This window comes from Primulina eburnea, chromosome 18 (assembly GCF_022965805.1).
Source record: "Primulina eburnea isolate SZY01 chromosome 18, ASM2296580v1, whole genome shotgun sequence".
In the NCBI taxonomy this organism is placed as follows: domain Eukaryota; kingdom Viridiplantae; phylum Streptophyta; class Magnoliopsida; order Lamiales; family Gesneriaceae; genus Primulina; species Primulina eburnea.
The window spans coordinates 2477682-2549770 of record NC_133118.1 but is presented as its reverse complement, the minus strand read 5'-3'; the positions used below and the strand labels follow the sequence as shown (position 1 = coordinate 2549770).

At 35.7% G+C, this 72089-nt stretch overlaps 5 protein-coding genes, 1 long non-coding RNA gene and 1 other non-coding gene across 7 annotated transcripts; 6 read left to right on the top strand and 1 right to left on the bottom strand.

The window, feature by feature from the left end:
- The first annotated feature begins 28635 nt into the window (after positions 1–28635).
- On the top strand, positions 28636–30790 carry LOC140819541 (uncharacterized). The gene is made up of 2 exons (XR_012115232.1): positions 28636–28769; positions 30618–30790. It is a non-coding gene; the product is annotated as an uncharacterized lncRNA (long non-coding RNA).
- A 7302-nt stretch (positions 30791–38092) lies between these two features.
- On the top strand, positions 38093–38185 carry LOC140820383 (small nucleolar RNA Z221/R21b). Its single transcript, XR_012115458.1, has one exon. It is a non-coding gene; the product is annotated as a small nucleolar RNA Z221/R21b (small nucleolar RNA).
- Positions 38186–40957: 2772 nt separating this feature from the next.
- On the bottom strand, positions 40958–44085 carry LOC140819509 (pentatricopeptide repeat-containing protein At1g71490-like). The gene is given in 3 exon segments (XM_073179633.1): positions 40958–42737; positions 42739–43463; positions 43944–44085. Coding segments are annotated over 2 exon segments (2223 nt in total). The 5' UTR covers positions 43360–43463; positions 43944–44085; the 3' UTR covers positions 40958–41135.
- An 881-nt stretch (positions 44086–44966) lies between these two features.
- LOC140820177 (uncharacterized) lies at positions 44967–45701 on the top strand. Its single transcript, XM_073180502.1, has one exon. It carries the CDS (start codon positions 44967–44969, stop codon positions 45699–45701), a length of 735 nt encoding a protein of 244 aa, XP_073036603.1.
- A 2345-nt stretch (positions 45702–48046) lies between these two features.
- On the top strand, positions 48047–48583 carry LOC140820176 (uncharacterized). Its single transcript, XM_073180501.1, has one exon. The coding sequence runs from the start codon at positions 48047–48049 to the stop codon at positions 48581–48583; it is 537 nt and encodes a 178-aa protein (XP_073036602.1).
- A 7361-nt stretch (positions 48584–55944) lies between these two features.
- On the top strand, positions 55945–56710 carry LOC140819516 (uncharacterized). The gene has a single exon (XM_073179642.1). It carries the CDS (start codon positions 55945–55947, stop codon positions 56560–56562), a length of 618 nt encoding a protein of 205 aa, XP_073035743.1. The 3' UTR covers positions 56563–56710.
- Positions 56711–60080: 3370 nt separating this feature from the next.
- Positions 60081–60807, top strand: LOC140819518 (uncharacterized). Its single transcript, XM_073179643.1, has one exon. It carries the CDS (start codon positions 60081–60083, stop codon positions 60696–60698), a length of 618 nt encoding a protein of 205 aa, XP_073035744.1. The 3' UTR covers positions 60699–60807.
- Positions 60808–72089: the final 11282 nt, after the last annotated feature.

The following is a 72089-nucleotide window of genomic DNA, read 5'->3' as shown; positions in this document are numbered from 1 at the left end:
AAATCGGTGTATAAAATAAATATTTTGTTAACACACATCATTTTATACATACATCGATACAAGACATGCACGTTGAGCAATGCTCCTTGGATACCTTGATATCATTGAATTTTGATTCAGTGATTTTGAGCATGATACATGTGGCCTGTAAAAACATAGACATTCGTTGTCCTATGATTGATTAGTTGAGATCTGGGATTTGATGACGTTTTGCCGACGATATCAGACGGATATTCTGTTATACTTGACCAAGGTCGGTGTTCCGGCTCCAGCATTGATTTGATAGCGATTCGATTGATTCTGATATATGCTCATTGAATTGGCATTTGACCTGATATCTCAACGACATACATGCATTGCATATCATATATCATTGTGTAAATACATGTATTTATTATCGTTGTTCCATATAGAGCATTTTCTCATTCTCAATGGGGACTGTTGTTTTTGTGTATGGACAATGACAAGTACTCCATGTTATCAGGAGACCAGAGATTATACTTCTGGAGGGAGTCACATCTGAGATCAGGTTGAGTAGTTTATCCCATTGTATATTTGTATCTATATACCGAGGCATGTCTCGGTGATATGAGTTGTTTGTATGTAGTTGATTTCAGTCATGTGTGAGCTTCTCTTATGATTTGATGTGTTTAGACAAGACTTTATTATGTACTATTTTTAGTATTATAATCAAATGTCACATTTTTTGTTCATTGTAAAGAAATTTTTTATTCGTTTCCAGCTGTAATTAATTAACTCTAATCAAAATATATTGTAAATAATTAGGAGTTAAGGACATTACATATACAGTACTATACAACAACTTAATAAGATAAAAAATAAAATTGTAAAAAAAAGAATATATTTGATTAAAATTACAATTTTCTTAAAATTAATACCAAACTTTGAAAATTTATTCTTACATAACAAAAAAAATTACAAGAATTTAGTACCAAGGTTATTTTGCATTCTTTCAACTCTTTCAACCATATATTTAAGTCCAATGGGGTCATTGATCTTTCTTTTATTATAATTTTTTTAAGTATCCATAACATACAAATAGCATTGGAGCCTCCAAAACCTTTTCTGAAAATATATATTCATATTTCGAAAAAATCATATTACAGAGAGGCCAAAGATATTATTGAATAATATGAATAGTGTTGTGGTGTAACAATTGTCTCTGCTGAGGAAGCGGTCGAACTGCGACGCTTAAGATGTTATGCAGTCTGAAATATTTAAGTTACATCATTAACACCGGCTATAACTTATGATAATGTAGGACCCTTAACTCCTAATCGTTATTACAATACAATTTGATTAGAGCTAATTAATTACAGTGGAAAACGAGTAAATATTTTTCTTTTCAATGAGCCCAAAACGTGTCAATTGTAATTATAATACTTAAAATAGTATATAATATATTCTCGTCTCAACACGTCACGATATAAAACAAGCCCACACGTAATCCAAAACTAGTACATACAACCAAACTCATATCCTCGGGACATACCTCGGTATATAGATACTTATACATATATACTTGGAAAGACCACGAAACCTCAAATCAAACTGTGACTCCCTCCAGAAGCACCATCTCCGACCTCCTGATATCCTGGAGCACCTGTCATTGTCCACATACAAAGACAACAACAGCCCCCTCTGGGGTGAGCAAAGCTCAGTCTGAAGCAACCACAATATATACCACATATATCTAAACAATGATATATGATATGCAATGCATGTATGTCGTGGAGGTATCAGATTAAATGCCCATCTACTGAGCACATGTCAGAATCAATCGAATCGCTATCAAATCAATGCTCGAGCTGGCACACCAGCCTCAATCAGAGATACTCGTATGATAGCGTCGACAAAAGCGCCATCAAATCTCAAATCTCAATCAATCATCGGGGCCACTAATGTCTATGCTTTAAGGGCAACATAATGCCAAACATAGCATCGTGTTCACAAATCCCATAATCAAAATAAATTCATTCAAATTCAACACTAATAGCGTATTTGAATGTATTAATTCGTTCTACGCTATTCAATCTAACATTTAAATTATTAGGATAATTTATTTTTATTTGCACCATATATAAATTTAGTGTTTATTAATCGATACACAAGTTCCTACCACTAGATATATATACACACACAAGTCATTCACAATACGAGAATAGCACAATTAATTTCTTTTAATCTCTTCATACTGTTAATTGTACTCGATAAATCCCTTGATCAACATGTCATTTAACTAATCACATTACTTATCCAATTAGTTAAATTAATATATATTTCCAATTTCATACTGTCCTCTTTCCATATCAACACCATGTGGTTACAGTGTTTCCATTTCACTATTTATGCGTCTATCACATAAAGATAATAAAAACTTATAATTGACATATTCATACCTCTTATTTCATCTCGTAGAACCAGAAGGCACTTATCACTTCGAGTCGTTGCAATTGTGAAGGAAATACGTTACAGATGTATTTCAACAGCTTGCTTATATATATAAGTAAGCATCTGTTAAGATTGGAACTTGGACCTAACTCAACCCCAAAAGCTAGCTCAAGAGGGGAGAATTGTCCAAGCCAATATATACAACTCCCAAGTTATTTATCCAACCGATGTGGGATAATTAACACACCTCTCTCATGCTCATGAATGAATATCTGGAGCGTGGGGTTTACAAATGACCCAATTATAGTCAGAACGGGTGGCCTAATTATAGATAGTCCAATACATAACGGTGGAACCCGGGCTCTGATACCATGTTAAGATTGGAACTTGGACCTAACTCAACCCCAAAAACTAGCTCAAAGGAGGAAGATTGTCCAAGCCAATATATAAAATCCCAAGTTATTTATACAACCGATGTGAGACAATTAATAGCATCGGTCAATACAAGGAAGAATAATAGACATGTGTGACACCATTCCTAGGACACGCTACTACAGGGAAATGGAAGCAAAATTTCAATTGTTTTATTAATTACAATTTTGCCACCATATCATTAATTACACATTTGCCCTTAAATTAAATCAATTATTTTTCAATTTAATTACAAAATTGCCATTAAAATAAATTGAGTATTTTTCAATTTATTTACACAATTACCACCAAATTTAAATCAAGTATTTTTCCAATTATTTACAAGTTTACCATTCAAATACATAATGTTTCAAATAATTATGGAGTATTTTCAACTTGTATAGTTTATTTCTATTTTCATAAACTATGTCAACTCCACTTCTAAATACAATTATTTTATGAGTTGATTTACTACTCATAATGTACATAATCAGATCATGGGGTCTCACAATTTCTCCCCAACTTAAAAGATTTCATTCTCGAAATCTCAATCATCTCTATATACATAGCATTGACAAACATATAATATGTCACCAGTTATAGTACATATCAAAACTAAAATCAGTAAATGGATGTTCGAAGATTTCAATCACTCCTACATCACCCCTTCTATCACAAGGATATGATATCCACTAAAATACTTTGATCGATACAAACACTTGTGCAGACCCACTTCAGTTTGGACTTAGCAATGCCAAAACTGAAACTCTTAGTTTACAATATGTTTCACAGTACTCAACTGGACTTAGCACAACTGATCTCTTTAAAGATCGAATTTACAACAAAATAATTTGTGCTATTGAGCTCGAAAAGTATCCTAGAATGCTACGAATATATCTGAAAGTGTGAGCTTCTAATTTCTGAATATGAGCGAGAATTTCAGCAGAGTAACATCAAGTTGATAGAATAGTGAATCGTTATTTTTTAACTTCTCTTCTCTGCTATTTATAGGTTTCTCTTCGACGGTAATAATCAATGTAGTTTGAATCTTTGTATTCGTTGTTTGCCACGTCAATATTTTTCTGACAATCGTACACTGCAGCTTTTTTGAAATGCGGCGTTCCCACTATTCGTTAACTGATGACGTGTACAACTGAAGGATCAGCTGATAAGCTCACAATTGATGTAGCAACTGATCAGTCAGTTGTCTACGTAAGTTCAGTTCAGCTGGTTCAGTTGCCTTTGTTAATCTACGCATTAATCTTCAGTTATAAGCAACTGTCAGTTTGAGTATTTGTTCAGTCACTTTCAAACTTCTTGATCAGTTAATCCAATCGATTTAAGCACTTAGTTTGTCAAACAACTGAAATTTAGTTTCCAACAGAGTTGATACCGGACACTGTGCCAATTTTTAAGGCACCTTATCGTCTAGCACATGCCAAGATGAAAGAATTAAAGGATCAATACAAGGATGGCTAGACAAGGGTTTTATTCGCCCTAGTTGTTCTTCGCAGAGCACACCGATATTATTTGTGAGGATGAAAGATGTTAGTATATGACTCTGCTTTGATTATCAAGAGCTGAATAGAGTCACCATCAAGAACAAGTATCTATTGCCTAGAATTGAAGACTTATTTGATAAATTGTAAGGAACATCGATTTTTTCGAAGATAGATCTTCGTTCGGGATACCATCAGCTGAAGATGAAGGAGTCCGATGTTTATAAGATGGCTTTTAGGGCTCGATATGTGCACTATGAGTTTAAGGTCATGCCATTTGGGTTGACTAATGCACCAGCGATCTTCATGGATCTCATGAATCGAGTATTTCAGCCGTATCTGGATCGATTCATCATAGTCTTCATAGATGACACTCTGATTTACTCGAAGAGTCGAGAAGAGCATAGTCAGCACCTGAGAACGATGCTACAAATATTGCAAGATAGAGAGTTATTTTCTAATTTCAGTAAGTGCGAGTTTTAGCTCGAGAGAGTGACAATCTTGGGCCACATTATTTCTGGAGATGGAGTTGAGGTCGATCCAAGCAAAGTCGAGGTAGTTAAAGAATGGCCAGTACCAAAGAGCGTAACCGAGATCCGTAGCTTCTTGGGTCTAGTTGGCTAATATCGGAAGTTTATTCAAGGATTCTCATCTATTTTGGTACCCTTGACTGCCTTGAAGAAGAAGAATGCAAAATTTATTTGGGGATCCAAATGCAAGAGAGTTTTGAGAAGTTGAAGCGACCTTTGACTACAACGTCAGTTCCGTCGATGCCATTCGGGCAAGGAGAGTATGTTCTTTATACGGATGCTCTGAAGCTTGGTTTAGGCGCAATATTGATACAAAATTACTGAGTGATAGCTTATGCGTCTAGACAATTGAAAGTTCATGAGAATTATCCGACTCATGATCTCGAGCTTGCAGCAGTAGTATTTGCATTTAAGATTTGGAGATATTACTTATATGTGGAGAAGTTCAAGATTCTCACTGATGATAAGAGCTTCAAGTATTTTTTCACCCAAAAAAAAATTGAATATGAGGCACCGAAGATGGCTAGAGTTGGTAAAGGACTGCGACTGCGATATTAGCTACCATCCGGGCAAAGCGAATGTAGTTTTGGATGCATTAAGTAGAAAGACATCAGTTATTGCCCAATTATCAGTTCAAAGACCATTGCAAGTGGAAATTCAGCGGTTCGAGCTTGCAATATATGCTAGGGGCAAGGCCCCCAATTTTTCTACTATGACAGTACAGTCGACTTTGAAAGATAGAATTTGCGAGGGTCGGTCTTCTGATGAGCAATTGCAAAAATGGAGGCTGGGAGATGAAGCTAAGGGTCGGAAGCTGTATTCTGAAGACAATGACATAGTTCGATATCGAGATCGACTATGGGTTCCTTGTGGCTATTCACTGCGAGAGGTTATTATGAAAGAAGCTCACAATACTCGTACTCCATTCATCCTTGAAGTACGAAGATGTATAAGGACCTGCAGTTGTTGCATTGGTGGCCGGGCATGAAGCGAGACATATTCTGTTTTGCGTCCGAGTGTTTGACATGCCAACAAGTCAAGGCTGAGCATCAGAGGCCAGGCGGAAAGCTTAAGCCACTTTCTGTTCCCGAGTGGAAATGAGAAAATATTACCATGGATTTTCTTGTGGAATTTCCAAGGACTATTAGAGGTTTCAATGCAATTTGGGTGATCGTTGATCTTCTTACGAAATCAGCGCACTTTCTACCTATCAAGACGACATTCACCATGACATAGTATGCAGAGCTGTATATTCAAGAGATAGTTCGACTGCATGGAATTCTAGTGTCTATTGTTTCTGACTGAGACCTGAGGTTCACATCGTCTTTCTGGAAGAGTCTACATGCAGCGATGGAGACAAAGTTGTTACAGTACAGCATTCCATCCTCAAACCGATGGTCAGTCTGAAAGGGTGATTCAAAATTTGGAGGATCTACTCCGAGCTTGTGTGATCGATTTTCAAAGAAATTGGGAACCGAAGTTACCTCTAGCAGAGTTCACCTATAACAATAGTCATCAATCATCTATAGGACTAGCTCCTTACGAGGCACTTTATGGAAGGAAGTATAGATCACCCATGCATTGGGACGATGTTGGTGAAAGAGGAGAATTTGTTCCGGACTTGATCAAGCAAACAGTGGAGCTAGTAGTCAAAATCTGAGATAGGATGAAGACTCTACAAAGCCGACAAAAGAACTACGCTGATAAATGACGAAGAGAACTAGAGTTTGCAGTAGGTGACCATGTATTCGTGAAAGTAGCACCTATGAAGGGTGTTATGAGATTTGGCAAGAAAGGCAAACTCAGTCCAAGGTTCATGGGACCATTTGAGATTTCGGAGAAGATTGAAACATTAACCTACACAATGTGTTTCATATCTCGATGCTGCGAAAGTACATGTCGAATCTTTCACTTGTACTAAATTACAAACCTCTGCAGTTGACTCCAAACATGTCTTCGACAAAAGACATGCACAAATTCTGGATAGACAAGAAATAAAACTCCAAAACAAAGTTATTCGAATGGTCAAAGTCAAGTGGCTAAATCACTCGGAGAAAGAAGCTACTTGGGAAACCGAGAGGGAAATGAGGAGTCAGTACCCGGAGTTATTTCGTAAGTTTTAATTTCTAGGACGAAATTTCATTTAAGGGGGGGAGAAATTGTAAGGTCCAAAATACGATGACGTAAACCAATTGCATGCAAATCTAGGAAAAATTGAAAATGACTAATTAAACTATTTTAATTGCATAAATTGATTATGGTAGGCATGTTTATATATTTAAAATGTAGTTTTATGTTAGAATGCTTAAAATTATGTTTTATAGGTTATTGCAGACGCGATCGAGGAACGGAGACCGATGACCATATGAGGGAAAATATTTTTATTAAATAATTATTTCTAATTGTTTAATGTGTGGTGTATTTTAATGAAATTTTAAAAAAATGGGGTCTTTTGAGGTGTTTTTATACACCGAGTTATATTTTAAACCGATATTCAATTTTCGATGAAAATATGGACTTTTTGGAAATTCGTCTAATATTTTCACAAACTTTCCTATTCAAAATATATTAAATATTATCTAATGGACCTAATATACTAGGCTAATGGGCCTAAGCTTGCACCATGTGTTTTATATTAAACTTTAACCAAAATCCTAACCCATAAAGTACCCTTAACACCCACTCCCCTAACCCTAGAATCCTACAAGGACTCTCTCATCGACCAAGCAACACACACACACACACGAAATTTGAGAAGAAAACTCACGTTTTTGAAAGAAAATTCAGCAAAAGTCTCCCCCTCGTCAACGTCTCTCGCATCGCAAGTTGATTTTCGAGCATAATAAATGCAAATGCACTCCTTAATCTTTTTTCAAACATCCTTCACACCATATTATGTATATTTAATTATCCTTGCATGAAAAATATGTTGTACTACTTGTATTTTCGTTTTTATGACTATATATGTATAAAACTAGAGTTTTCTTTTTTTAAAACTCTTGCTAATGATTTACAAAGGGACTGCCATAGTTTGAAGGGATATTTTTCCACATTTTTAAGTGTCCCTAGATGCATAGGTAAGGGTTGGACAAAAGAGGAAAAAGGTAGAACAAAAATTGGGACAAAAAAGGGCTAAAGTGTTCGACTTTTTGGAAAATTAGGAAGAGGGAGGGCTTTCCAGACGAGGGGTTGGGATCATGAAGGTTCTATCCATGAGCCATGGTGGTCCAAGGATGGCGGGATGGTTTGTGAAGGAGAAGCGCTTGACTAGGGGCCATTGAACTCGTGCGTGCGATATGTGGGGTGGATGTTGCACGTTCACATGCATAGGCTGTAGTGGCTGGTCTAAGGGGGTCCTAAAGGTTTTGGTCTAGGTCCTAGGAGGGTTGGTCAAGGTCTGTTCCACTCGGTTAGGGTCTAGGTTCTAAGGATTTGAGGTCGGCTTGAGCTGGGGTTTGATCAAGTTAGGGCAGAAAATTCAGTAGTTGATCTAGGCTTGTCCGAGGGTCTTAATTGACTTGATTTGGGTAGTATAAGGTATGGTAACGTGTTAATAATCTTTGGTTCAAGTTTGGTAAAATTGGTTAAGTTTCGAGTCAATACGAGTTAAAGCCGGGATGTACGTCTAAAGCTTTAAAACGAATTGGGAATTTAGTCGAAGAGCTTAAGTTTACATCTAAGAAATATTTATGAGTGTATTTTAAGGTGTCGTGTTAAGTTTGGATGGAATTGGGTCGTCGTTTCAAGGTCTAAAGATAAATTGGGAAAGATAGGGTTCGGGGGCAAACAGTCATTTTATACTTGAAAAATGTTAGATGTCCTGACAGTACTCTGAATTCTATAATAAATGTTAAAATGTTTATGGAATTTTATGATGAAACATTAATTCTAACAGACATGTTGCATGCTTGGTTTAAAAGAAAAATGATTAATATATGCATGAATTTTTATAAATGATGGAAATATGAAAAGTTGAAGGAGGTGAATTGATTGTGACTAATACGATGATACGATGATATGTAAGGTCAATGCTCAGTTGACAGATGAGAGTGTCATTGTCCGGTATCGTGGTAATACGTAGATGGATCCATCGACTTACAGTTAATACAAAAGTCACAATTGAGGATCTGAATTCAATAAAAAAAAAGGTAAACATATACGTATATAATGAAAAGGAAAATGTTTAAAGTTTACGTTCATGAAAAGATATTTTATTAAAAGTATTTTCACTATTACTTGTGGGTGTATATTTATTACTTGTTATCATGGTTAAGGTTTGCTGAGTCAATAAATTCACTAGGTGTGATCGATGTAGGTGATCATGATATTGATGGAGCACTTGATGGCAGAGACGGATCTACGTTAGGGCTATACTGGGCTGTAGCCCAGCCCATTTTTTTTTATTTAGCGACGGTTTTAGCGACGGTTTTTTGATAACCGTCGCTACTGTTGCGACGGTGTTAGTAAACCGTCGCCGATTGGATCGGGGACAGTTTTATCAAAAGCCGTCGCAAATATTAGCGACGGTTATTGCTAAAACCGTCGCTAAGTTATTAAAAAATAAAAAAAGGTGGATCGGTGGTTTTAATTAGCGACGGTTTATTCAATAGAACATCATTACCACTTTGATGTTTTTAATGCAGCAATAGATTTCATTTGATGGAGTTAAATACTCGGTTCAATGAGTCATCGGTGAAACTTCTTTCTCTTAGTATAGCTTTAGATCCTAAAAATTCATTTGACTCATTTAACAGTGATGATATTTGCAAGCTTGCGAAGAAGTTTTATCCTGGAGATTTCACAGATCAAGAAATTGTTGTTTTGAAATATGCATTGATACATTTATAAACTCGATGTGATGCAGAATTTAAAGGTTTCTACACTGGTTGAGTTGTGTCAGCAATTGACCGAGAGTGGACGGTCAAGTGTTTATGTTATGTTGACTAGATTGATTCATCTTGTTTTGACATTATCTGTGTCTACTGCCACTATTGAACGGGCTTTTTCAGCAATGAAGCATGTGAAGACGGCACTTCGCAATAAAATGGAGGATGACTTTCTTGCCGATTGTTTGACACTCTATATTGAACGAGATTTAGCTAAACATATTGATGTAAATTCTATTATTGATGAATTTTATGTTTTAAAATCCCGTAAGGCACAACTTCGTTGAACGATATAATGTACTTTTTTTTAATAATATATAATTTATCATATTGAGTTCAAGCCCACCCCAACTCTTATTCCTGGATCCGTCCCTGCTTGATTGTTGAACTAGCTGGACTCAAGGTGAACACAACCCGAGGACAGTCGCTGGTTTTCCGCAAAATTACATTTATGATTTAGGATTACTTTAAAGATTTTATGACTTATATGCTTTTGAGGGGTTTTGAGAGGATTTAAAGAGTTTATCTTTATTTTGAAAATTGCTAATTTTAGGTTTGGTGACGTTTACGAATTTATGTTTTGAATTGCGTTCTTTTGATTATTAATAATAGGTGGGTTGGTATTTTAATAGCAAAAATATTTATACATATATGCATAGTATTTTAGCCGAGAGTAGTATGAAAAAATATTCGAGTACATTTTAAAGAAAATGAGTAGTTGACGTTTCAGTTATTATCAAAGATAATATCTAATCAAAAAGATTTGTCCTGGAGTACAAATTTCCTAATACATATGGGAAGTCGCCAAAAAGAAGCGAAGCTGTCAGACCAGCTGCATAAGGCTTATGAACGTTATCGATCAGTAGTGTCTCGGTATGAAATGATATAGTTATCTATGAGCCAGAAGCTTAACCGATTTATGCTATCCAAACACAATAGATTTGTCGATGGATGAAACAAATGCATATGCCAAAGAAGAGATTAAGTACTTTTATGATTGGCTAGATATTAGGACTATTAACCTCCTGAAGAATTTGAAAACGAAGAGTGCATTGAACAAAGTTGTGCGTCTTGAGAATAGTGTTCTTAAGGCAACTAAAAACCATACCATTATTGAATCCCTACAGAGAATGAATTCTCTTGCGGACTTAATGAAGATCAAGAAGCTAACAACAATTTGTGCTGAACAGAGATGGAACTATGATCCCCAGTGCCCAACCGTCTTTGATGACATAGTTGACATTAATCAACTTGATATGTATTCGATATCTCTACATATGAAAATTAAGGTCTTGGAAGATGACCACAAACTGGTGTCGCCTTTTGCAACCAAATCAGACTAAAAGAAGACTACGAAAAAGTCAGTCAACAAGCTTCCGAAAAATTAGATGATACTATTTTTAGTAATCATGCTCTCACTCTCAACCTTTGGTTGCAGGAACATCATATCAGCAATCATACCAAAAATTGTGGCAAAAAATGTTGTACCAGAAGAAGAACTAATCTCTTCGAAATATAACATAGTGTTTCAGACATCAAAGGTAGTTCCAAATGAAGTGGTGTTTAATGTAGCGGTTCAAGGAGATGTGTCCATTTTCGAGTCATTCAATCGGGCTGAGCGAATCTTGATGATTGATCAAGAAGACCATCCTCATCCAATTCTGAGGATAATGAATTCACCAAAATGGAAATCTCAGAAGGTCACACACTTGATAACATCAATGCTAGGCTGAACTCTATCACTTCTAGTCTTCCAGTTTTGCAACGAGGTCAACTGGATTCTCCTGATAATGAGAACCTCAAAGATAAGATGCTCAAGGAAGTATCCACACTTTCCAAGTACGTGTTGGACATATTTATGAAATTCGAACATCTCAAGAAAGCTCGAGCTTCATATGCAACCACTCTTGTTGGACAAATTCAGACAAGAAATTTTCAGTTGTCATCAAAGATAGATGATGTCAATGTGCAACTGCTTTCTTCAAAAATTGATGGTGTATCTACCCAACTTACCATTGTACTGAATCTTCTTGTTAACTAGGTGGTGTTGACACAAATGGGAAAGTGTATGTGAGCCAAATAAAACTGAATCCAACAGTCACTCTGCTAAGAAGAAATAATCTTCCAAGCCACATGATCCTCAGTAGCACTCAGAATCCTCAAGCCTGCCAATTGATTCTAGGGAGCACTCATAGCAATTACAAAGAAAATCACAAGAAATAATACTCATATTAGTTTCAATATCAGTCTTTCAATTTATTAGTTCAACATATTGTTTTTTTTTTTTTTTTTACTTTAGCCTTCTAGATACATTTATGAATTCAATTCTTCTTATATATACATGTTTGTCCATCAACAAAAAAAAGAAATTTTTGGATAATTTAATATTGGTGAATAAACAAAGATACTTAATTAAAAGAAACATTTTAAAGAGACTAGTCGAACTAAATTCATAAAGGAAACTAAAAATTTCCAGGTAACTAATTTCCCGAGCATAACTAATCTTTTAGCCAACCGATCTTAGGTGCAACTATTGGGAGATAACTATTCAAGGATCACTCATCCTAGGATCACTAATCAATCCATATGACTAAATCAGTCAAGATTTTCAGTGGAAATTCTCCAAAGATTTCCATATCATTCTATTTTAAGAATCAGAGACATGCTAACAAATCAGATAAAATCTTTATAAAATCCTTTTGAATTTGTTTCTAGTACCCTTGCCTAAGCCACTACTAAACATAAAGACTAATAAGTAAGCATAATTAAATTTGATAACAACAGTTAAACATCATAAATCAAATAACTTAATCATCTTACAACCCAAACAAAAACAGAACAATAATCTCAATCTTATCATTAATACAGTCAAATCAAAATCATAATCATGCACGAGAATATAAGAAACCAAATAAAACCTCCACTGGATTACCACAGAAAATTCAATTGTTCTGGCCACTGCTTTGTGCGTTCGACCTGTCCAAACTAAGACATGCCCTGTGGGGACCCGGACGCTAATCAAGTTCTTAATCATAATTGGGACTAATTAATCAATTAAAAACAGGGTCTAATTTATTTTTTTTTAAATGCGGAACGTAGTGAAATTAAACCATATATACATATCAGTATATAAAATACAAGTCCTGTATTACAGCACATTTATTCAAACTAGGGTTTGACAACTACTATCAAGTGTTCAACCCTATCTCTAGTCCAAGTCCGGTGCCACCACTCTAATCACGATCTCTCTCTTCATCTCCTGGACCCTGATCATGTCCCACCTGTTGTCAAGTACACATACAGACAAGACAACAGCCGGATAAACCGGTGAGAATATACTCCCAGTATAAATCAACGAAACATGCAATCATATAAACAATATAAAGCATGTAATCAGGTAACAGATATATGTAACAAAGTCTGAAACATAATCAATATCAAACTGTCGACAATACTCGTAGCTACATCATTCAGACTAGACACAATCCTAGTCTAGGGATCCCGATTCCAGAAGTTGGCATGCATATATCGACTAGCAGTAATAGAAAAGACTCCAGTTCTATCCACGCCGATATGGTATCGATCAACGGTAATAGAAAAGACTCCAGTTCTATTCACATCGATACGGTATCGATTACTAGTAATAGAGGAAGCTATTATTCTATCCACATCAATATAGTACCGATTAACAGTAATAGAAGCAACTCTAATTCTATCCACATCGATATGACATCGATTAACAGTAATAGAAGAGCTACTAATCTATCCACATCGATACAATACTGATTAACAGTAATAGAAAAAGCCACCATCCTATCCACATCGATAGCCAAACATCCAGTGACAGTCTTTGGCACAACCGTCAATACATCATCTTATGACATCGTGCAATGTGCCCGTGGTGATCCCACCACTAACGGCACTTTTGTCATAAGATTACTCTTCTAATACCTGTAATCTATAACTCAAGAAAACAAGTATATCAATCAATCAAAGCAAATATTAATGCAATAAAATAAAGTATGTGATTTAGGGAAACCCAAGTCTAAACCGACTCAAGTCCATTTCCCAATACCACATTGACTTATACCTTTCTTTCGTCGGTTTCTGGCTCAGTGGAAGTCCTGAACTCACAATCTGTCTGATACTGACAATATCAATAATCTCATATCAATATACCAGTCAATTCCATAACAATCTGATCAATCTGGATTTAATTCAAAATCAACGGTATAACGGCACAATTTTAATATCCCCGTCAATACCAATTCACCAGATAACAGTTACAATCTATAACTCATATCCAATACAATCCGTAATCCTGTCATAATTCAAATATGTCCGGTATAAATCAATATACCCTAAAATTCATAACAATTCCATAATCAGTCTGTTTCTCAATCTGACTTCGATTCTACGATGTCTAACATGTCAAGAACATCATATATGAATCCTATTCAATTCTGACAATATCATAATTTCAAAGCATGTCAAAACGTAGCAAAACTTACGTCAAAGTGTAGCCTACGTCTATAGGATTTCAGTACTGAAGTCGGATTACAATTCAGACGGACGGATTTCTCAGAAAAGGCGTAAGGATTTTCCGATACTTTTCTGAAGCTTTTCTCGATTATCTCCTACGAATTCTGAGGAGACAATAAGGAAACTTTTTATATATATATTGCATGAAATCTGTACGTGGCTTCTCCAGAATTCCTTTCATTTCAGGCGGCGCTCGAGCGGTAATAAACTACCGCTCGAGCGCGGCAGTTTTTGTCCGAGCTCTTTTCGGATTATACATTGGCGCTCGGGCGGTCATAAATTACCGCCCGGTCGCCATCTCTTCTGCCCGAAGCATTCCCCTACAGAACATTGGCGCTCGGGCGATCGTAATCTACCGCTCGGGCGCCACTACTTCTGTCCAAAACTTACACAAGTTATATGAACTCTTATTTCGTGTCCCGATTAATCCTTTCATAATCATATCAAATTATATTTCAATAATTAGAGATTACTAGGATTTAATTCTCGGGCATTACATTTCTCCCCCCCTAAGATACGATTTCGTCCTCGAAATCATCGATAATCAATCATATCATTAAGAAGGAATGTAATTCCAATCGAGTACATATTTACATCAGTGAAATAATGCTGGGAATTCCTGTCTCATATCAGATTCAGTCTCCCACGTAGCTTCTTCAGTGCCATGGCGAGTCCATTGAACTTTCACCAAAGGAATCGTCTTTGTTCTGAGCTATTTCTCTTTACGATCGATAATCCGGATCGGCTTCTCGACATAACTCAATGTCTCATCCAGCTCAGTCTCGTCTGGTTGAATAACATGTGAATCATCAGAGAGATATTTCCGTAGCATCGATACATGAAAGACATCATGTATTCCTGATAATGAAGGCGGCAATGCAAGTCGATAGGCACGATCTCCTATCTTTTCGAGAATCTCATATGGACCAACGCATCGTGGAGACAGTTTCCCTTTCTTGCCAAATCTGACAACTCCTCTGAAAGGCGAAATTTTCAAAAATACTCGGTCTCCAGCCTCAAATACCAACGGTCGTCGTCTGAGGTTGGCATATTTGGCTTGTCTGTCCTGTGCTGCCTTCATTTTCTTCTGGATTAGCTTAACTTTCTCACTCATATCTCTGATCATATCAGGTCCAATCTCAGGAACTTCAGAGATATCATCCCAGTATAGTGGGGATCGACATTTCTTTCCATACAACGCCTCAAATGGTGTCATTTCAATACTCGTTTGATAGATATTGTTGTACGAAAATTCGCAAAGAGACAATGCATCTTGCCAGTTAGTACTAAAATCAAGTACTACAGCTCTCAGCATATCTTCCAATGTCTGTATCGTACGCTCTGACTGTCCGTCAGTCTGTGGATGATATGCGGTACTAAGATGTAACTTCGTACCAAGAGCTTGTTGCAGGCTCTGCCAGAAGTGCGAAGTAAATCGAGGATCACGATCTAAAACAATCGACTTCGGCACTCCGTGCAATCTAACCACTTCTCGGATATAAACATCAGCCATCTGGTCATATCGGTATGTCATCTTGTATGGAATAAAACAAGCAGATTTGGTCAATCGATCAATCACGACCCAAATCGCATCACAACCTCGGGAGGATCTCGGTAATTGTGTCACAAAATCCATGGAAATGTGATCCCATTTCCATTCAGGAATGGACAAACTCTGTAACAATCCTCCTGGTTTCTTTCTTTCAGCCTTCACCTGTTGGCAATTCAGACACTTTGATACAAATGTAGCAATGTCCGCTTTCATTTGCTTCCACCAATACTGTGTCTTCAAGTCATTATACATTTTCTTGCCACCAGGATGAATGCTAAATCGGCTGTTGTGCGCCTCTGTCAGTATTTGCTGTCTCAAATCCGAGACATTCGGCACAACCAGACGATTATTCACATACAAAATACCGTCACAAACTCGATATTCGGATCGATGTCCAGCTCTGACCATCGCAATCGAATTCTGTATATTCTGATCAACTTTCTGAGCTTCTTTAATTTTCAAAAGTAGCTCTGGTTCAGCCCGAATAGCACACAATCTCATAGGCTGACGATTTGTCTCAAATACTAATCCAGACAAGCAGCAATCTTCAATCAAATTTGATACACCAATCGTCGATAAAGATAAAGAACACATCTTTCGACTTAGTGCATCAGCTGCTGCATTAGATTTCCCCGGATAATATTTGATCTCACAATCGAAATCTTTCAGTAAATCTAGCCATCTTAGCTGTCTCATATTCAATTCAGATTGTGAAAACAGATATTTCAAACTTTTATGATCAGAATATATTTCGAATTTCTCACCGTATAGATAATGTCGCCATATTTTCAAGGCAAAGACAATGGCTGCCAATTCAAGATCATGAATTGGGTAACGAGTTTCATGAGGTTTCAGCTGTCTCGAGGCATAAGCAATCATATGCCCCCGCTGCATCAAAACACAACCCAACCCTCGGTGAGATGCATCACAATAAACAACAAAGTCACCAGTACCTGAAGGAATCGTTAACACAGGCGCACTGGTCAATCTCTTCTTCAGTTCAAAAAAACTGGTCTCACAGTCTTCAGACCAAATAAACGGAGCATTCTTCTGAGTTAGCTGAGTAATTGGTTTGGCAATACTCGAGAAATCTTGAATAAATCGGCGATAATATCCCGCCAAACCCATAAAACTACGAATTTCTGGCACAGATGTAGGTCTTGGCCAACTAATCACGGCTTCAATCTTACTAGGATCAACTGATATACCATCTCCTGATATAATGTGACCCAAAAACACTACCTGTTTCAACCAAAATTCGCATTTTGACAGTTTCGCATACAACTTTTCAGCCCTCAGAATTCTTAACACAGTCCTCAGATGATTAGCATGTTCAATCATATTCCTTGAATAAATCAATATATCGTCAATGAATATGATAACAAAATCATCCAAGTATTTCTGAAAGACGCGGTTTATCAATCCCATAAATACCGCCGGTGCATTAGTCAAACCGAAAGGCATGACAATAAATTCATAATGTCCATACCTGGTTCTAAATGCAGTCTTTGAGATATCAGACTCCCTGACTCTCAATTGATGGTATCCCGCTCTCAAGTCAATCTTGGAATACACAGATGAACCTTGCAATTGATCAAACAAATCGTCAATCCGTGGCAACGGATATTTATTCTTTATTGTTGCTTTGTTCAATTGCCTGTAGTCGATACAAAGTCTCATCGACCCATCTTTCTTCCTTACGAACAGTACTGGAGCACCCCAAGGAGATATACTAGGTCTAATGTAACCCTTGGCCAGTAAATCCTCCAACTGTTCTTTTAACTCTTTTAACTCGATCGGTGCCATCCGGTATAGGGCCCTCGAAATCGGAACTGTTCCTGGCATCAATTCAATGCTGAAGTCTATCTCTCGAATCGGAGGCAATCCAGGAATCTCGTCTGGAAAGACATCAGCAAACTCGCACACCACTGGCAAATCCGCCAATGATGGGCTCGATTTCAGTAAATCAACTGAATATACCAGGAATCCATCCGCTCCTTTCTGCAACAATCGAGTCATATTCATTGCAGATATCAAAGGAATTCTAGAACGAGAACCCTTACCATAAAATTTCCACTCCTCAGCCATCTCAGGTCTGAATCGAACTATCTTGTGGAAACAATCGACTGTAGCTCGATACTTGGCCAACATATCGATATCGATAATGCAATCAAAATCAGCTAAACCAAGCACAATACAGTCTAGCTCAATCGTATGTCCATCGTACTGCAGTCTACAAGTTTCACAGATTTCACTGATATCAAACATGTTCCTAACGGAGAAGAAACAGACACTACCGCAGACAATGACTCAATAGGTAACGCATGACTCAATGCAAATTTCTCGGAAATAAAAGTATGCGATGCACCAGTGTTAATCAGCACATATGCAGGATAACGAGAAATAAAACGATTACCTGCCACGACATCATCAGTTGCATCCTGTGCTTGCTCCTCAGTCAAAGCGAATAGTCGGGCCTGCTGTCGAGGAGGCTGGCTCGCTGTCTGGCCCCCGCCTGGCCTCAGCTGAGAGTGGGGAGGCGGTGCTGTCTGAAAGGAATGAACGGCAGAGGGTCGTCTCCCTGTCTGGGCCACTGATCCAGATGACTCAGCTGCCTGTGATCCTTGGGCACCTCTCTGTGGACACACTCGAGCAAAGTGTCCATACTGTTTACAGATACGGCAGTTGCCGAACACTCCTCGGCACTGCTCGGTGGAATGCTTCCCTCCACAAGTGCTACAGTAGGGTCCTGTGTAACTCTGGCCCTGACCAGTCTGTCTAGAGCCACTCGAACTGGATGAACTACTTCCAGCTTTCTTGAATTTCTTCCCCTTAGCTTTCAGGAAGTCTTTCTTCCCACTTCCACTGCCGATCTCAAATCGGGGAGCTGGTGGAGGCAGCTGTGATCTCGGTGCTGAAGGCACAAACGAAGCCTCTTTCTGTCTTATCAATCCGGCTTCGGCTCCCTTAGCTCGGTTCAGAGCATCAGTGAAATTGTTTGGCCTTCCGGTATTCACCAAGGTAAAAATTTCAGGATTTAGACCATTTATGAACTGGTCTGCAACGGCCTCATCACTCCCAGCCACATGAGGGGCAAAGCGGAGCAGAGTAGAGAACTTAGCCACATAATCCTCAATGTTTAACTGGCGTTGTTTCAAGTTTGCAAACTCGGCTCCCTTGTCCTTCCTGTATGAAACTGGAAAGAACCGTAGATAAAATTCAGTCTTAAACACATTCCAGGTAATGGCCGTACCTCGTAATTCCAAAGCCCGTTTTGTCGTGTTCCACCAGTGTTTAGCAACGTCATGCAACTGGTGTCCGATCAGTTTCACCCTCTTTTCCTCAGTATATTCCAAAGATTCGAACAACGATTCAATATCGTCCAACCAACTCTCACATTCTACGGAATTCTCCGTTCCTTTCAAAGTCGGTGGATGGAATGACTGAAATCTTTTCAGCAATTTCTCCATTGCTGTAGGTGTCACATCCATGGGAGGATTCGAGGTACTCCCCTGTTCTGGCATTCTTCTCGGAGGCATATCTGATAACCAAAAGGGTTAGCAATTCCAACAATAATCCTGTTTCAAGCCTCCTCGGATCATCTTACAGCTGATCCATTCCAATAATATACAATACCATATCAATATCAGATAATTCAGGTAGCATATATTAAAACAGGAATCATGCTAGCAATCAAAAGCAGGAAAGAAAATAAATCTACCCCGCTCATTAGCTTCTATCTCAGTCTAAGGGATCTATCGCTCTGATACCACCTGTTGTGGGGACCCGGACGCTAATCAAGTTCTTAATCATAATTGGGACTAATTAATCAATTAAAAACAGTGTCTAATTTTTTTTTTTAAATGCAGAACGTAGTGAAATTAAACCATATATACATATCAGTATATAAAATACAAGTCCTGTATTACAGCACATTTATTCAAACTAGGGTTTGACAACTACTATCAAGTGTTCAACCTTATCTCTAGTCCAAGTCCGGTGCCACCACTCTAATCACGATCTCTCTCTTCATCTCCTGGACCCTGATCCTGTCCCACCTGTTGTCAAGTACACATACATACAAGACAACAGTCGGATAAACCGGTGAGAATATACTCCCAGTATAAACCAACGAAACATGCAATCATATAAACAATATAAAGCATGTAATCAGGTAACAGATATATGTAACAAAGTCTGAAACATAATCAATATCAAACTGTCGACAATACTCGTAGCTACATCATTCAGACTAGACACAATCCTAGTCTAGGGATCCCGATTCCAGAAGTTGGCATGCATATATCGACTAGCAGTAATAGAAAAGACTCCAGTTCTATCCACGCCGATATGGTATCGATCAACAATAATAGAAAAGACTCCAGTTCTATTCACATCGATACGGTATCGATTACCAATAATAGAGGAAGTTATTATTCTATCCACATCAATATAGTACCGATTAACAGTAATAGAAGCAACTCTAATTCTATCAACATCGATATGGCATCGATTAACAGTAATAGAAGAGCTACTAATCTATCCACATCGATACAATACTGATTAACAGTAATAGAAAAAGCCACCATCCTATCAACATCGATAGCCAAACATCCAGTGACAGTCTTTGGCACAACCGCCAATACATCATCTTATGACATCGTGCAATGTGCCCGTGGTGATCCCACCACTAACGGCACTTCTGTCATAAGATTACTCTTCTAATACCTGTAATCTATAACTCAAGAAAACAAGTATATCAATCAATCAAAGCAAATATCAATCCAATAAAATAAAGTATGTGATTTAGGGAAACCCAAGTCTACACCGACTCAAGTCCATTTCCCAATACCACATTGACTTATACCTTTCTTTTGTCGGTTTCTGGCTCAGTGGAAGTCCTGAACTCACAATCTGTCTGATACTGACAATATCAATAATCTCATATCAATATACCAGTCAATTCCATAACAATCTGATCAATCTGGATTTAATTCAAAATCAACGGTATAATGGCACAATTTTAATATCCCCGTCAATACCAATTCACCAGATAACAGTTACAATCTATAACTCATATCCAATACAATCCGTAATCCTGTCATAATTCAAATCTGTCCGGTATAAATCAATATACCCTAAAATTCATAACAATTCCATAATCAGTCCGTTTCTCAATCTGACTTCGATTCTACGATGTCTAACATGTCAAGAACATCATATATGAATCCTATTCAATTCTGACAATAGCATAATTTCAAAGCATGTCAAAACGTAGCAAAACTTACGTCAAAGTGTAGCCTACGTCTATAGGATTTCAGTACTGAAGTCGGATTACAATTCAGACAGACGGATTTCTCAGAAAAGGCGTAAGGATTTTCCGATACTTTTCTGAAGCTTTTCTCGATTGTCTCCTACGAATTCTGAGGAGACAATAAGGAAACTTTATATATATATATATATTGCATGAAATCTGTACGTGGCTTCTCCAGAATTCCTTTCATTTCAGGCGGCGCTCGAGCGGTAATAAACTACCGCTCGAGCGCGGCAGTTTCTGTCCGAGCTCTTTTCGGATTATACATTGGCGCTCGGGCGGTCATAAATTACCGCCCGGGCGCCATCTCTTCTGCCCGAAGCATTCCCCTACAGAACATTGGCGCTCGGGTGGTCGTAATCTACCGCTCGGGCGCCACTACTTCTGTCCAAAACTTACACAAGTTATATGAACTCTTATTTCGTGTCCCGATTATTCCTTTCATAATCATATCAAATTATATTTCAATAATTAGAGATTACTAGGATTTAATTCTCGGGCATTACATGCCCCATGGAATTGGGTGTCCAAAATGAAAACAAGAACGTGAGTGACAATCACCCATTACGAGAATGTACGAGTATAAAAACTGATATAATGCATGTGCAATTCAATATACTCGGATATCAATGATCAAGTTAAGAATTTCATGCTCAGTCTAGAGACGTCTGGATGTGTAGTCCTTAATCTACTATAGTGAAGGATCGAGTGTGTTAGTGCCTTCGAAGGCATTTCAAACACTACATTGTCCAATGAGCTGCAATAGCTCGTATTCTAAGAATATTAAAATCGATGAATTAAATCAGTTTGGTTTAAATCAAGCGGAAGAAACTCGAAGTAATCCTTCGTGAAGAATACTGATAAAATAGAAAATATTTTAACTTATGTAAACTGAATAACCGAAAGAAGACAGATTAGTTTTTGCAATCTTCAGTTCAGTTATGGTGACAACTGAACTGACAAATACTCCAACTAATCAAAACAATTTGAAAGCAATAGTTAATTAGTTAAATACACAAAATATGTTTATGGATGTTCGGAGACTTCAACTTCTCCTACGTCATCTCTTATACCTCCTCGGGTAGGTTCTACTAGAAGACTTTCATTTATACAAACACTTTGTACAAACCCACTCAGCTAGGACTTACACTAGTGCCTAAACCAAACTCCTAGCTACGACTGAAGGCAGCACCTTCCAGCCAACACTTCTTAACGTTTATGTGTCAAATACTACATACACAAGTTTAACGTCTTTGTGCAAGACAGTATTTGAGTGGTTTTGAGAGTGAGTGTGTATATGAGAACTGAACAAGGATGTTCTCACACACAGAGGGAAAGTCGATTCTAATCTAAGCTGATATAACGATGTAGAATTCCCTCTGTGCTTAAGTGCTTCTTAAAGCTGATATGCAACTGAGCGTTCTCTTTTGTTTTTCTTCTCAACTCTCGTACATCTTTTTCACTTCACTTGTTGAGTCTTCACCGATCTTCTCTTTATATAGGCGGGAAAATTTTGATCGTACAGTGAGACTCATTTATTGTATCCGTTGCATTTGAATCGGCTTCTTCGACTTTGTGTCTCGTTTTTTGACTGCCCTTCTGAAGCGCTTTGTCTTTAATGCTCTGATTCAACGTCCATTATTGTCCTTTGACTGGACATTGAATTTGTACCTTCTCGCACAGCTGGAATTCATTTACTGTAAGCTTGTCTTGATCTGCAACTGAAAGGTTCCGACTGATGTTCTGAACTGGTCAGTTGAACTGATCTTCAGTTGGGCTGGTGAAATCAGTTGACTCGTCAATTGAACTGATTTCACTATTGTTCAGTTGAACTGGTTAGCTGGGTTCTTCGTCAGTTGGACACATCATCGGCTGACCAGGCTTTTGAGGTCTTCCTGATGAATCACTTATCAGTTGTGACAATCAACTGAACTGCTTGTTTGAAAATCCAGTTAGACTTACTTAGTCTTGGCAATCAGTTGGCATCTCCGATAGCTTCAGTTGTGGCTTCGTAAACTGATTAGTTAAGTTTTAGCTTTCTGCGCATTAAGGTAGATTATTAGTAATAAGATAACTAGTTTTGTTAGCATCAAAATCAAGATTGCGAACTTGAAAAATTCCAACAATCTCTCCCTTTTTGATGATCACAAAATTTGAGCAGTTAAGTGCAATATATTCAGTTTTAAATGTTGGTACATTCAAGTTGTCGAAAGCTCCCCCTTAAACTGAATTAAAGAAATTTTGAAGATAGATGAAAAACTCCCCTTTAAAACTGAATTGATAACAAAAAACGATTTAATAGAGTACTTTTCTATTGACTGAGAGAGTGACTGAATTTTTAAGACAAATTTTCAGTTAAAAGAAAAGCTCCCCCTCAGAGACTGAATAAAAGTCTATATTTGAGAAATACTTATTTAGTCATTTAATCATTCATGCATCGTCGACAAGAGAACTGAGAATATCTATTCGATCACAACGAAACACAGCTGGATAAATATGATATTTTATTTAAATAAATTTCCTTGTGTTTACATCTGAGTACATACATCAGTTGAAAGATACAAGTTGCTACAACAATAGCATATTTTAAACATGATCAGATATCAGTTGGTTTCTGTGACAAAAATAGATATACCATCAGCTAGTTGTCTTGATTGCTTGAACTGCTGCATCTGTTGTGAGTTCAATTTGCTAGAGAAACGAGTTAAACTGATTTGAACTTATCCTCTGTGCTTACCCAACTAGTCGAGTAGACTCTGACTAGGCTCATGTGGAGTTCAGCTGGTGATTGCATCGACCAACATTCCAAAATGGATGAGTTTCGTCTGAAGAACAGCTGACTTGGTAGGTTTGCAACTGAATTTGTTCAGAGAGCAATTTAGATGTTCATCTTTGCAGATGTTCCTCAGTCCCCTGCAGGCTGATTAAAACCACAAATTTTGGAGTCTGGAGAAGTGGCCATAACGAAAGTTGCAGGACCAATCCTCTCAACTCTTTACCAAAGAGCGACATATAAATACTTTCAAATAATTTTGAAAATTGTATAAAACATTTTTAAATAGCTATTAACACATTTTAAAGTAACACATTTTAAAACACAGTTTTCTTCAAATTTTTTTCTTAGAACAACCTGCTCTGATACCAATCGAAGGACCGAGTGTTTAATTGCCTTCGAAGGCATTTCAAACAATACATTCTCCAATGAATTACAATAGCTCGTGTTCTAAGAATATTAACACCGATGAATTAAATCGAGTTTGGTTTAAACCAAGCGGAAGAAACTCGAAGTAATCCTTCGTGAAGAATACTGATAAAATAGAAAACATTTTAACTTATGTAAACTGAATAACCGAAAGAAGACATATTAGTTTTTGCATTCTTCAGTTCAGTTATGGTGACAACTGAATTGACGAATACGCCAACTGATCAAAAAAGTTTGAAAGCAATAGTTAATAATTTAAATACACAAGATATGTTTATGGATGTTCAAAGACTTCAACTGCTCCTACGTCACCCCTTCAACCTCCTCAGGTAGGTTCTACTAGAAGACTTTGATTTATATAAACACTTTGTACAAACCCACTCAACTAGGAATTACACTACTGCTTAAACCGAATTCCTAGCTACGATTGAAGGCAGCACCTTGCAGCCAACACTTCTTTAACGTCTATGTGTCCAAGAATACAGACACAAGTCTAACGTCTTTGTGCAAGACAATATTTGAGTGATTTTGAGAGTGAATGTGTATGTGAGAACTGAACAGGGATTTTCTCACACATAGAGGGAAAGTGTCTTCTAATCTAAGCTGATACAACGATGAAGAGTTCCCTCTGGGCTTAAGTGCTTCTTAAAGCTGATATGCAACTGAGCGTGCCCTTTTGTTTTTCTTCTCAACTCTCGTATATCTTTTCACTTCACTTGTTGAGTCTTCACCGATATTCTCTTTATATAGGCGATAAAAGCTGATCGTACAGTGAGATTCATTTATTGTATCTGTTGCATTTGAATCGGCTTCTTGAAGTTTGTGTCTCGTCTTTTTGACTGCCCTTCTGAAGCGCTTTGTCTTTAATGCTCTGATGCAACGTCCATTATTGTCCTTTGACTTGACAATGACTTTGTACCTTCTCGCACAGCTGGAATCTATTTACTGTAAGCTTGTCTTGATCTGCAACTGAAAGGTTCCAACTGATGTTCTGAACTGGTCAATTGAACTAATCTTCAGTTGGGCTGGTGAAATCAGTTGACTCGTCAGTTGAACTGATTTCAATATTGTTCAGTTGAACTGGTTAGCTGGGTTTTTCGTCAGTTGGACACATCATCGGCTGGCCAGGCTTTTGAGGTCTTCCTGCTGAATCACTTATCAGTTTTGACAATCAACTGAACTGCTTGTTTGAAGATCCAGTTAGATTGATTTAGTCTTGGCAATCAGTTGGTTCAATCAGTTGGCATCTCCGATAGCTTCAGTTGTGGGTTCGTAAACTGATTAGTTAAGTTTTAGCTGTCTGCGAACTAAGGTAGATTATTAGTAATAAGATAACAAGTTTTGTTAGCATTAAAATTGTCAGCATTAAAATCAAGATTGCGAACTTGAAAAGTTCCAACATATAGGCATGTTTTGGCTCTCACAATCATCATCAAGACGTGGACCTACAATGTCTAGGGTCATCAGAGACTACGGGTCCCATCAGACATTGTAGCTCTTGATATCCAACCGTCCACAATACAGAACAGGGCTGAAAGGCCCCAACAAAAGAGGTGTATCTCAAAAGATATCAAGTTCAATGTCATATTGTGGGGACCCGGACGCTAATTCATTTCTTTATCATCTTTGGGAATAGTTGGATCAATTAAATAAACGGGTGGGTCTAAAATTTTATTTTTTTAAAAATACAAATGCGGAACATATCATAATCAATCTGATAAAAACATCAAAAGTAAAAGTACAAGTCTTGTACTACAGTATGTCATAAAAAATTACTGTTCTTTCACTACATATCAAGTAATGAAAACAACTCTACTTCTGGGTCTGAATCTCCATGCTAATTTTGATCTCTCATCCTCTTCTTGACCCTGATCATGTCCCACCTGTTGTTATGTACACATAAAAACACAACAACAACAGGATAACTCCGGTGAGAATAATATTCCCAGTATAAACCAAGTATTCATGCATTCATATAAAAGCATATAAGAAAGCCTATAACAGTATCAATCACATGTATCAATCTGAAACATGAAATGATATAAAACTGTAAATCAAATCAAACTCATATTTATGACTCGACTCTGATCTAGTTTATTCTAGGGATCCCGGTTCCCAGACATTGGCATACTATATCGAATCTCAGCAATAGAAGTCGATCCACTTCTAAGAAACATCGATATAAACCGAACATCCAATGTCTTGGCAATTCCGCCAAAGACTTGGCACCTCCGCCAAAGACTAGGCACATTCGCCCATGACTCTTTCTCGAATATCTATCTTCTATTATCTGCTTTTATATAAATCAATAGAATAAGTATACACAATCAATGAATTATACAATACAAATAAGTATGTGGTTTTGGGAAACTCAAGTCGTATCTAACTCGAGTCGCATCTCCCGGTTAACATTGATTTATATCTTTCTTTCGTTGAGGTTTGGCTCTGTTCTGTCTTCGAAATCTTCTATACAAATCTGGCATAACATATTCAAGGAACACAATATCAACATATACCTCAATCAATACCAGATATAATCAGAAATCAGTCTAATTCTGTTTCAATGGCATAACATCAAATTTGACATACCGGTAATACAAAATCAGTATATACCAATCCCAATAACTCCTAATCCATCGACAAACATAATCTGTTACCAAATTTATATAATCTCAATCAAATCAACTCTGAACATCATAACAATTTCATACAGTATCCGTTATTTAATCCGGTTTCGATTATACGATGTCTAATATATCAAGAACACCATATATTAATCATGTCTGATTCCTTCAATATCATATTTTCAAATCTTATCAAAACATAAGAAAACTTACGCCCTTGTGAAGCCGTTGTCGACAGGAAACACAGTACCAAACTCGGATTGAAATTATAACGGTCGGATCGTTCACAAATCGAATTTCTAAAATATGGAGAAAACTTCCACAAGGCTTGTTTTGATTTTCTTCTTGCTGGCGGTCTGAAGAATGAAAGGATTGTATATTATATGTGCATATCAAGGACCAAGTGGCTTAATCTTTATCCAGCACGTCTCGCGCATATGCGCGACCCTCCTCGGCGTGTATCCATCACAGCTGCTCAGGCATATGCGCGCACCATCTCCGCGCATATGCGCGAGGTTCTCTGCCTGCCTCGCGCATATGTGTTCATCGGTGTCGTGCATATGCACGAGGTCTTCTGTCCTCTTACAAACGATATCACATGCCAACTCAAATCAAGTCTCGGAGTGGTCCTTCATAATCATATCAATTCAAAATCAATAATCGCAAATTAACATAATAGAAATCTCGGGCATTACAGATATGTCATACATAATATGTCAAAGCAGTAAAACATGTATCATGCAACAGATAAATATGTCGCATATAAGTGTGTATATTACCATTGGATATCTCATTCAGTACATCACATACCTCACTAAAACAATCTGATAGAAAGTTTAATCGTCTAAACCTAGACAATACCAACAGATTGAAATCCCTATAATGTCATATCCATAATTAATAAACAAGCTTCAAAGTTCTTCATAATGATCTTTAAATCACTATTTAAGGCTTTAATATTATAATTGTGTATGTCTACAGCCCGATGATGACATCTCGATCTGTGTGTCCCACTTCACTGACCCCTCCTTGAGTCGACACTGTATTCAAAGTGTAGTACCCGAAAAACCAATATGCGTAAATGTGTGCATAATATCTATTATTTAATTTTAAATGATTATTATTTTAGGAATTTGTTGATTTAATTGCATTTAAATCATTTACGTTATTTTTAAGGATTTTAAATCGCGTATTTAAAATTTTAACTTTTAGATATATACGCGAGATCGGACCAGAGATAGGAAATCGGAGATGAATTTTATGATACAAAAATATTCCTGAATTTATTCCGAGCTAATAAATAATTTACTTTAATGAAATCAAGTGGATTTAAGTCTAATTTAATTAATTAATCACCAATTTAATTGTAGGCTTCTTAATTCATCAAGATTATGCTTAATTAACCTTTTAATCAAGCTTATCTAACATAGGATTCTACTTAGCAAAACTTAAACAAAATCTTACACTAATTGAAGCCTACTCTCGGTCATATTCTACACCAAACAATCCTAACTTGACACCATTTAACTCCCCCAACAACAAAACAAAGGCCAAACATTCATCATGCATGTTTCCCCCCAACTTGACATCATTTACTCCTCCATGCACCACCTTATTTGACCACAAGCCTTCACCACCTTCTTCACTCCAACTAGCACAAAAATTCAGAAGAAAACTCATCCAATAATGTGAGCAATCAAGAGAGAAAAGAGAGAAAACAAGCAAGAAAAGAGAACTTCGTCTCCGCCGCGCCACGTTCGTCGTAATCGATTTGTTTTCGTTTCAAACATATCCAAGGCATGTCTATATTATTTCTTTTCTCTTCATTCAAGTTATATATATATTTTTAAACCATTACATGTGCTTGATCTATGACAAAACCGAAATCATATCAAGAACTTTCGAAAAACATTGTATAGAATTTTCGGCTCTTCCCACATGCACTTCATGTTCTTTGTTGTTTTTGTGGTTAAAGGGTTGGCTCGACTTCCAGGGACTCAAGGCTGCTTTTGGACATGATATAGGGTGTGCTAGGAAGGGAGTTGTCCATTGGTTTCAGCCCATTTACCCCCTTGCATCACGTTTTGGACAGCAAATCCCCAGCATGTCATTTTTTGTCTCGATTTGCATGATTATTGTCTAAGGTGAAGATTCTGATCTTGGCTGCCCTAGAGGCTATAGACATGGTTAGAACCTCTCCTTGGTATGTCTAAGACGTGACCAAGTCGGTCTTTCAAGTCTTGGTCCATGGTTCCCTCGGTTTTTAAATAAAACAAGACAAGTGCCCTTCGATCCCCTTTATTTTTCCTGCATGTGTAGCTTTCGATTTTAGGGGTGGTGTGGATTTTGGTTGGCTTTTTAGCCCTTAGCCACGGTTCACACAATACCTCATCATGTCTAGATCATGCCATGGTCAATCAAATGGCCACTGGAATGATCCACGACAGCAAACAATAGCAACGTCCCACGCATGCAGTTTTTGCTCTCGGTCGGAAGCCTGGTCACGTTGCTGGTGTTGTTTGAATTGTGGCTGGCCTAGGGCCCTTAGCCATGGTTCAAACCACACCATAGGATGTTGGGAAGAGGCTCTGGTCGGTGGTTCAAGCCCCAATGGCCATTAGCCTTGCAAACGACGCATGCAAGCGAAAGCGCTACTGCTGTATTTTTTTTACAGCAAGTTGGTGCTTTGGTTCAGAGGCTCGTTTGAGTTCTTGGTTGACTTTTAGCCTACGGCCTTGGACTGTACAGTGCATCATCAAGTTATGAAGGTCATGTTTTTGGCCGTTTTTGATTCGGTTAAGTTTAGAGGTCGTACGAGAATTTACGGTGGAATGTGCCAAAATGACTCTCGAAAGAGCATTTCATGTTTTTGGCCTTCATTCCACAAATTTCGAAGTACTGAAATTTTAGGAGCATTATTTCATCATTTTAGGTGTATTTTAATCATGACTAAATGATGGTTCGGTGTTGGTTCGGGTTGGCACGGAGTCATGATTAAACACTAAGTCATTGGGCGTAATCGTCTCGTTTTGGGTTCAGTTACAAAGTTGTGGTCAAGTTAAATAATTTGCATATTTTTCATGTTAAAGTTAGGTCGCAGCGAGCCTGGGAACGATCCAACCCATTCGGAAAAATAAAATAGGATATTTAATTATATTACGTGCATAAAAATATAAAATGTTCATTTTTGAAATATATGCGATATTGCTTATGGCCACCTCACGTTCATGGGATTGCAGCTTATCATGGGATTATTAGTTCATCCGGTGGCTACTGACCGGTTCATGTTCATGTATGGGTACGGATATCCAGTCCAAGAGCTGTGATGATCTCTACCGCCCAGTATACTGTGGTTTAGTCTGATCAGACAATTCATTTCACGTTATGGGCCACTTGCGTAGAACATATTCTCAACAGAAAATTATTATATGCTATTTCATGACAGGGCTCTATCGAGCAAGCATTTCAGTTACAATTTTTAGTTCATTTATGCACGTATTTATAATTACTCATGACAAGATATTTTCACGTTATGCTTTACGACATGATATTTTTACCTGGCATGAAACTTTATGATATATTTTACTTGTTATTCACGATATATGCATGCTGAGTCTTTAGACTCACTAGACTTGATTGTTGTAGGTGCTGATGAGGTCGGGACCGAGGGCGGGGACCAGTGAGCCATCTTGGGTCGGCTGTAGTAGGAACCCGAGGACCTCATTTATCAGTTTATTTATTATTTAATGCAAACTCATTTTATCGCGATGAATTATTTTAAGTTGTTGCTTTGAAACAAATATTTACTTCCGCTGCTATCTCGACATTTAAAGCTTTTATTCCGCTGCTACTTTAAACATTGAATCTTTTATCAGTATATTTTATGAATGGGACATTTTATTTATTTAAAGAGAAAATTTTAAATTATTCCGCAAATTTTCAAGTACGAAACACGGGCCACTACACAAAGATTCCCGACACTAAATTGCCATAAAAACTGGCTAGAAAACCTAAGGTAAATGACTAGAACTCGAGAGAGAGTAGTTGAGGGAAAGTTGTGTAGGAAACAATGAAACCAACTTCCATTTATAGCATGCATCCGGACTAGTTTAAAAGAACGAAACTCGATCTTATCTGCTCCGTGTTATAATTTCATACGTCTAATTAGATTTCTCGTAATAATGCAACCTAGACTAGATTGTGTGATACATTTTAAATTTGGTAGATCCCAACAGAATAATCATTAATTAATGAATTAATTGATAATATTTAATTAATAACTCTTTAATCATGTCTTAATTAGTACTTCATTCAAAATAAGGATTTGAGTTATTACACCTCAGAATGTCAGAGTCCATGCGCACTATCAGAGGTGTACTATTTGATAGAAAAGACAATGACATGGCACGAAGACGTTTGTATTTGAAAACAACCATCAGATTGAAAAAGTCGACTGTTGGAATCGAATCATATAAGTAGATCAGTTGGTTGGACTCTCAAAGGGCCTCTACTAATTTTCTGACTCACGAGTACTATTCTGAGTATCAAGTTCTTGAAATCTTAGCTGATCAAGCATTTTTTTAACAAACACATCAGTTAATCTATCTAATCTTAGATGATCAATTTGTTCCGGTTTATTTTCTTGAGAAATATTTGTAATTGACAAGAGGAGCTTTACCGGTCATTTTGTTTAAGTTGTGATTTATCTAGGAGTATTAGTGGGTCGGAGAAAATTTATGCTGAAGTTTGTTGTTCCAAATTGCTTGTAATTAACAAAAACTTCTAGTGGAATCCTTCTACAGAGAGAGAAAATGTGACATGTGAGTGATTAAAGTCTCCGAACATCTATAAACATTTTTGTTCACTTGCTATTTCAATTAATATTATTTGCATTCAGTATCGACAGCCTAACTATAAAATCAACCGCGCCATTTTTTTATTCAAACCGTTCACTGAGCATATTGTAAGCGTTGTACCAAACTGGTGGCTAGTTATACAAAACTAACAAGAATTACAATTCAGAATTACTAATCCAATCGAATTAATTTGCAAATTTGTCGTGAATTTTTATTCACTCAATCTAAATCAATCTCTCGATCATAATAGTTACATCAACACTTCTGATGAAAAATTACTAATATTACTAAAAAAAATGAAAGATAATTGACTAAAACTGATATTTTATATATGTTTAAAATTATAATTTTCTCAAATAAATTTTCAACTTACGCTCGATCAAGTTAAGATTAACGCATTCGAGCAGAGCTCAAGTAATTTTCAAATAATTCAAGCTTGAACTCAACAAACACGATGTTTTATACATCAATCAATTCGAGATAGAGCTCAAGTTTTTCAAGAAGTTGGATAAAAGCTTGGCCCCATCGGAAGTATATCTCAAGCCAATGGAAACTCGAAGAAGAACAGTTACATAGAAAATCACCAGTTCTATAAGTTGCTTTCAATATAGTGTAATTGTATATTTCCTTCGGATATATCTTATTACAAGCTGCTATTTCTTAGTTTATCATGAAAATATTTTAAGTATCTAGTAATTATCGAAGTTTCATTAACATTCACGATAATGACTAAAAATAGATTCTTTATTTTATCCAAATAGAAAACAAGAAATATTGGAAATCTTCCACATGATATTGAAATATCTATAAACAAATTATTAATTTTGTTTAATTAGTTATATATAAAGGCAAAACTTATGTGAGGCGGTGTCATGGGTCGTATTTTGTGAGACAGATCTCTTAATTGATTCATCCATGAATAATTATTACTTTTTATGCTAAGAGTATTACTTTTTATTGTGAATATCGGAAGAGTTGACCCGTCTCACAGATAAAGATTCGTGAGACCGTCCCACAACAGACCTGGCCTACTCATATATAAATGAAATTGCATTTAATTGTGCCTTAGTCTATAATCTCATTTGACTTTAAAAACCAAAATTAATTACATTTTGTTGGAAGGCTAAAATGGTGACCACCAATTTGTGGGCCTAATAATTGAGTGGTAAATATGTGAGGATTATAGATATTTCTTTTTTTTTTTTTAAATGTAACAGTGGCTACGTGACATGTAAATGTCTTGTTACTGTCAATTTCAAACATTGTCCCCAAAAAAATAATATAAAATAAGGATGATTTTTGCGCATTATCATCATCACTTTCAAGGAAGAAATGATCCATTATCTTCATAAAAATGTGATGCCTTCTTCAGCTAATATATTTCAAATTAGTAAACAAAGTGTAATTGAGTAGGTGAAATTTCAAATTTTATAAATTTTTAAAAATAATTTTAATTTAATGTTGTTTTTCAAGATATACTAGTGTAAATGAGTGAAGATGTTGTCAATTTTTAGTCTACTTTGTCAATCTTACATCAAAAAACAAATAAGTCTTCCAATTTTGAAAATGGTCATGTAAGCTATGTTATGTTTTAAATTTTATTTTTTTTTCATGTAATGATAATTTGACGACGAAAAATGCTGACATAACGTCGACGAAGAATGATGCGACATTAGGAATGATGACGTGTTGACGCCACATTAGTACTCGATAGAAAAAATACTAAAAAAACTAAAATATAAATATATAATCTAACTTATATGGAAAAAAAATACAAAATAGCAAATTTATAGGATATTATGGCTATTATCCCTTAATTTTATTTGCATAAAAAAATACATCAATACCCATCATCAAAGATTCCAAAATACATCATTGTTTCTCTAATCTATTAAAAGTCTCTCTTGCATGTCATGAAAGTCATCTACAAGTGAATCTATAATGAATTTTTTAGCAATTATATTCTCAATATACACTTGCAAACAGTCATAAAGAAATCCATCTTCCATCTTATTCAGAAGTGTAATCTTTACTATATTCATAGAAAAAAAAGAGCGTCATGTAGTAGTTGTAAAAACTAGAAGCGTGAGAATATGTGTTATGGCACTAAACACAAGCAGATAAATTTATGACTTTTTAGTTTTAATTATGGACGAGGATAACGTCTTTCGGCCCAATAATTAGTGCCAATTACAAACGATGCGCAAAACAATGAACATAGTAAGAATAAAGACATTCACCTAAAATTAAAGCTTCAAATCACTTCCATTCACCGTATATGTTACTTACACCATCATAACTTTGTCCTCGAATATTTTTGAACGTCACGAGTGTGAGAGGATAAAAAAGATGCCTTCTTTCAATGTTGATGCTGAAATTAAAAATAAATATTATGAGAATTGGACATTCCCCTAAAATTTTGCTTCACTAAAATACAAAAAATATTGATTCATTTTGAAATATATATTTATATATATATATATATATATATATATATATATATATATATAAACATTTAATATAATCAATAATCTAATAAAAACAAAAAAAAATAATTTGATAATTAATTGCCTATATTAGAAATTAAAAGAAGTTGACTTAAGCGTACGAAGAACATCATTAGGACAAATAATCATTGATTGTTCACATATTTATTTGTGTAATTCAGATTCTTGTTTGTCATGTACAAATATAACCCTTCTAGCTAAAATCGCACAAGCAATAATATGTTTAAGCACCATCTACCAGAAAATTCAAGTGATTTGGAAAAAAAAAAATTTATCTCAACTAAATAAAATAAAAATCAATTGAATATTATTCACTGAATAAACTTACCGATTAAGGATGAAATAGTGTTTAAATTTTTAGGCAAAAACTTGTGTGAGACTGTCTCACGGGTCGTATATTTGTGAGATAGATTTCTTATTTGAGTCATCCATGAAAAAATATTACTTTTTATGCTAAGGGTATTACTTTTTACTGTAAATATCGATAGGGTTGACTCGTCTCACAGATAAAGATTCGTGAGACCGTCTCACAAGAGACCTACTCAAAGTTTTGAGAAAGGTGAATAAACTCTTTTATAATATTTTGCAACACTTGAGAGTTGAGATGTCCTTAATTCCACACACACTTATGGCTCGATAAATATATCATTTTTCTCAATTTATTTTTGATTCGGAGGCATTGTAGAAGAAGTGTCCATACGAGAATGATCAAATTCAAACTGAGAAAATGGTCGGAACACTTCATCCATAGGGATTAGTACCGGCATCTCTGGGAGGTCTCCTCTTTGATTTACTGTAGGGTATGGATAAGAAGAAGCTTATGCATCAGTTGGGATAGACATTGTTTGAACTTAGGTCGATCGGAGCGGTTCGAGTTTGGTTTTCCAACACAGTTTCCTTACAACATGACTTGAGGAATTCCGAGTGGTGTGTTTACAGAAATTTGTTGATCACCAGCATGACTTACTCCCAATTCAAAATTTGCCTCAGACTTATCTTCCTCAGAAATGGATAATCCAATTCAAATAGATACGTTGTTTCATTGCTTATCTGGTCAGTAGATTTTCTGTTGAAAGCTTCTTCATTGAAGGTTGGAGTTGAAGTTGTGGTGGCTAGAGCTTTGGTGGGTTGATGAGTGGATGTCTCTTCTTCTTACTAACTCAAACTCACATGCTTTGAGATATTCAAACAGGTCATGAATCTCGAGTTTGTTGAGATCTTTTAATCTCAGGATGTCTATTTTCTTTACATCTCACTCTCTATGAAGAGCTCCCCTCACTTTAAGTGACACCTCTCTGTTGTTGAACTCCTTCCCAAGAGCTCCCCTCACTTTAAGTGACATCTCTCGTCGAACTCACTCTCGATTTCTCATGCATTCATCTTTATGATGTCGAACTTTAGAATGACCACAATCAAATCGTTCTCCTTAGTCTAAACATTACCTTCACAAAGTTGTTACTCCCAAATTTCTTTAGAAGTTGAACATAACATTAAACATATTTTTATCAAGATTTTATAAAGGATATCTTTGGCTATATTATCGAGATTGGTCTTCTTCATGAAATCTTATCCAGTTCAATCCGATTGGTGTTTTTCCACCATTTTTGGAGCATCCTCATATACTACTATTGTTTCTCGCGGTTAAATCTTCATTAGACCATCAGTTATGACATACTACATGCCATCATCTTGTACAGCCAAGGTTCTTGCATACGAATCTTCCGATCATCATATTTTTCTTTTGAGAACATTGGAATTTTGTTAAAATATTCCATTATAAATATATATTTATCATAGTTCAAAAAAACTCGTTATGATACAATTTGTTGGGATCAAACTAGAATTTGGAGGGACGATGAATAAGCTCTTTAAAAATATTTTGCAACACTCTTTAATAGTTTTTAGCTTTTTAAAAGTAATTCTTGAACAACTAGCTTTGTTTGACCATTGAAAATAAATAAATGTGAAAACGGTCTGACTTGACTAGTGAAAAGAGATATATCGGGCAAACACTGTATAACAAGAAACGTCCAAATATGCAAAAGGAAGATAAAATTGATTAAGGTAAATAAGACAGATTATAGATGTTCGGATATGAATACTCATATGTCAACTCTTCCTCCTCTTAAAAAGGAATTCATTAAAAGACTTTGATTTTACCACACTATGTAACAACTCACTTCAACTATGACTTATCACTACCTAATCTAAAACTTTTATTGTATACATAACAAGCTCTGAAAGTTTAGAACTATCGATTCATCAGACAACAACAATACAATCCAATGACCAACTCAAACAGCTTGAGTTGGTAGGATACCACAATATGATCTTATAAGATCGGATAGATTCTGATGTGCGTGTGAGTGCTAAGTTGAGTAATTTAAATTATGATTGCTTAAGTGTTCTCGAAGATCTTGAGATATTACAGACTTGAAAAATGTAATTTTGTAATCATAAGATCATATAGTCGTCCTCTTAATCCTTCTGTATTGATTCTGCATATTTATAATTGAAAATTTCAACAGTCGGATTTTGCATTTCAAAAACCGGTCACAGTACGTTGTACTTTAACCGTTGCAGATGCAGTGATGACTATTTGATTAAGTTGCACATGTTTGGAGTTTGTACCCTCCTATTTTTTACCAACTAACTTACTCCAAATTGGTGGCCCAATTCATTGGGATTCAAGAAAATTTTATTTGTAGAAAATATATAATTTTGTCATGTAAGTTTGATTGTTTTAGTTTTTTGGTTTGAAACTTGTTTGATTCTTTAAATATTCTAAGTTTGTTCTTGTTGTAATAAATTTATTTATTTTTTTATTTGTTGTCATATTTCATTGAAGTGTGGGAACGATTTTCATGCATGTGTGTGTGAAACAATAAGCACCTCTATCATAGTAGAATCGTATCAAATTTATAACTACATGATATATTAATAAAATAATATATATTATTATAAAAAAATTATTAATCACTAATTTTTTTTAGAGTAGGTCTTTTGTGAGACGCTCTCACGTATGTTTATCTGTGAGACGGATCAGTCCTATCAATATTCAAAATAAAAAATAATATCCTTAGCATAAAAAATAATATTTTTTCATGGATGACTCAAATAAAAGATATGTCTCACAAAATACGACCCGTGAGATCGTCTCACACAAGTTTTTGTCTTTTTTTTACAAAATATTTTATGGAAATTTGCATTTTTTTTCTTTGATATTTATATTTTTTTACGATTTTGGTCATTATGTTATTAAAATTCAGCGTAACTCCTTTATTTTCTGATTTGTGGTAACTTATTTATTCTTTTAATAGAGGTGCTAATGTGACATTATACACATCAGCATCACGTCAAAAAAATGGCTTGCCAATACAAATAAAACAAAGTTAGCAGACTAATACTAAAATTTGTCAAAAAAAAAAATATACATACATATAAGAAAACAATTTTGTCTATATTTTACAAGCATGCGATGCGATTAGTCGTGTGAAAATGAGAAAAACGGATAATGGACTGAGACAGGTAAATGCGGCCCAACCCAAAATCCCAAATGCGAAGCCCAAAGATTACCGCAAGTAACTAGGGTTTTCTGTAGCCTCCCTCATTCCAACCCTTCCTATCCTATATATAATACGCCCACGCCCTTTCTCTCCGCCATCGCAGATTCAACAGGTGAAATCGATTGTTTGTTTGTTTATTTATTTATATAATGAATTAATTTTCTGGGTTTTTTGCAATGAATTGATCGAAGGGGCTGGGATGAGATATCGGAGAATGTCATGCACCACTCTGATTTTAATCTCGTGATGATAATTTTCTCAAACCCATACTAATTTCTGAGCCCCTTCGACTTTCTGATGGCAGATTTTGAATGCAAATTTTGTAGATTTATTGAGTAATTTGGATATGAAAAATTGGGGGAGGGAATCAGATGATGCGATCTTTGATCGAACCATGATGCGGACCGTACAACAGCTCCAATGCTTCTGGGGATAATTTTTGGTCTCTGATGGTTCCTTCCTTCGTTTCCTTTTTTTTTTTGTTTTGGGTTTTCGTTTACATTTGAAAATTTTGTAAATTTGTGATTTTTTTTTAAAGATTTTTTTAAAAAAAAGTTGTGGGTTTTCGAATCACATTTGAAATTTTGTAAATTTGTGCTTTTTTTATAAAAAAAACTATCCGTTTCAATTTTGGGACGATGTCTTTGAACATTATTGATAAGGTTGATATTCGGCTTCAAATTTGAGACGAGATATCATCTTACAAGAAGCAGAGGAGATACTTCATCGTGTTATCTAAGAGGAGACATCTCATCGTGTTATCAGCTTAGATCAAAATACAATTTCGTGAGTGTGTGTGAGAACTGATATCTGAATGCAACACGAAAGTGTGATTTATGTCTTTTAAAAAAAAATTGTTTTGGGTTTTCCTGTTACATTTGAAATTTTGTGATTTTATTATAAAGATGTACATTATTTATATGGTTGATAGCGGGTTTCAAATTTGGGACGAGATATCGGTACATGTCTTATTTCTCTACTAGAAAAAGTCCTAGTTACTTGCTTCAATATGCTTTATTGAATTATAAGATGTTGGATAGAGGTATAAGATAAAAAGGATAGATTGGAAAAAAAGTCCTAAGAACTTTGAGACAATTACAAAATTTATTTATAAAATTCACTCTTTGAAGAAATTTTTGATGTTATTTATAAAATTAGTTAGCATGACATGAATGATGATGATAATAATAATAAAATGATAAATATATAATATTTGACCTATGAGAAAAGTAAAATAGTGTTTTTATATAATTTTTTAGAATTTATTAAATTAATGTAGTTAAAATTAGAATATTTTATATTTTATTTAACAAAACCATTCATAAACAAAATTGAATGGGGAAGGAAATCAGATCCACAAATAACACAAAATTAATTTCGTGAATGTGATTTAAATTAACGATAATCTATGAAAATCTTTGGACAATTTGGAGAAAAATACGTCGATGATTTATTTAAAATTCAGTACCAAACTTTTTCTTTTTGTATTTTAATATTTGACAAAAGTTCAACTTAATTTTTACTTTATGTTTCATGCATTTTTACTTTTTTATTCTTTTTAGTTAATTAAAAATTGTATAAAGATCAATCAGAATTACTCGCAGCTCATCCATGTGCATTCAGCCTCTTCGACCATTAGTGGTCACTCTCGACAATCTTCAAAATAAACGAGAACTTATATATTAGATTTTTTCAAGATAAAACAAATATTTCCAAAAATTGTATAAATCTTTATTATTATTGGTCAACTCCTCTTTTCCTCGTCATTCCTGAAGCATTTGGATGAGATATATTTACACTGTATATTCGAATATCCAGTATTTTAATACTGATTCTGAGTATCTAAGGAGTGGAAAGAGAAGATACCGACAAAAATAAGGATTTATACAATTTTTTATTAATTTAAAAAGGTACAAAGGTAAAAATGCATGAAACATGGAACATGGAGTTAAAACTAAGTTGGATTTTTGTCAGGTATTAAAATACAAAAAACAAAACTGATGGATATTGAATCTTAAATAAATCATATATTGATGTATTTTTCTCCAAATTACCCAAAATCTTTCACGAGATTAATAAAAGTCCACAAAAATTTAGTAAAACAATGTATATCCTCCCTTCCCCGTGATACATTCTAGAGGTGATTTCTATAGGTGAATGTCGAAGACTCGCATTCCTTGCCAGGAACACATGTATATAACTTCTTGTCGTTAGGGTGAAAATCATTAATTTGCTTAAATCGAATTAACCCATTGAACTTAACTAATTCGATTTGTTTAATTTGGAAATCCGGTTTTATTTTTTAAAATAAAATATGCCAAATGATTCGATTTCGTTTATTGATTTTAAAAAATATGTTAATTTTAAATATTTTTTTTATATAGCTTTTAATATTTGTAGTATCTGATTTTATTTTCGCTATATATATTTAATCAGTGGTATTCTGCTTTAACGAAACCTTTTTTTTTTTCAAAAAATCGGTTCTTGAAATTTTTTTTGAGGATTCGGTCATACAAAAAAAGACCGAACTGACCGAACGAACGTTCACTCTTACTTATCATTGTATTCAATTTTACCTGATAAAGAATAAAAACAATAAATAATCATAAAATTATTCTAATTCAAGTAAAAGCTCTCTATAAGATGTTCATCGGTCGGTTTGATTTTGGATTTTTTATTTCGGTTTTTTCGGTTTTCGGTTTTAGATACATATAATCCGATATCCGAATAATTTTTCTTCGGTTCGGTTTTCTATCAAAACGGTTTGGTTATTTCGGTCGGTTAATTTGGTTTTAGTATAATTATTTTAATTAATAATGTAATATATTGTAAAATATAATATATTAACTGTCTATATGTTTTCTTATTTAAATATAATGTCTAAATTAATTAAACAAACAACAATCAACTAAAAATTGTTCAAAATGGTTTTTCATTCGCTAAATATCATATCAAAATATATAATATAAATAAAAATATAAAAAAAAGTTATTAATTTAATGAAATTTCGGTTTGTTCGGTTTGTTCGGTTTTGACATATATAATCTAAAACCGAACAAAATAAACTTCGGTTTTAACATTTATATCCGAATTACTCAATTCGGCTTTCGGTTCGGTTTGATGTTTGGTTTTTCGGTTTGGATTTTCGGTTTATTCGGTTTTATCCGAAGTTTGAACACCCCTAGATCTCTAGTTTAAATCCTAACAGGTAACAGAAATGAAGTTAGAAAATTTTCACCCCAGCGATTCAAGAAAAAATTCCTCCTCTTGCGTTGGATCTTCTTCGGCTATATAACTGAGGTCCTTCATTTGTTTAGACATCCCCACCAGCAGAAGATATAATCCAGCCGATTCGCTGCTGGATGTGTCTTCAACCAAGAAGGGAGAGAATCCATCACCGACATCAACCCAAGCACATCCAGGATCCTTTCGCACACCCGAGTCTCTCATAAACGTCCTTACTTTCGCCAGTTTGCCCCAGCATCCAGCAGCAGCATACATGTTACTAATCAACACATAGTAACCTGGATTCTGAGGCTTTGTTTCCAGAAGTTTTTCTGCAGCCCATTCGCCAATATCTGTATTCCTGTGGATCCTACAAGCTCCAACAAGTGTAGCCCACATTTCTGCGGTAGGCTTGCATGGCATTCGAAAGATAATGTCCTTCGCTTTCGTCAATAAACCAGCCCTCCCAAAGAGATCAACCATGCAAGCATAATGTTCCAAATTTGGAGTTATACCATAGATAGTCTGCATTGTTCTAAAGAGCAACTGACCTTCAGCTACCAGACCTGAATGACTACATGCTGACAAAACAGCAACCATGGCTACATGATCTGGTTCTAGCTGGTTCTTGATCATTTCTTCAAATAATTTGACTGCCATTTTCCCTTTTCCTTGTATGCCATATCCAGCTATTAATGAAGTATAAGTCACTGCATCTCTTTTCTCCAGTAAATTAAAAAGCATTCTGGCTACTGAAACTTTACCTGATCTAGCGTACATATCAATAAGAGAATTCCATATTAGCAGGTAACCTTGAAAATGTTCCCTTCTCATTATAAAGCAGTGAAACTCTTTCCCATGCTGAAGGTTTGCCGCTCGAGCACAAAGAGGAAGCAAGCTTGCAACTGTCACATAATTTGGTCCAATACCAGCTAGTAACATTTCCCTGAATAGAAAAGAGGCTTCTTCAGACATATCCCAGTGCGCATAACCAGATATCATAGAGTTCCAGGTGATTATACTTGCATCCACCACTGATCTAAACACAGTATATGAATGCTTAAGGTCTCTGCAACGAGAATATAAGGTGATTAATGCATTTTTCACATTAACATAATCAACAAAAAGACTACGAACTGCCAATCCATGAATTTCTTTTCCCAGTTTCGATGAACTAATATGGGAGCATGCACCTAAGCCAATAATTACGGCCACAGGATCCAGACGGTTGCCATACATTCTCATCTGTCTAAGCAATCCAAGAGCCCCATTAAAGTTACCTGACTTCAAGCAACCTCCAGCAATGGTATTCCAAGTTATTATGTTTAATCCCACACCAGCTCTCCGCATGCTTTCAAAAAGCTCGAAAGCCTCGTCCCACCTGCCCTTTGAGGCATATGCCGATATTATCGAGTTCCATGAAACCTCGTCTTTAACCAGCATTTTCTCAAAAATATTTCGGGCTGTCTCCACATCCCCACACTTCCCGTACATAGCAACCAACGAATTCTGCACAAACAAGTTGTGTTCTGGAAAGCTACCCTCCATAGAGTTATGGACCTCTTTTCCAAAAGCAAGATTTGATTGCTCACCGCATGCCTTGAGAACGGACTGGGTAGGTAAAATTATCGGGCCTGATTCTCTTATGAGCCATTTGCTTATAGGCAAGGATAGCCTCCCCAAAAAGCCCCTTCCTAACATATGATGAAATGAGAACATTCCAGGGCAGAGGGTTCAAATTATTTGAAGATGCAGTTATAAAATGAGCATCGTCAAGATAATCAAAAGCTGTATAGAAAGAAACTAGTTTTGGAACCAATAAAGGGTTATCATGAAGACCGCAAGCTATAACTCGGGTATGAAGTTGTTTGCCTTCTGAAAGCAGTTTGAGTTGGGCACAAGAAAACAACAGAGTTGATATTGAGTCAACAACAAAAACACAAGAACCAGATTCAATAGCATGATTTTGAATAAGGGAAAAAGTCCTGAAGGCTTTAGACGTAAGACCTTGACCAGCCAAATTTTTCAAGGTCAAAAGAAGACACTCCACCATATGTTTATCGGTTTTTTCATGAAGTCCTACAACAATTTTACAGGCATAAATCGAACGAGCCTTGCTTTCCTCGTGAACTTCCAAGTGTTTTTCGATGTTACACCTCCATTTCTCAGGAATGCATTTTTTAACTTCACACAAGGGGACGCCTCTTGGCAACCTATGAAATGGACAACACATATAACGTTGAAGATGGAGTTACGGCATGTAGTGGCACGGTAAATGCACACCGTCTGCATGACTGCACAACCCACATTTGCCCCAAAAACAAAAAGACTGAACCGCTGCAAAATCAAGCGACAGAACAATTAAAGAAAAACCTAAAATTACATAAAGAAACTCCTGAAAATCATTTTACACGATGAATCCTGTTTCCCAAAAAACCTTACCAAAAAAAAAAGAAATTTGAAGCCTTATCGCTACTACTTCACTACCCAGATCATAAGTCACACCAGAAAAATACATGAAAATAAAATTCAAACATGCGAGATTTGTGGTGAACCTTCAGTCTTGAGTTAAACATCATCAAAACAAACTACAATCTTTACATCAGCAGCCATATAGTCATCCTTTAACTCATCTTCGATAAATTTAAAGGACTTTCACAATTCTACAGTAGAAGAAAGCTTCAGGCGGATTTTAAGAACAATGAAATCGCGTCACAGAATAATCAAACCCCATTTCCAACTTCAACATACATATAATAATCAAACCCCAGATTTGACGAATTAAACCAAAATGGGAATAGGAAAAAATAATCTGACCTAACGAGATCAGAATAAATATCGTCCCACGATCGAAGTGTCGTCGGAGATTCCTCGGCAAGGTTTGGATATTGAAAAATTGGAGAATTCGTAGTCCTTCGGGTTTGGGTTTAAGATTTCAGGGTTTAAGGTAGATATTATGTTTTTGATTGAAAAATGTTTTTGGGCTTGAAAAACCTGATGGGTCGGGTTTGGATAGGTCCAAGCATATCCATTTGCTTAAATCAAGGGATCTTTTATTATAATTTACCAACGACCAGATATATATGTTGTGTGTGTTAGGTATGACAATGTGACGGCATGGGATGGGGTAGGAATGGGTTTGTCATTCTCATTCCGTCTCGAAATTTCATCCCTACCTCATACCCACTTTGATCCCCATTATTTCGGGTTCGAGAAATCTTCGAATCTGAAACGATCAAATCTACATATCTATTTCAAAAATATTAATTGGCCAAAACCAGTGCGGGTTCGAGTATTATCTGAACCAAAACTTATTAGTATTATTATTAGTGATAATATTTCTATTATTAATATTATTTTCGAAACTGAGTTCAAAAATGAAGATAATATTCATGCACCCGTCTGAATTATTCAGGGATTTTTAAAAATCCGAATCCGAAAAAATTGTGGATCCCCATCCTCAATACAAAAATTGACATCCCTAATGTGCGTAATATATTATATGCTAGTTAGATTTAAGGGTTTATAGTTTAGTATATTTTGTTTTCATATAAAAGTTTATATTTGGTTAAGATATTCCACAAAATTAAATATGCATTAGATTTAGTAAAATGATTTTTTTATTATAATTATGATATATGATGAAATTTTATGCGCACTCTACAAAATTAAACATGCATCATATTTAAATATTTACTGGCTTTTACGGTCATCCAGAAACGCAACACAGACATGCTTCTTGGGCTCTCTTACGACGCCTTAGCAGAATGCCGGAACTGCAAGGGCTACCATGGCTAGTCGGAGGCGACTTCAATGAAATATGTTATGACAGTGAAAAACATGGGGGCAACCTACGGCCACCCAATCAGACCAGAGCATTTCAGGACACTCTTGATGACTGTCTCTTGCAGGATCTTCATGGGGGAGGTGAATTTTTTATATAGGGTTAACCGTCATTCTTTGAGTAATATTATATTTGAGAGGTTACACCGGTACACTGCAAATCTAGAGTGGAGACTTCTGTATCCAGTGGCACAAGCTAAATCTTTGGAGTTTTTCCACTCAGACCATAGACCAATCTTGCTTGTTATGAATAAGATGCAGGCACAACCGGTGCAGCGGGGTCATGTGACTCGATTTGAACCTCATTGGGTGACAGAGCCGGAATGTAAAGAAATTGTTGAAAAAGGATGGATAAAATCTGAATCCTCCATATCCTTAACAGATCGGATTATAAGGTGTAAAACAACCCTTCATCAATGGGCAGAAAACAGATTTAAAAGCCTTCCTCGGCAGCTGAAAATCAAAAGAAAGAAACTGGAAAATTTGAAAACACAAGCACTATGGGAGCAAAATGTGAATCAAATAGGCTGCCTAGAGAAGGAAGTAGGGAATCTTGCAACCAAAGAAGAGATTTATTGGAAACAGCGGAGCCGAGCTAATTGGTTAGCACATGGTGATAGGAACTCAAAAAACTTCCATGCATGTGCTTCAATTCGAAGGGACAAGGAACTTCATCCATGGACTGGTCTCTTCACATGGAGATTGGTGTACCGAGAAAAGCCAAATGATTGAGATTATTCAAAGCTATTTCACCAACTTATTCAAATCCAACAACTCGACAGAGGAAGACAGAAGATTAATTACAGATTGTGTTGAGCCGAAAATTGATGAACACATGAACTCATTATTGTGTGCTCCTTTCTCAGCCACATAAATTAAAAGAGCTTTGTTTGACATGCACCCTGATAAAACTCCAGGAAGTTACGGTATGTCTGTCCTCTTCTTTCAGAAATTATGGGATATAGTGGGAGAAGAGGTGATAGAGGCTGTTTTACAGATTCTAAATGATGGGAAACCGCTTGAGGAATGAACGAGATTATAGTTACTCTGATCCCGAAAATTAAATCGCCTATATTTATGAAGGACTTTCGCCCTATAAGTCTCTGTAATGTTTTCTACAAGATTGTTGCTCGAGCTCTAACGAACAGGCTATGTCCGATATTAAAGCAAACTTTCAATGAGTTTCAGAGTGCATTCATCAAAGATCGCCTCATATCGGACAATATTATTTTGGGTTTTGAGACTCTTCACTGGATTTGAAGTAGAAAAAGTGGAAAAAAAGGCTTTGCATCTTTAAAACTTGACATGAGTAAAGCATATGACCGCGTGGAATGGAGTTTTCTGGAGGGTATTATGCTTCAACTGGGGTTCTCACCTATCTGGGTGGAGAAAGTGATGCTATGTGTCCGGTCGGTTAAATAATCTTTCTGTGTGAATGGTGAGATTGTTGGTAGAATCACGCCACAAAGAGGCCTACGTCAGGGTGACCCACTTTCCCCTTATTTATTTGTTTTATGTGCTCGTGATTTATCGTCGGCGATCCTCTCCTATGAAACTCGAAATCTTATCAAAGGGGTTCGAATTTGCATCTACTTGCCCGTCGATTTCTCACCTCTTCTTTGCAGATAACAGTCTCCTGTTTTTTCAAGCAACTCAGAAAAGCTGTGTAGGGGTTCGGAATTTCTTGATCTCATATGAGAAAGCTTCAGGGCAACTTATCAATTTTGAAAAATCTTCTCTTTCTTTTAGCCCGAACACCGATGCAAGTGTCATGGAATCTATTAAAACCATGCTTGCAATCCCGGTGGTGCAGGGCCATGAGGTTTATCTGGGCTTGCCCGTATTTTAGGCTAGAAACCAGACTCTTCAGTTTCGATACCTAGTGGAAAGAGTGGTCAAGAGTATGAAAGGATGGGGAAAAAAGACGTTCTCAGTAGGAGGAAAAGAAACATTGATAAAATATGTGATCCAGACAATTCCAACCTATGCAATGTCTTGCTTTCGCATCCCAAAATTTATATGCAAAGAAATAGAAAAAGAGTGCTCAAATTTCTGATGGGGAGGAGATGAAGATAAGAGGGGGATGCACCGGAAATCTTGGAAGGCACTATGTCAGCCTAAGTGTTTGGGAGGGATGTGATTTCGTCAACTTGAGACTTTCAACAAGGCTCTGCTAGCAAAACAAATATGGAGAATTATTGTTAATCCTGATTCACTGGTTGCAAGAATACTCAAAGCCTGATACTTTAGACATCAAGACATCATGAAGGCAGTGCTTGGTAGCAACCCATCGTACATATGGAGATCACTTTTATGGAGTCTCCCTCTGCTGGATAAAGGGCTATACTTGAAAATAGGAAATGGACAGAAAATTGCAACATTTGCAGACCGTTGGATCCCGAGGATAGGAGTATATCAAAATAACTCACCTATTCTCCAAAATTTCTCTATGGTGAACACTCTTATTAGGAATGGTGAATGGAATGGACAGCTGGTAAACTAGCTCTTCTCCTCTCATGTTGCATCGGAAATCTTATCCATCAATCTAACTGCATCGACACAAGAGGATTCTAGATGTTGGATTTTCGATCAAAATGGTAAATATTCGGTGAGAGACGGGTACAAGTCGGCAATTGGATTTTATGATCCACCTGCTAATAGCTCTGAAGTGCACTTAAAATTTTGGTGGAAATTCTTGTGATACCCCATAAAGTATGTATCTTCTGGTGGCGGGTTTTGCATAATATAATCCCTACATCAGGTAATCTGCTGGTACATCATATCCCTACCACTGGAGCATGTCCATTATGCCACTTTGCTTATGATTCATCTAGACACGCTTTGTTCTCATGCCCATAGATCAAAAGTTGCTGGAAAGATACTAGTTACTGGCCATATCTAAAGATGATACGAATGATGGAGGTGTTTGATATTAGTTTATGGATGAAGAGCAAACTTAACAGAAAGGATTTTGAATTCTTTGCCACGAGAACTTATGCAGTATGGATGGAGAGACTTAGAACAGACATAACAATGATCCTAAGAAGAATGGTATTAATGTCGAATGGTGCGAGACCATGCTCTGCGGTTACCAAGAGGCGAGAACATCAATGCTAATTTCAGCAAGCAGAAGAGAACATATATCATCACCTCGTCGATGGATAGCACCACCAATCAACCAATTGCATTTGGACGTAGATGCAGCTTATAATGTCCATTCCAATCGATATGCAATCGGTGGTGTTGTGCGAAATCACGAGGGCCAGACATTGCTAGCATCTGGGAAGCAAATTACTAAACCACCATCTATAGTAGCCTCTGAACTTATTGCAATTGAGGAAGGTTTTCAAATGACTCAGACTCAAAATTTGAGGATAAACCAGATTACATCGGATTCTCTGATGGCAGTGCAAGCAGTCACTAGTCCAACAGAGGACTTTGGATACACTGGGGCCTTTGCAACAAAGATTAGAAATTTATTGGCAACTCATGCCCGTTTAAAATTAGAACATGTCTTGCGCACCGCAAATGGTGTTGCGCACTCGTTAGCCTCTTTTGATATTTCATCTCCCTCACCTTTTGTGTGGATTTGTGGAGAGTTTCCTTTTGGTTAGTAAAGCTTGTAATCGAGGATCTTACTTCGTTTTGAATAAAATTACAAGTTTTTCTGTCAAAAAAAAAATATGCATTGAATTTAAATTTGTAAAAGAGTATTTATGGAATTAAGAAAAAGGTTTCACCGGAAGTGGTTATTATTCAACCTTCATGTTTTATTAATGGTGTAGATAATAGTTATCTTAAGCACGTGTAGCGTGTGTGCACAATTGATTTTTTTTTACGAATAATTATTGTCGGAGTTAAGTTAATCTTTATAATTTATAAAAGAAAAAAACTTGTGTGAGACGATTTCATGGGTCGTAATTTGTGAGACAGGTCTCTTATTTGGATCATACATGAAATATTATTAATTTTTATGCTAATAGTATTACTTTTTATTGTGAATATCGATATGATTGACCCGTCTCATACATAAAGATTCGTGAGACCCTATCATAAGAGACCTATTCTTTATAAAATTATTTTGCGGATAATATGCTATTTTTTATATAGAAAATCATGATATTATTTGTTTTTGGGATTTTATTTGAAAATTAATTTATTTAGTGAGATAAAGAGCATTATGACCATTTAATAAATTACAAATCAAGAGACCAAATTAGTTAGCATTAGGAGTAGATTCTTCACTTAATAGTGTGTGTACATATCAAATAATTATATATCGAGTTTTTATTTTCGTGCAATAGTTTGAATTGCTTGAGAATGCATTCAACCATTCCAAACCAATCTCGAATTCTATATTTTCAAAAGTAAAAAGCATTTTGGACGCAAACTATTGATAAATCGGTTCAAGACATTGTAAAAGGCTTAACTGGTTCATGATCCAACTAAAAATTCAATTTTACTTTTAATCATAAATTGTCAAGCTCGGGTCAGTTAACGAGAGAATTGAACTACGGAAATTCAAATCGAAGATATTTTCCTAACCAATTTGAATCGAACTAATTTCGTAAAACAAACGATCTAATCAAAGAAATATTCAATTGAATCGAACCGAATTTTTTCTTAAAAAATTGCGTACATATTAATTGATAAAGTTGGCGTAAAAACAAGCAATGGGTAAATCTTTCGACAAGATTATATTTATGTTGTACACAAGCAGAAAAGCACTATGAATGTTCTTATTGTTGATTGGAGTGAGGCTTTACTGCATGAATTCCAGTCTGCTCAAAGCTCATGTAAGGAATATATTGTTTGACAGATACTAGTAAATAATAACACTATCAGAATAGGATGTAAAATAGTGAATTTGTGTTTTATCAGAATTAAGTTTTGTGCCAGATATTACAACATCTCGGACAACATGCAGCGGAATATTATATTTTGTAACACAAATTCACTTAACATAAACAGATGGACGGGATTAAATTTGCACAAGTATATATACTTGTGTTGTACCTTATGGAAAAAATTAATCACTAGAAAACTTGACCGTTTACAAAAACCTATCACTAGTGTTTTCCACAAAAATCAATTTCCTCAACAAGTTGATAAAATAAAAGCTTTCTAAAAACAAATAACCAGAATAAAACTTTAACAAGAAAGCAAAACGTGATGTCAAAAGGGAATCCACGAAAACAGTCTTCAGCCAACTTCTTCACATATGTTGTCTGCAGATGTTCCCAACATTCACGGCAACATGTGATCACCACTCTTCAAACACATCACGTCTCTTGAATATGATTTTCTCTGAAATTCTGAACGTGCACAAGTGAGTGAATATTGACCGAGGAAGAGGGGGAAACAATGATGTCCTTGGTCTCTTATTTATAGATGTAGAGTTTTACATCCATAAGGAAACATATTTCATAAAGAAAGTAGAGTTTAATTAGAAATAAACTCTATTTAAATATTGATGTCATATCTAGAAGATATTTTCGTAATTATCTCATCATCTTAGAAAGACAAAATCATATTAAATATTATACTCAATTAGATCAACAAGGAAATATAATATTAGAGAAATAATTTAAATCAATAAAATATATCAATTAAAATCGAAAATATTATTTCCGTTCAGCTCACATTTGAAAACCACATGTCCGCCTAATGCACCCCATTCACCTTGCTCTTGGATAGCCCCTCCTTTCAATCATCTTTGTCTTGATGTGGACGCAGCCAGGACCGTGCTTATTAAGAGGCAAATGAGTCCAATGACTCAGGCCCATATCTTTTTTGGGGCCCAAAATTTTTTTTAAAAAAATATTATATATAATACTAGTTACTAGATAGCCCAAAACCAAGTATTTATTAAATGAAACTTGCTTAGCCTGTTATCAATTTATTCCCCAATCTTCCCCAATATTCATATGTAGACAACCCTTAATCGACTCCAGTCATTGCGTCGTCTCTAGGTTTGATTGAAAGACCCGTGAGGACCTGTAAGTCTATTTTCTTGTATTTGCTTTGTTCGGGCTCCAAATTTTTTATTGTAGTTTTTTTAATTTCTTCGGGGTTTTATATGATATCTATAATCTACGCTTTTTGATTGAAATTTTAGTAGATGTAATGCTTATCCGGCTTTCAAACCCTCATATTGCTTATAAAATCTTGTTGACTGTCCCGTCACACTAGCAAGTGCAGAGCGAAGTTTCTCAAAGCTAAAGCTCATCAAAACTTTTCTCTGATCAACCATGTCACGAGAAAGATTGAATGAATTGACTATGTTATCGATTGAGAAAGAAATTACTGAACAACTTGATTATACAGATTTGATTAGTATTTTTAGCTCTAAAACTGTTAGCCGGGTTGTTTTTTAGTGATCGTTTGGACATGTTTGATATTTTTATTCTTTTAGTTTTTTATATTGTCTTTGACGTATTGATTAAATTTGAAAAATTGCTATGGAACTAAAAAAAATATGAACACACATTATGATTCAGATGCCTCTTTTTAAAAGTTAGACTCAGGCCTAAATATTGTTAGGATCGGCCCTGGACGCAGCGTATCAGGAAACCTCTAATCAATTTGCGATTGGCGGGGTGGTAAGAGATCACGAAGGCAGGATGGTACTAGCGTTTGGTATGACGATTTTTAAGCCTCAGTCGGTGGCCCTCGCCGAACTTGGAGCGATTGCTGCTGGGATAAGGGTGGTGCATGAGCATAATATTCTCATTAATGACATTAACTCGGATTCTCTTCTGACGGTACAAGCAGTCATGTGTCCAGAGGAAGATCTGAGTTATGTTGGATCTTATGCGGAGGATATTAGACGACTTCTTGAGCAAAATGGCATTCGACATCTCTTTCATGTTAGGCGATATGCCAATACAATCGCACATGCTCTAGCTTCTTTTGCTATTTTTTCTCCCGATCCTTTTGTTTGGAAGAATGGGAGTTTTTCTTATTGGTTAGTAAAACTTGTAAATCCAGACTTTGTACTCTCTTTATAAATTTGCAAGTTTTCCTCAAAAAAAAAAAAGTTATGATTTCGGCTCTCTAATTGGTCAAATTTCAATCGTAACCCGATAATTTTGTTTATTATACAATTTTAGTTATTTTATCAGGGACCAGTCACGGGTGTTCAAACATTGGTTTAACAAAAAAAATCTTAAATCCAAATCGGAGAAACCGAAAACCGATGTGAACCAAACTGAAATCTAATTTTTAGATTCAGATATAAATTATAAAATTGGAGTTTATATAATTCGATTTCGGATTATATTTTTCGAAATCGAATCGACGAAAAAAATCGAAATAATTAGATTAATGATTTTATTTAGATTAAATATTTTATGAGATGATATTCAGTGAGTTAAGAATATTTTATTTAATTTTCAGTTTATTGTTATTTATTTATTTTTTTTAGAATTTATATTTTAAAGTTTTAAAAAAAATTAACTAAAAAATATTACTAATTTAAATAATTGTCAAAACTAAATAAACCGAACCAAAATAATCGAAATAATTTTCAAAACTAAATAAACAGATATGATATTTGATTATATATTTCTGAAACTGAAATCAAAATAATCGAAATAAAATCCGAAAATCGGTCTGAACCGATCGACGAACACCCTTAAAACCACCCACCCAACCATCATCTCCTATGTGTCAAAAATACCAAAATCTAATATCACGTCAAAAGAATGAAGAAAAAGGACAGAAATGGCAAAAGAAGCAAAATCAAACCATGTGAAATTTATCTAGCTCCAAAATCAAGATTAACCAACTAACAAGACCAATCCTACAATTTTTCCAAAACATCACAAACAACTCGCTGAAATAAGAATCATCAAGTTGTCCTCGACCGGATGCCTGAGTCAATGATGAGGAGTTTGATTCTCTTATCAACAATTTTTCAGACAAGCTCGTCACACAAAATTTGTTCAGTCTAGCTTATCTGATTATTGCATTAGTCTAGGATTTTACATAACGCATATCGAAAGATAACAGCTACCGGGTTATCGTAATTGAAAAAAAAAAACAAAATAAATCAAATTGATGCATTTATATTACTCGAACATTTGCCTACTCGGTGGTAAGATATATAAAATTTTATTTGTTTGAATTTGTTTAGGACTATTTCAACTAAGTTCAAGAAAAATAATTCAGGGCCTAGACTTAGTCTTGGTTACATTTATAATGACTTAAATTAAAAAGACTACGCGTAACGCGAGACTAGTACAAAACCCACACGCACGATAAGTTTTTTGGATTTGTAAATTTGTAGTGATATTTAATTATTTTTAACGAAAAACATAATTATATTGTCTTGGAATGGTTAAAAACTGTTAAAATTAATTTAAAATAAATAATAAAAAAAATTACATGCATTAAAATTTAGCACAAAAATAAAAAGTAAATAATAAATTTTGATTTGGTTTATTTCATTTTAGTATGAATTTGATGTAAATTAAATTAATTCTAGATAAAAAATAGTTGGATTTGAGAAAACATTTAATTATTGGAAAAAAAACTTGTGTGAGACGGTCTTACGGGTCGTATTTTGTGAGACGGATATTTTATTTGGGTCATCCATGAAAATGTGTTACTTTTATGCTAAGAGTATTAATTTTACTGTGAATATCGATAGGGTTGATACGTCTCACAGATAAAGATTCGTGAGACCGTCTCACAAGAGACTTGCTCATAATAATTTTGTTATTTCAACCATATCAATATAATTAAATCCCCTCCCAAAAAATTATTATGCTACACATAAGCGTGTGTTTAATTATTAAACACACGTTTTTGAGGTATTTTCTAAGGCATAAAAAAAATTAATACTAGTTTTTTTTTAAAAAATAAAGTTCGATTATTAAAAGTAAATTAATTTAAATCCTAATTATTATACACTCGGTAAAAATAAAATAAAAATCAATTTTTAAAATTTTACATAAGTTCAAGCGCCATGCTTCAATTGCTCCATTCGGCAAGAACAATTATTGCTCCCATCGAGTTCGATACGTTATTAAAAGTAAATTACAAAAAATAATTCTTTTAAAAATTCATAAATTATATTCTAGGGAATTTCGATTTTTAATTTCTCTTTCACAAATTAATAATATAATTGCATAAACTTTTAATTATATATTAATGGGAAAACTTTTGGTCAAAATAAATAATCTCTAAAGATCCGGTAAACTTTACCCTGTATCGTTTAAGAACCGAAATACACAAACAGTGGCCGCGTCGAGTAGACCGGTTGACTTGACACAAATCACATACATATAAATACCCCTTCGATTCCAATTTTTCATATCAAAATCAATCACAAATCTTCACAATTTTGTTCTTTCCCTCCCAAACTAACTCGATTCGTCATTTCGACTATATTAAAAGTTGCAGGTCGACTTCTGAATCATACGATAGATTACACAACACTGAGATCGACGAGCAGCGTTACATTCTGACTGTCTGAACTTCCAAGAAGATATGTATAGATCACTTGTCGAGAAAATGTATTCGGAGGGAGCAAGCGTGATTCCCAAACCAAGAAAACATGTCTCTACAATGATGATAGAAAAACTCACAAACATCGTCAAAAAGGCCTTCGGGTGTGGTTTCAACAAGAGCCAAACAAAACAATGAGGATCACGTCTAGGGAGCTTGATTATAGATCAAATAAATCAAGGCGTCTTTTGACCAATACGATTCGATAAATTCTGTATCGCATAATTTTTTTATTTTTTTTTGTAATATAAGTTTTATATATCGGTTTTTTTGTAATATAAGTTTTATATATCGGTGGCGCAAACTATTAAATAACTTTCGAATCATTACATTAATTCATAAATAAATTGAAACAAGAAATAAGGCTCAATCATGCCACTTGGCGTTCTGCGCATGTAATATCCGATTGAAATTGACGAGAAAACTCGAATGCCACAACCGAATGTTTGCTATCATAACTTCTTTACCCAAAAAAATATGTGGCAAAAACTTGTGTGAGACGGTTTCACGGGTCGTATTTTGTGAGACAGATGTCTTATTTGGGTCATCCATGAAAAAGTATTACTTTTTATGCTAAGAGTATTACTTTTTAGGCAAAAACTTGTGTGAGACGGTCTCATGGGTATTATTTATGAGACGGATCTCTTATTTGGATCACCAATGAAAAAGTATCACTTTTTAAGCTAAGTGTGTTACTTTTTATTGTGAATATGGGTAGGGTTGACCCGTCTCACCGATTATGATCCGTGAGACGGTCTCACATGAGACTCACTCTACTTTTTATTGTGAATATCGGTAAGATTGACTTGTCTCACAGATAAATATTCGTGAACTAGTAATTATTATGTCTATTTATATATAGAATAAATAGTATTTTTTTATACGAATTATTAATAAATGGATAAATTGATACATGAATTATTGTAAACGATTTAATTGATATATGATCAGACTAAAAAGTCAATTTACTCTTAATCTAAATTGCTTTTAAGTCCAATTACTATTATTAAATTCAACTAGATACACATTTTATTTTTCTAGATTATTCTATTGATTAAAATTATTGATAATTAAAACTCTATAAATAAATCATATTTACAACTAAAATATATTTATAAAAATAAAATAAAATAAAATAAAATAAATATATTTTTTATATTAAAATTAGAGTAGAGGTAACAAAAAAACAAAAAAAAAAAACCCCCACGAATCTGAAAAAAATGCTTAAAATTTTATTTGGCACAAAATTTGAAGGTAGAAATTGCAATGTTTGAGCTCTTAGAAACGAGGGTAGCAGTATTTTCCAATGCAATCAACACGAAGACAAAAAGATACCCCAACCTTAACATGAAATCCAAGTCTTCAATTTCTTTAAAATAAATGTAATAAGCAACATGTCACATTATACAATACACTATAAAATCCAAACAAAACCAACACTTTTTCATCAAGTACTCCAAAAATGTCCTCCATTGCCAATTTCCCCTACTTCCCCATCTCACCGCCCCCGTCCCTCCACCCGGTCGCCCCGACGCCACCATCACCACCCCATGTCGTCCCACCGCCACCTCCACCATTTCCACCCCATGTCGTCCCACCATCACCACCCCATGTCGTCCCACCGCCACCTCCACCATCTCCACCCCATGTCGTCCCACCACCACCACCCCATGTCGTCCCACCGCCACCTCCACCATCTCCTGATAACGGCCAGACGGTCATTATAGTCGTGTTCGTATCATTAGGATGCATCTTCTTCCTTGCTTTCTGCTTGCTGGCCCTATGGTGTTTCATGAAGAAGAGGAAGAAGACGACGATTCAAGAATCCGATATCGTACGTACCGACGAGCATTTGAAGATAAAGGAAGCCATTGTGGAGGGACATAATGGAAGACAAGCAATTGTTTTGTCCATTGAAGATGATAAGCATGTTGAGGAAGAAATTGTGAAGACTGAAAAGTTCCAAGGGAAGAAAATGGCTACAAAATCTTGGGAACTCGATAATGATATTGAGGGTGGAGAATCGTCTTCTAATGTTAGTGTTCTCCACAATCACCAAAATATTGGACAAAGGCATTGAAGAAAAGTATTCTAATTAATTATTTGAAATTTGTTTGATGTATATTAATTAATAAAGAAATAAAGCATTGTGCTAATTTATAATTATGATTTGTGGACGAAAATTTATAATTTAATATTTACTTTATCAAATCATACAATTTACTCTTCTGTTTTACAATTAATATTACAATTGAGTCTCGAACGTGAAATATCGTCCTAAATGATTGTTTAATGAAATTCTTTTTATTCAAGAAAACTGGGGAACAATAATAGTGAGTGGTGCGACACCGATTTTTTCATAATTCGAGAAAGTGATTTACGTTGGTCTCGAAGTCGAGATATATCTCAAATTAGGAAAATCGATGTCACCACACCAAAAGACATAAGATTTTAGCGATTTGAGAATGCAAAAAAAAAAAAACATAAGTTTGTGCTCGGAAAAAATGATTTGATTTTGATGGTGTTATTTGATTGTGTTAATTATATACAATATCGTTGTAAAATCTCGAGAATGTCAAAAACCTCTATGATTATTAGCTCTCTGTATTTTCAAATTTTGAGCAAACATACCACTGAAAACAAGTACGAACAAGTACAAATTTTGAGCAAACATACCACGGAAGTTAATAAACGTTTTTTATTAGATTTTTTTAGCAATATCAGGATTTTACATGAGTGATGTATACAGTTAACCCTATTTTATTTGAATAAAGATTTGAATAATGCATATGAAATATAATAGATTTTGGATGTATTTCGAATGCATCACAATTACTCATTACATGTAAATAAATTAGTAAACGAGTCCATTTAAAATTTACCAACATAAATCTAGCTCACAACTTGGAAATTATTATTATTATTTTTACAAATTGTTATAAAATAATTTCCGATAAGTATGAATCTCAAAATAAAAATAATAATAATATCGGATTAGGAATCTAACACATTGCTAGATTTCGGATACGTTGAGGCTTTTGCATTGGTTCCCTATACAAACACACACTCCTACAAATTCTGCAGCGATCAAAGAATGGGTTTTGCAGCAAATTTGAAATTTCGGACGAGGGGTTTACACTGAATGATGCATTTATAAAATGGAAATTCAACACATCTCATTATCGAGTTTTTCTCTCAACTCAATATATTCTTATTTAAGTGTTTAATTCTATAATATTTTTGAGGTCTTTTGTTCTCTTGTATTAAGAGAGTTTGTGTTCTTTTGAAACACAGTGAGTATTGTACACCAAAAAATATTATCGTGGAAATCATTTCATCTTAACCGTGGTTTTTACCTCTAATAATTTTAGGAGTTTTTCACGTAAGTCTCAGTGTCCAATTTTATACTTTATTTTCATATTATTATCTTAAGTTGCACATAGTTCATATTTGAATTGTTGGTTTATATTTGAATGTATTTTAAACAAATGGAACTCGCACGCTATGTTTTGCTATCAAGGAATAATATTTTGGTTGGTTTTGAAACACTGTGTTGAAGTTGATTTTTCGAGCTCGAAATCTAATGGAGGGAGGCGTTACAAAACCGGATAAAACGGAATTCACGCGGCGCGCAACTTGGAACACACCTTATATCATGCATCTGGCCTTCCCGGCAGGCTTGGGAGGGATTTTTTTTGGTTATGATACCGTTATGAAACTCCTTTGTCTATTCAGTTTTCGAATTCGATTTTTCAGCAGATTTCATATGGCTAAAAAAGTTTGTGTTGCACGCTCACTAGGTGTTATTTCTGGTGCCCCTGCTCTACATTCGAGGTGAGTATATATCCATCTGTGGACACACACATGGCTTGCAAGAAAATTTTCTTCAAGATTCATACCATTTTTTGTTTGTGGCAAATAATTGTTTTTGTTCATCGATGTTAAGGAAAACAATGGTGGGCATGGTAGTAGCAGGAGCTATCATCGGCGCTGCTGCTTTTGGTGGAATGATTAACGACAAGTATGGCCAAAAAAATCCATGATTTCGACGGATGGCCTTGTTATCTTCGGCGCAATTATCATGGCTTTGGTTGTAGGCCATTGGATGATCATCATTGGAAGAATACTAATCGGTTTAGGAGTATATGTTGTGAATCGTGTTTTCTCGTGCACAAACGCAACAGAAGTTTTAAAAAATTTTGAATCTTGACATTCAAGATATTGTTTTGAGCACTCGTATGGTTTTAATAAACAAACATTCATAGGATATTTAGTACATACCTTTAGTGAATATTTTTCTCTTGGCTCCAACTACTCCGGTATAAACCGATATAGCTCTTGTTGTATATTCTTATGAACTTTCTTCAAATCTTCTTTCTTCAATCTCCTAAGCTGGTCCACGACTGAATTACTAGCTTGTTCATTTTCTAACTTGCACTAGAAGATTTTTGTGGAGCAATAATATTCTGTATTGGATAGAATGATTGCACGATTTAAAAGATTTGAGTTATATTGTTACTATCATCTTTAACTTCTAGTAAAGTGATATGAACTTATGTCTATTATATATATAGAATAAATAGTATTTTGGTATACGAATTATTGATAAATGGATAAATAGATACACATTTTATTTTTATAGATTATTTCATTGATTAAAATTGTAAAAATAAATTAAAATTTTAATACAATAAATAAGTATCTTACTATTTGTATAAAAATGTTAGAATTATTAATAAATAAATTATGTACTCAATTATGATATATTTAAATATATATATATATATATATATATATATATATATATATATATATATATATATGATATTCTACTCTATTTATATTATAATTTTATAATTAGATTATCAATAAAATTAAAACTCTATATATAAATCATATTTACAACTAAAATATATTTATAATAATATAATAAAATAAATATATGTTGGGTGTAATAATTGTCCTTGCTTGGTAGAACGATCGAACCATAGTGCTTGAGCTGCTGTGCGGTTTAAAAGATTTGAGTCGCACCATTACTATTAGCTATAGCTTTTGATAAAACGGTAAGCATTCGGTCCTACAATTGCTATCAAAGCCAAGTTCATGGGTTCGATTCTTTTTTATTGCAAGGCACCCAATTATTGGGTGCAATAATTGTCATTGCTTGGTAGAGCGATCGAACCATGGTGCTTGAGCTGTTGTGCGGTTTAAAATATTTGAGTTGCACCATTACTACTAGCTATAACTTTTGGTAAAGCGGTAAGTACTCGGTCCTACAATATATTTTTTATATTAAAATTAAAGTAGAGGTAAAAATTAAAAGTAGCTGGCAAAAAATGCTTAAAATTTTTATTTGGATATGATGGAATATTTCGACACTAAATCTGAAGGTAGAAATTGCAATGTTTGAGCTCTTTGAAACGAGGGTAGCAGTATTTTCCAATGCAATCAACACGAAGACTAAAAGATACCCCAACCTTAACATGAAATCCAAGTCTTCAATTTCTTTAAAATAATTGTAATAAGCAACATGTCACATTATACAATACACTATAAAATCCAAACAAAACCAACACTTTTTCATCAAGTACTCCAAAAATGTCCTCCATTGCCAATTTCCCCTACTTCCCCATCTCACCGCCCCCGTCCCTCCACCCGGTCGCCCCGACGCCACCATCACCACCCCATGTCGTCCCACCGCCACCTCCACCATTTCCACCCCATGTCGTCCCACCACCACCACCCCATGTCGTCCCACCGCCACCTCCACCATCTCCACCCCATGTTGTCCCTCCACCACCACCCCATGTCGTCCCACCGCCACCTCCACCATCTCCTGATAACGGCCAGACGGTCATTATAGTCGTGTTCGTATCATTAGGATGCATCTTCTTCCTTGCTTTCTGCTTGCTGGCCCTATGGTGTTTCATGAAGAAGAGGAAGAAGACGACGATTCAAGAATCCGATATCGTACGTACCGACGAGCATTTGAAGATAAAGGAAGCCATTGTGGAGGGACATAATGGAAGACAAGCAATTGTTTTGTCCATTGAAGATGATAAGCATGTTGAGGAAGAAATTGTGAAGACTGAAAAGTTCCAAGGGAAGAAAATAGCTACAAAATCTTGGGAACTTGATAATGATATTGAGGGTGGAGAATCGTCTTCAAATGTTAGCGTTCTCCACAATCACCAAAATCTTGGACAAAGGCATTGAAGAAAAGTATTTTAATTAATTATTTGAAATTTGTTTAATGTATATTAATTATTAAAGAAATAAAGCATAGTGCTAAGTTATAATTATGATTTGTGGACGAAAATTTATAATTTAATATTTACTTTATCAAATCATACAATTTACTCTTTTTTTTTAGTCTGGCAAGACAGTTAATGTTACAATTGAGTCTCGAACGTGAAACATCGTCTTAAATGATTGTTAATGAAACTCTTTTTATTCAAGAAAATTGGGGAACAATAATAGTAAGTGTTGCTGAGACGTCCACTATTCGTTTTCTTTAAAATATACTAGATTTTCTTTTTATATAAGTCTCAGCTGAAACTACAACTATACATGTATACATACTTAAAAATACTTTGCACCATTTTAAAAATAAGCCATTCAACTATATTTAAAAATTCAAAGGAAATAGTTGAAAGCATAAAATCGTCAAACGTTTGCAAATCCTAACTTAGCAATAAAGTTAAATCTAACAATCTCTCAAAAACCACTCACAAGCATAATAAGGGTCGTAAAAATCTTTAAAATAAAATTAAATTCATAAGTCATAATCATAATGCGGAAAATCTAGCACTGGTCATCAGGTTATGTGCACCTTCAGTCCAACAAGATCAACCATCAAGACCTCCATTATCATTATTATCATGTTCACCTGCATCGATCACACTTAGTGAGTCTAAAGACTCAGCAAACTATAATCTTTATAACAAATAATACGTATGCAATCACATACAACCGTAAAAATACTTTTACTTAAAGTAACATTTCATAATCATGCATAAACTTAAACATTTTTCATATCATTCTAAGCATATTCATATTCATCATATACGTATACGTATTACTTTCGTTGAATTCATCTCGTTAATGGTGACTTTTGTATTAGGAGTCGATGGATCCATCTACATATAACCACATTACTGGGCGACGGGAACATCAGCAACACTCACACTCGTCAACTGAGCATTGGCCTTATGTATCATCGTATCATCGTATTAGTCATAATTACTTCACTTCCTTAAGCATTTCGTATTTTCATCACTTTATAAAATTCATGTATAATATAATTATTTTTCTTTTAAATCAAGCATGCAACATATCTTTTAGCGTTAATGTTTTATCATAAAATTTCATAAACATTTAAAATAATCATATGAACATATTTTACAGCATTCAGGATACTGCCATGACGCTTACTATTTTTAGGTGTAAAACGACGGTTTTACCCCTAGACGTAAAATTTCTCGAATTTGACTTTGTATTATTTCCGTTGACTCTAGACCATCCTAGATAGTTATTTAAGCTTAGATAAATTTTTTGATATTTTTATTTAGTCATGGATTTTTATTTATTCTTTAATTATAAATTCGTAATGCGTTTTTAATCCCAAACTAAATTCGAACTTTAATATAAAATTTTCAAATTTAAAACATAGGCTTTTTATATTTAATTTACCCTCATGAACTAGACATGCTTAACAGACCGGTTCAGACCGGAACCGACCCGGAACCGGTCCGTTAAGCCCGGAACCGGGTCCAGAAGGGAAGAACCGGACCCGAAACCATATGCAATCCGTTGGTTTGTGGGTTGAACCGGTTCAGCATATTCTGAACCGGTTCAACCGGTTTCGGGTCCGGTTCCGGACCGTATTCAGAACCGACCCGGAACTGGACGCGGAACCGGTCCCAAACCCGAATTACGAAATTTTTAAAAATAAAAAATAAAAAAGGCTTTTGGGCCAACGACTGCAAATGCAGCCGTTGGCCCAAAAGGCTGCAAATGTGGGCCAACGGCTGCATTTGCAGTCCAACGGCTGCAAATGCAGCCGTTGGCCAATCCAGATTTAAGTAGCCGTGGCTACTGAAATCTGCATTTTTTTTCTCAATTTGGCCCCTTTGCAAAAATAAAATTTTTTTTAAACCCCCAAAAATCACCTATAAATACAAGTCATTTTTTACATTTCACATATCAATATTCTCTCAACTTTCATTTCTCTACAATCAATATCTTTTTTTGCTATCATATCTCCAAATATATTCAATAATTGTGTTATAATTTTATCTATAATCCGTATTATTCTTATTGTTATATATTTACTATTTCGCAATTTATTCATCTAAACAATTCGAATTTCAATGACATCATCTTCAAATCGTCGTGGTGGTAGTGGCGAATACGCTCACGACTTTGGTGAACATTTTGGCTACATCCCTGACTTTGATGAAGTCGAACCTGGCCACGAGGATGAAGAAGCCATGGAACTCCCCAACAAAGATGTAGGGACGCCATCGTCTACTCAAGCAAGCAACAAAATCTCAATGAGCACGACGACAGCCCGTGCAAAGCGAAGCAAAGTTTGGGATCACTTTGATATTGAACAACAAGGTACGAATAACTCTTTTTCCGTTTGTAAAATTTGCAAAACGAGGTATTCTTACAAAACGGGTGGTGGTTCCGGTGGTACCGGTACTTTGAAAAAACATTTAGTTAAGGTACATAAACTTGACTCTGATACGCTACAACCATTCGGTAGGGAACCAATACAACAACAAATTAATCCTTTTAGTGGTAAAGCTTTTACAATTACAAAAGAAATTTCTCGGAAAGCCATCGTAAAGTTTGTTACCAAATGTTGTCCACCTTTTATAATAGCTGAACAAGAAGGTTTTGTTGAATTTACTAGTACTATTCAACCTGGTTTTCACAATATTTCTAGGCACATACTTAAGAAATATTGTTTTGATATTTACAAAGAATATAAAGAAACACTAAAATCGCATCTTTCAAATATTTCTTGTAGAGTTAGTTTGACAACTGATATTTAGACTAATTTAAAATATGAATCATATCTTGTTGTTACATGTCATTAGATTGACGAAACTTGGACAATGCTAAAAAGATTTTTAGCGCTAGATCATTTAGAATCGTCTCACAACGCATACACTATAGCTAGATATGTTTTAAATGTTGTTAAGATTTATGGCATACAAAATAAAATAATGTTGATAACTTTAGATAATGCGGTGCCAATATTCTTGCAATTAAATATCTTAAAGATTCACTAAAACCAATTTTAGAAGGTAATTTGCTTCATGTTAGATGTGTGTGTCATATTATCAACTTATGTGTTAAATGTGCATGTGATGAACAAATGTCCACTGTAATAGAAAAATTCAAATTATGTGGGAAATTATTACGTGAAAGAAGATATGGACGTGACTGGAAAACACTAAACCGGAATTAAATTTAAAAAATTTCCTCTTCCTATTGAAACTAGATGAAATTCTTTATATCACTTGCTTCATACTTTATTACGTTTTCAAGATTTAGTTACTCCATATTATAATAATATTACAACACAAGCTTTAATGCTAACAGACGATGATTGGAATGTTTTGAGTAAATGTGTTTCTTTGTTAGAAATTTTTAAAGAAGCAACCGAAAAATTTTCTTGCATTAACTACCCTACTTCAACCATGTTTCTACCTTTGCTTTTCAATATGGTTTATAAATTTATTGAATATGACGATGATTCTGTTATACGTGATTTTGTTTCAAATATGGAAAACAAAATTTTAAAATATTGAGAAACTATCCCAATTGTGCATGGTTTAGCAACATTACTTGATCCTACTCAAAATCAAGGAGGATTAGACGTGTTTTTTGAATATTATGCTAAATTTCTTGGGAAGAATGTTGACGATCAAAAGAAGTCAATCATGCATTCTCTCCAAGAATTGTTTGATTTGTATGCTAGTGAACAATGTGATGAATCGAGTGCGCAGGCGGAGGAGATGCCGACATATAAGAGCAAAAGTAGAGCACTGAACTTCTTTCAAAGTTTGAGACGACAAAAGTTCAAAGGAAAATCGGTGACAACAACCAATTACAATGAGATCCAAATTTATTTAAGTCAATATATTGAGACTACGGATAATTTCGATGTTCTTGATTGGTGGAAAGTAAATTCTAAACTTTATCCAGTGTTATCTGCAATTGCAAGAGATGTCCTACCCATTCAAAGTTCAAGTGTTGCTTCCGAATCAGCATTTTCAGTATGTGGAAGGATTATTGGTGACCAAAGAACTAATTTAAAGTCAGAAACACTTTCCATGCTAACGTTCCTACAAGATTGGTTTGCAGCAGAAAAAAAGAATAGGACCTCTGGCGCGATCGACGAATTGTTCCGACGAAGATCCAGAATATTCCAAATATATTTTAATAAATCGTGATGAATTTTAGATGTTCAATTGTAAAAATAAATGTTTAAGTTATTCTGTTAAATTTTTTTAATGTAATCACAATTATTTGCAATCAAAATACTAAATAAAAAATTGTCCATTAATATTATTAATTTTAATTATATAGTAAAATATAATAAATTAGAGTTCGGAACCGGTTTAAACCGAACTGGAACCGGTTTATTCGAAGCCGAACCGGTCTTAGTTTGGATTGGTTCCAAGTTTTTTAACTTGGAACGGGAACCGGTTCGGAACCGGTTCCTAGCCGGTTCGGACCGGTTCCGAACTCACCGGACCTAGAACCGGTAGGAACTGGTCCGAAACGGTCCGGTGGGACCGATAAGCATGCCTGTCATGAACCATGATTCGACCCCCGTTGAACCACGCTTCAAACCCTAACCCATGAAACCCTAAAAACTGAACTATCTTAGCAACTCTCGAACCAACTCATGGTTCCATCGAGCCAATCCCGAGCCACCTTGAGCCTTTGACCAGACCTCCCCCGGACCCTACTGAACCCATTGGACCCCTGGGACTCGACCCTAACCTGCGCCAAAGCTTCCTGCACCAACCAAGTGATGTGACCGAGAATCCTAGCAAGGCTAGGACTCTTCGAAACTCCAGCTAGGACCCTAATCATCGAGCCACCACCGATCCCCCTCGTGAACCCTCTCAGGACCCTACAAACCTAGCCTGGCCCCAGCTGCGAACCCACCTGCACTGCTGCTATCCTCTCAAGTGGCTTGGGGAAGTTTCCTAGCTTTCTTGGAATCTTCCCAGCTGATGTTCTCTAGGACTCCTCTCCTGACCCAACCACGTCCCAGCCCAACCCTGGCCGAGCCATGCATGGTTGTTCCCTCAAAACCAAACCCTTGATCACACATGCATTATTTGGTTCCATCTTGTTCTTAGCTTGGTGCTGCCTCAAACTGTGCATCCTAGGACTCTTAATTAGTGTAAAAACGTTCCATAAATGATCCATAATCATGGCAGCCCCTTCATATAATTAAATATCAACTTTTGATGCAAAAATCATGCCATAAACATCCATGAGTGCATAAAAACAAAAATATTCAAAAAGGAAACTTGTTTTTCATGCAAACCATAAACAATTTCATATTAGGGTGTGATAGATGAGAAAAAAAAGAATTATGACGTGTGTTTGCGTATATTACGCACGAAATTATGTTGACAAAGTGAAAAACAGCGAAGAGAACCCTTGGCTAAATATCTCACAAGAAACCGATGTTTTTCCTTGGCTGGAACTCGTGTGTGCCGCGTTCTATGAGGGGAGGAAGAGTTGTGTGGTTTATGGGGAAGGGGGCGTGTGCTTTAAAGAATTTGGGGTAAAGTTTTGGGCTTAATTCTTTGATAATTAATAACTATGCAAGCTTAGGCCCATTAGCATGGCACAATAGACCCAATAAGCTCAATAATGCATTTAAAAATTATTTCGTTTAGGAAAGTTCGTGAAATTATTAGCCGAGTTGTTAAAAAGTTTGTATTTTTGTTGAAAATCGAATACTGACAAAAATTACGTCTCAGCGTATAAAATCACCTCAAAAACGCTTTATTTTTAAAAATAATAAAAATCATCAACCTTATTTTAAATAATTAAAAACAATTATTTTATAAAAATATTTGTTTTCATTTTTTTCAGACATTGCCCTTCGTTCCTCGATCTCATATCGAATAACCTTTAAAAATACAGTTCTATGCATTTAAGTAGAAAACGACTTTAAAATCATATAAAAATATCAAACGTAATCAATTAAAATAATTTAATTAGCCTATTTTCTCATTTTTCCTAGATTTGCATGCACTTGGTAACTAGATTTTTCTTTTGATATCCTTTTTATTTGTAATATATGCATGTCGGGAAAATCCCAGTCGGATTTTGGACCTGGCGCGAAACGTCCTGATCTTTTTATTGCTTTAAAAGTACTAGAATTTTTTTTTTTAAAACTTCGGCCAACTCAATATACACCTGAAAATATTTTGCCCTTTTTAAATAAAACCTCAACCAACTAGCATTTAAAAATTCAAGTGAAATATTCGCAAAGCATAAACGTCTGTTGTTTGACCAAACCTAAAAAGCAATAATTTGAAAAGTATAGCACATACTAAACCTCTCAAAATCTCTCAAAAAGCATAAATAAATAGTCTTAAAATCTTTAACATAAATCATGAGTCAAAAGTCGTAAATGCGGAATAATAGAAGCGCTGGTCCTCGGGTTGTGTGCACCTTCAGTCCAGTCAAATCACCCATCAAGTCCTCCCTCAATACCACCTGCATCCATCACACCTAGTGAGTCTAAAGACTCAACACACCATAATCTTTATAACGAGTAATACGTAATACAGTCAACATATAACGGTGAAAAATATTTGTACTTAAAATATCGTTTTCATGAAGATACATAAACATAACCATTTTCGTAAACATTTCCATGATGCATAAACTTTAAACATAAACATTTTCATGACATGCATAAATAAATCCTTAACTTTTCCTCAACATGACATGAACATTTAACATGATCATAAACATTTTCCTTTATCTTAGTTGAATTCAGATCGTTAATTGTGACTTTCCTCAACATGACATGACATGACGATGGATCCATCTACGTGAAACCTCAGTACTGGGCGGCGGGGGACACCAGCAACACTCTCACCGGTCAACTGGGCCCTGGCCTAACATGATCGAATAGAAATACGATCGTCGGGGCTCCCTCTGGGGCCTTTTCCCATAAATGGGCTCCCTCTGGGGCCTTCTCCCCTCACGACATTCCCATTCTTACCTCAAACCTCATAACCTCATATTCGCAACAATGGAAACACGATCGTCGGGCTCCGACTGGGACCATAACCCTCACGACGTCGCCATCATTAACGAATTAGTCACAATCACTTCAATTCCTTCAACATTTTCATTCGCATCACTTTATAAAAATCAGGCATAACATTTTTCATTTTGAAACCAAGCATGCAACATGTATTTTAAATGACTTCTTAAACATCATAAAAATCCTTCAGGCATTTAAAAATCATAATTAAATCATGAGAAATTCATAAACATTTCCAAACAATCATAATATCATAAAAACAGCATTTAGGGCACTGCCATGACCTTTACTAATTTCTAGGTGTAAAAAGACCGTTTTACCCCTGGACTCGACATTTTACGTTTTCGACTTTTTTCTTGATTTCATGACTCTAACATATCCCAAATAATTATTTAAGCTTACGTGAGTTTTTTCATAATTTTATTTGGCTTAAATGTTAGACTTTTTCAATTATCTTTTCTTAATTGTTTTAACGGTGTTTTAATCCCGAAAAATACCAAACTTTAATATAAAATTCCTAAATTCTAAGTTTAGTCTTTTTATATTATTTTAGCCCTTATGGACCACGACTCAACCCCCGTGAGCCGTTTTCCATTTTTTCTTCTTTTTAAAACCCTAAATGACACCTAAACTTCGACCCCGAGCCAACTTTTGATTTTCGCGAGTTACCCCCGAACCCAGCCGAGCCAAAACGTGCCCAACAACCCATAGTACCCTACTGGACTCTAGGTTTGCCAAGAAACCTATCTAAACTTCAAAAACGTGCAGCCCAAAACTCCCCTAAGCTTGGCCGAGAGTTTCACCTAGGAGGGACTCTACGTTATGGAGCTTGTGGCTCCGACCAACGCCCCAACCCTTGGACCCAACCCATGTGCGCTTACTTAGGACCCTAGGGACTCCTTCTAACGCAGCCCATGACCCCCGAACCAAGCCCCTCACCTCCTAGACACCTATCCTCTCCCACGCTCATGTAGCGCGTTTCTCGGGTGGGAGTCCTAGCATGGCTAGGAATCCTTCCCCAGCCCTTATCGTGAGTCCTAGCATGGCTAGGACTCTAGCCCTGACCCCTGACAGGCCCTGACCGAGCCTTGGCTCAAGCCAAAACCCTGGTCGACCCCTCCCTCGTGAACCTACGCTTGCGATCATGCACAGAATTGCACCAGCAGGTTTCCCTCGATTATGCAGTGTTTAGGGTGTGGTTCTAGGGCACTAACTCATGTAAAAACTTGGCTTGATCATGTCCTAATCATGGCAGCCCTTAGAAGCACATAAAAACATGATTTAGGAATCAAAAACTTTGCTTAACAATTCATATGATGATTAAAAACGAAAATACATAAAAGTGACACTTGTTTTCATGTTTTTCATGCATAAAAGAATACTATGATGTAACGGATGAGAAAAGGAGATTAAGGCATGCCTTTGCGTAGATTACGCTCGAATATCCGTTGACGACGAAGAACGGGACGCGAAACCTTGGCTTAAATCCCTTGGCACCTTCGAAATTCTCCAACAAAATTGTGTGGTGCCGTGTGTGTTGCGTTGTGCAAGGGGTGGGGAGTGTTTTTCAGAATTTTATAAAGAGTGGCCGATTTCTTGTGTGTAGGGGAGACTAGGGTTTTGAATAATTAACACTTTAAATATAAATGAATCCCTAACCTAGACCTTAGGCCTAATAAGCTATTAAATTAGGCCCATTAGTCTATTTTAGGATTAAATCAAAATTATAACAAAGATTTCTTTTATTTAAAATGTGAATTTAATAGCCGGGTTGCTAAAAAGCTCGCATTTTAGTTGAAAAAACCAACACCGATAAAATTTACGTACCGACGTATAAAATCACCTCAAAACCCCTTATTATTATTTTTTTTAAAAAAATACTAAAAAAACATCGACCATATTTTAAATAATTAAAAGTAATTATTTAATAAAAATATTTAACATTTTATTCAGCCCTCGGTCCCCGTTCCTCGATCGTCGCTTTAATATTCCTAAAATACCATTTTATGCATGATGACAGTAAAATCATATTTAACAATTAAACATGTATGTCACATAATTAATTAGTAATTAAAATAAATTAATTACTCATTTTATGAACTTCCTAGATTTGCATGCAGTTGGATTACGTCGTCTAAATTTTTGGACCTTACAATTCCTCCCCCCTTAAATAAAATTTCGTCCTCGAAATTATAACTTACCGAATAACTCTGGATAGCGACCTTTCAAGTCCCTCTCGGTTTCCCAAGTAGCTTCCTCTTCCGAGTGATTCAGCCACTTGACCTTGACCATTGGAATGACTTTGTTTCGCAATCGTCTTTCTTGTCTAGCCAGAATCTGGACAGGTCTCTCCTCATAAGACATATTTGGAGTTAGTTGAAGAGGTTCATAATTAAGCACATGTGACGGATTCGACATGTACTTCCGCAGCATCGAAATGTGGAACATATTGTGAACTCCAGAAAGTGCGGGTGGCAACGCCACTCTATAAGCTAGTGTCCCAATCCTCTCCAAAATCTCGAACGGACCAATAAATCTTGGACTAAGCTTGCCTTTCTTGCCAAAGCGCATAACACCCTTCATAGGTGCTATTTTCACAAATATGTGGTCGCCCACTGCAAACTCTAAGTCCCTTCGTCTCTTGTCCGCATAACTCTTTTGTCGGCTTTGTGCAGTCTTCATTCTATCACGAATTTTGACTACAAGCTCAGCCGTCTCTTCAATCACATCTGGACCAATATCTCTTCTTTCCCCAACCTCGTCCCAATGAATAGGAGATCTATATTTTCTTCCATAGAGCGCCTCAAAAGGAGCCATCCCAATTGATTATTGGAAACTTTTATTGTAGGTGAACTCCACTAGAGGTAACTTTGGTTCCCAACTGCCTTGGAAATCAATAACACAAGCTCGCAGTAGATCCTCCAAAATCTGTATAACTCTCTCTGACTGGCCATCGGTCTGAGGATGGAATGCTGTACTGAATAGTAACTTGGTCCCCATTGCTGTATGCAGACTCTTCCAAAAAGACGACGTGAATCTCGGATCTCTGTCAGAAACAATGGATACAAGAATCCCATGCAACCGAACTATCTCTCGAATATACAAGTCGGCATACTGAACCATGGTGAATGTCGTCTTAATAGGTAGAAAGTGCGCTGATTTCGTAAGACGATCAACTATCACCCAAATGACATTAAATCCCTTAACAGTCTTAGGCAATCCCACAACAAAGTCCATGGTGATATTTTCCCATTTCCACTCGGGAATAGGGAGTGGCTTCAATTTTCCCGCTGGTCTCTGATGCTCTGTCTTGACTTGCTGACAAGTCAAACACTCGGATACATATCTCAGAATGTCCCTCTTCATGCCTGGCCACCAATATAACAACTGCAAATCCCTATACATCTTGGTACCGCCCGGATGAATGGAATAAGGTGTGTCATGGGCTTCCTTCATAATGAGTTGTCTCAAAGAATCGACACTCGGAACCCATAGACGGTCTCGATAACGGACTAATCCGTCCACCACTGAGTACAAATTCCGGCCCTTGGCTTCATCTCTAGCTCTCCACTTTTGCAACTGCTCATCAGTGGACTGTCCATCATGGATTTTATCTCTCAATATCGACTGGACTGATAATGTGGCAAGATTAGGGGCCTCGCCCCTAGCATACACTGCAAGCTCAAACCGCTGTATCTCGGACTGCAACGGTCTTTGGAGCGATAAATGAGTGATGACTGCTGCTTTTCTGCTCAATGCGTCTGCCACTACGTTAGCTTTCCCCAGATGGTAGCTAATGTCACAATCATAGTCCTTTACCAATTCGAGCCATCTGCGCTGTCTCATATTCAATTCCTTTTGGGTGAATAAGTATTTCAAACTTTTATGATCGGTGAATATTCTCCCCATAAAGGTAGTGTCTCCAAATTTTCAGTGCGAAGACTACTGCTGCAAGCTCAAGATCATGAGTAGGGTAGTTCTTTTCGTGAATTTTCAAATGTCTTGACGCATAGGCGATAACTCGGTCGTTTTGCATAAGAACTGCGCCCAAACCAAGCTTAGAAGCGTCGGTATAAAGAACATAATCCCCTTGCCCTGATGGCATAGATAGCACTGGCGCTGATATCAAGGCTTGCTTCAATTTGTCAAAACTGTCTTGGCACTCAGGTCCCCAAATAAATTTTGCATTTTTCTTTGTCAATGCGGTCATGGGTACCGCTATAGATGAGAACCCCTGAATGAATTTGCGATAGTAGCCAGCTAGTCCCAAGAAACTGCGA

Bases quoted from the DNA above. Each gene is read 5' to 3' on its own strand.
- LOC140819518 (XM_073179643.1), top strand. From the start codon at position 60,081: ATGTCCTCCATTGCCAATTTCCCCTACTTCCCCATCTCACCGCCCCCG.
- LOC140820176 (XM_073180501.1), top strand. From the start codon at position 48,047: ATGCTCTGCGGTTACCAAGAGGCGAGAACATCAATGCTAATTTCAGCA.
- LOC140819516 (XM_073179642.1), top strand. From the start codon at position 55,945: ATGTCCTCCATTGCCAATTTCCCCTACTTCCCCATCTCACCGCCCCCG.
- LOC140820177 (XM_073180502.1), top strand. From the start codon at position 44,967: ATGGGGGCAACCTACGGCCACCCAATCAGACCAGAGCATTTCAGGACA.